Source organism: Oncorhynchus mykiss, chromosome 19 (genome assembly GCF_057628025.1).
Source record: "Oncorhynchus mykiss isolate SJ-2025 chromosome 19, ASM5762802v1, whole genome shotgun sequence".
Lineage (NCBI taxonomy): Eukaryota > Metazoa > Chordata > Actinopteri > Salmoniformes > Salmonidae > Oncorhynchus > Oncorhynchus mykiss.
In genome coordinates, this window is record NC_143040.1 from 2,361,093 (window position 1) to 2,433,181 (window position 72,089).

The window sequence follows — 72,089 nt, forward strand, 5'->3', positions numbered from 1 at the left end:
TTTTAAGTTCCTCGGCATACACATCACAGACAAACTGAATTGGTCCACTCACACAGACAGCATTGTGAAGAAGGCGCAGCAGCGCCTCTTCAACCTCAGGAGGCTGAAGAAATTTGGCTTGTCACCAAAAGCACTCACAAACTTCTACAGATGCACAATCGAGAGCATCCTGTCGGGCTGTATCACCGCCTGGTACGGCAACTGCTCCGCCCTCAACCGTAAGGCTCTCCAGAGGGTAGTGAGGTCTGCACAACGCATCACCGGGGGCAAACTACCTGCCCTCCAGGACACCTACACCACCCGATGTCACAGGAAGGCCATAAAGATCATCAAGGACATCAACCACCCGATCCACTGCCTGTTCACCCCGCTATCATCCAGAAGGCGAGGTCAGTACAGGTGCATCAAAGCTGGGACCGAGAGACTGAAAAACAGCTTCTATCTCAAGGCCATCAGACTGTTAAACAGCCACCACTAACATTGAGTGGCTGCTGCCAACACACTGACACTGACTCAACTCCAGCCACTTTAATAATGGGAATTGATGGGAAATGATGTAAATATATCACTAGCCACTTTAAACAATGCTACCTTATATAATGTTACTTACCCTACATTATTCATCTCATATGCATACGTATATACTGTACTCTATATCATCGACTGTATTCTTATGTAATACATGTATCACTAGCCACTTTAACTATGCCACTTTGTTTACATACTCATCTCATATGTATATACTGTACTCGATACCATCTACTGTATCTTGCCTATGCTGCTCTGTACCATCACTCATTCATATATCCTTATGTACATATTCTTTATCCCCTTACACTGTGTACAAGACAGTAGTTTGGAATTGTTAGTTATTACTTGTTATTACTGCATTGTCGGAACCAGAAGCACAAGCATTTCGCTACACTCGCATTAACATCTGCTAACCATGTGTATGTGACAAATAAAATTTGATTTGATTTGATTTCGTTGGATCCCCTGATTCCATAACAACAGCCCATTTTGGGGGGGACATCAATTAGAAAATAATAATTTGATATTGATATAGACATGCCTGCATTGGGTCTTTAAAGCTAGAATCCTTAGTTGCTACATCCATTTTTGGACTTATGAATTAATGATATACTGTATACTGTGACGACCCTCCCACTCTGTCTGCCGTATTCTCTCTTTGTTCTCTTTTCCTTATTAGGATGCCGGTGGGCGGAGTTTGGAGGGTCATCAGCTACATGGGAAACACCTGGGTCCAGTGTCTCCAAGGACAAATACACCACTTCCCCATTCTTGGAGGAGACTCTCTCCATGCAGACACCTTTTGGATTTTGTTGTGTATCTTGGTGGTTTTTGGTTGTTTGCTTTGGCACCTTTCAACACCCTGCATTATCACATTCATGCAAAACACTGACTTACATGACTGATTACACACACCATTGTATATTGTACTTAGTATACTTTATTTAATAAATATATGCTTTGTTACTCCTTATCTCCACGTTGTCTCCCTTTTGTTATGAGCTTTGAGCCGGTTCGTGACAATACTGATCCATTCTTGAAGAATAGAACTTATAAATGCCTCATGAGTTCAGTTCAACTGTCGTACTGCATCAGAACCCAAAATATAAGCTTGTTTTACCCCAATGTTTGTAAACAATCACCGTAGCCTTAAAATATGGTTAAAACTGTAATTTAATGTTGATATCATGTCTGGTCAGTCCTTGCATCCATAGCTTCGTCTATGAATCCGTCGATATCGCCCTTCCGCATCTGCGGTTGAAGATGGCAGAGCTTCAACGGTGTTTGTCAGACCACGAGACATCCCGAAAATCGTTTTTCTCACAAAATCTTATGTAGCGTCTGAACGGTTTGTCCTAAAAACTATTATGACCATATTATATTGTATTTATAATAACAATAACATATAACATGTATTTTCGATAGGCAATGAGTTGAAAAACTACAAACCTCAGATTTCCAACTACCTGGTTGGATTTTTCTCAGGTTTTCGCCTGCCATATGAGTTCTGTTATACTCACAGACATCATTCAACCAGTTTTAGAAACTTCAGAGTGTTTTCTATCCAAATCTACTAATGATATGCATATATTAGCTTCTGGGCCTGAGTAGCAGGATGTTTACTCTGGGCACGCTTTTCATCCAAACATGCTGCTCCCTATCCCAAACAGGTTTTAAACCTAACCTTAACCACACTGCTAACCTTGTGCCTAACCATTACCTCAGATTAAGGATAATTAACGTGGCAGGTTAGGATGACTAATGTGGCAGGTTAGGATAATTAATGTGGTAGGTTAGGATAATTAACGTGGTAGGTTAGGATAATTAACGTGGCAGGTTAGGATAATTAACGTGGTAGGAGAGCAAAATGTTTCAACAACGAGAGTTTCTATTGGACAAATTCAGGTAGTTCCCTCTCCTTATCATTTAGCGCAGGGATGGAGAACATTGATAAGGTGGGGGCCACAAAAAAATGTCAGTCATCATGAGTGGCCTCAGTGGGTGGATGTGGGTCTGCATACCCACATCCATACACCCCCATGGGTCAGGAGAAAAACATTTTCAGTTTTACAGATAATTCTACTCATGTTGCCATGGGGACATGTTGCCATAGAGTGGAGGTAAATGTTAACAGTTTTTAATATGATAACTGATGATCAATGGGACCCACCGCGGTTGGTAATTCAACCATGCTTACCACAAGTTTAGCCGCTAGACTAATTTACCAATCTAAAAAACATGTTGCTAACATGGGCTAATAGACTGACTGCTGATGCTCAACCACATTTACTAACTGCACTATGTGTTTTCTATTATTCTAACGGTCAACAGGATGTTGAGATCCAGACTGAGTTCCAAAACAATGTTTTTATTATTATTGGTTGCGGGCCGCCAGTTGCACATCCCTGGTTTAGTGAAGAGACTCATGTTCTGCTTGAGTTCACTTGAGGTGCGATCAGTTTATCTCGCCCGGCGCACCGGGGTTTACATTCTGAGAAAAGTTGTGGTGATGATTCAACCCGTGGTTCAAAACGCGCATAGATGAGCCGGTGACGTTATATCGAGCGCATCTGCAGTTCGCCAAACGGACCACTGCCTTCCTCATCTGTCACCAGAAAGCTTTAAAGTTGACATGTGATTTAGCCCTACATTTAAATAGTTCCTACGCACATTGTTGAACGTCACATTTACTTGACGAGGCAGACTATTTTACTTATTGACAGCTATACATAATATACATAATTCCGATGTCTTCTTTCGGGAAGTGAAAGTGAGCCAGTTTCCTCAGATAATAATCACCTTAATGTGCTGTCAATCACCGATAACAATAATACCATACCTCATAGCCCTGTAGCCTTTCTCACATCACATTGGATCTTATTGATTAGGCTAATCACTATGAATCAATACCAACGTAAATAAGCCTAAAATAATCATTCTTGAACGTTTAAATCAATATTGTATTAACTTGGCGGATGTCCTAAACCCTAAATCATCTCTCTCTTTATGATGAACTAACTTCTCAAAAATACTTTTCTACATTACATTGTAAAAGAAAGCTACAAACCTCTGAAACATGTTTCTTCGACAATAACGTCCGTTACTTCCTCTACTTCCTTATACAAATATTTCTTGTTTCAACTAGTAATAAGTCGTTCGATAACGACAGGTTGTTTTTGAACGGATCTTTTTGGTGAACGTCGGTAACCGAATTGCATCGGTGAAAGAGCCGTTCATTTCGCTCCCTGGTTTACATAGAGCTACGAGCTGCTTTTTGAGCTCAAAACAACGATTACCTGCTGATAAATTACACAATAATTCTCTGAAGAGGGTGAATCCTTACTGCTGAAACAATAAATAGTGGGCCAGCGCGTCAATCTTGTGAAGGCTTTGTAGTGCGTAAAAAACAAACAGTTGATTTAATCATTTAAATATTAGTTATCGAAAAAAAGAAACACGCCCACTTAATTCTTTGGCCAAAACTTTTGTATTTTCCTGATGTTATGAATTTTAGTGACGTTGCCAGTTCTTGTTCCTGAATGTGTTTCGTTATTTGGTCCTCAAAACTTGAACTCGAGATTTACCATTTGGAGATTGCAGCGTTTCCCGGAACCATATGATTGGTCGGGTAAGCTAATGCGTCATCACACTCCCTCATCTGATTGGTCGGGTAGGCGGACCTTCTGACTTTGTGGATGTGGTAACTAGTGAGCAAAGCAGATAACCACCTTTCTGAGTTTATCAACTTAATGTCGCATTCAAAACCACAGGGATCTCGGTAAAAAACTAAATCTGACTGGAAAAATCGATTTGAACCGTCCTCTTTCTCGAGAGCTGACATCGTATTTTTCAGAGCTCCGAGTTGTTCCCAGTTGTTGTGATCGCGGCAAAAACGTTTCACATAAGCCCTTCATTTAGTTTCAATACCCATTGCCGCACGTCACTTTTACTTGCCCGAATTGACGAGAATTACTTTTATTTTTCAAAGAAACTAGTTTACGTGATACACGTCTTCCTCCGGGAAGTGAAAGAGCGCAAAGATAATAATCACGATCATGTGCAGTCAATCGCCCACACCCTACCGACCTCACAGCCCTGTAGACTATAATATAACATTGATTCATATTGACTAGGCTGATCAATATGAATCAGCATCAATGTAAGGAAGCCTAAAATAATTATTATTGAAAGTTGAAATCAGTATTGTAATAATTTAACAATTCTGCGGATGTCTTACCCCTCTGTGCGATGCCCTAACTTCTCCGAACCACTATTCTCCATAAAATTGTAAAAGAACGGTACAGTACAAACCTTAGAAACATTTTTCCTCTAACGATATTGTCCATTTCTTCCTTCACTTCCTTATAAATGTACTTCCTATTTCAACACAGTGGGCTGGTTCAACATGTATACGTTTATATGATATATTCACATTTATGTCATGTAACGTTTTCATACACTTAATGCCAGTATTCAGACCATGAATTCATATTCTATCTGGTACACGTGCATTTTGTATTTTTTTATATTAGGATTTGATTGAGTGATGTTTTGCAGTGCTACCAGCAGAGGGCAGTGTGACAACAACCAGGTTCGGCAGAAGGACGCAAGACGGTCATATCTGTGTTGTTATGGTAACATGATAGGATGGGTAACCAATGATAGACAATGATTCTGCAAACCCCCCCAAAATATTGATTATAATGTATAGCATATGAAGTTAAAAAAAATACAATTTATAATGTGAAGTTACATTGAACTAATCACACTAATCAAAGACACATTCACACACAGAGACCAACACACATTCAGAGATAGACATGCACAGACAAATACATTCCATTACTTTTCCTGTCATTTATTGAAAATGTATTTGACAGAGATACTTCACATCAGTCATCATTTCTGTAAATGTGACAGATTTAGCCAGCTAGCTAGTTTAACTCTAGTTCCTGGGCAGGTAGATCAACGTAGGTCGAACAGTATATGTCCTTCAGACACTCTCAAGTCATTGGTAAAGGAGTGACAGGTCACACAGCTCCTTATATGTCCTTCAGACACTCTCAAGTCATTGGTAAAGAAGTGACAGGTCACACAGCTCCTTATATGTCCTTCAGACACTCTCAAGTCATTGGTAAAGGGGTGACAGGGCACACAGCTCCTTATATGTCCTTCAGACACTCTCAAGTCATTGGTAAAGGAGTGACAGGTCACACAGCTCCTTATATGTCCTTCAGACACTCTCAAGTCATTGGTAAAGAAGTGACAGGTCACACAGCTCCTTATATGTCCTTCAGACACTCTCAAGTCATTGGTAAAGGAGTGACAGGTCACACAGCTCCTTATATGTCCTTCAATGGTCAATGTGTTCCAGACATGAGGCTCTCACTGAGAAAACTGCTGATAGACTGAGATGGTTGTGTTGATATTCAGTCTCTCTCATGAACCTCTAACAGGCCAACACTGTACAATATATTCATAAAATACATTTGTGGTTTTAAGTTGAATGCCAAATTCTCAGAGCCAGTTTCCCAGACACATTCACAGTGAGTATGCAAATACAGTAAGTACATTCCAATAACATCACAATACACGTTTACAATCCATATATAACACATGTTTACAATCTCCTCCAATAGGGTGTCATTTCAGATGGTAATCCTAGACTCCCCTCATCTCCTCCAATAGGGTGTCATTTCAGATGGTAATCCTAGACTCCTCTCATCTCCTCCAATAGGGTGTCATTTCAGATGGTAATCCTCCACTCCCCTCATCTCCTCCAATAGGGTGTTATTTCAGTTGGTAGTCTGTTTTCTTATACTCATACTAACCACACTATCTGTACTATTTGTGTGTTTGAGCATATAGTACACTTATTGGTCATAGTATGATATAGTTTAGTATGCCAAAAGGTCCCGGATGTCGTACATATTCGCCAAAATATGAAGTTTACACGCAGAGGACACTAATTCCTTACTTTTGGGCCCATAATGCAATTCTTCATGAAACGGGCGGGGCTTCACATCGTTTTCAGATTTGAAGAAATTAGTGGAAAATATGTTGCTGAAGTCCAACGACAGCGGATACAAATTAATTGCTTTAACTAATTATGACAAATGTTAAGAACATTTTGAGCAATGTAAGAAAGTAATTACCTTTCAAATAAGTTACCTTACACGTAATGTTGGCTGATAATTTGCTAGCTACGCTGTCCTTACGAACCACACATCATATCAATACAGCTGTATGTACCGGTATGTTAGCTACCTACCTAACGCTACAGTAGTTGGCTACTTATACATCAAACGTGCCAGTATATTAACTACAGGCTAACTAACTACTCAACGTTTATTGACTTGATTATTCCCGTCATTCTTAGTTTAGCTAAATGGTATAGTCGTTGTGCTTTCGTAAATTCTCTCTGTCTCTACTCCGATTTCAGAGCATCTCGCCTGAGAGACCAGAGCGCAGAATAATGAATTTACGAGGCGCTCAACACCCGTTGAATATGACCAGTGTCAGTAAACATCGGGGGGAAAACACGTAATTAAATTGTTTCCAGCAGCACCAGAAAGCTCAAATCAACCCTACTCTGTCTGAGCGTCCAGCACTCCAGATTTAATTTAATAACACACCCAAAGTCTAACAATGTCTAACTAGTAATTTGTTACGCTAACTAGCTAGCAAGAGGTTGCATAGCAACAGCATCAACTTCCGGTAGAGAAGGCAACGAGCTGGTCGGTTACAGTATACTAAAATTAACTAATAGTATGTAGTATATAAATCATTAAGTATGTAGTATACAGTATACTAAAATGAACTAATAGTATGTAGTGTATAATCATTAAGTATGTAGTATACAGTATACTAAAATGAACTAATAGTATGTAGTATATCCTCATTAAGTATGTAGTATACAGTATACTAAAATGAACTAATAGTATGTAGTATATACTCATTAAGTATGTAATATACAGTGTTAGTATGGGTATTCAAACACAGCTCTAAACTCCTCTAACCCCTCATCTTGGCACACAAGACTGTCACCTCTAAACCAGAGACAATCACAGAAACTCTGACTGTTGTCTATGTTCACACCCTCAAATAGCACCCTCCTCCTTATATAATGTACTGCTTCGCCCTATTCCCTATGGAGTGCACTAATATGACCAGGGCCCATAGGGCTCTCTATGGGGAATAGGATGCCATTTGGGACAGCTTTGGCTGATCAGTAAAGGTCGAGGGTCATGCTCAGGGGGTTGCCATGGAGATAGAGGAATATGTAAAATTAAAACGGGACGGCCAAACCTACTCCTGGAGAGATACTACTGGCCGTGCAGGCTTTTACTCCGACCCTGCTCTAACACACCTGATTCTACTAATCAGTCTAATCAGAACCGTGACTGGCAGAATGAGGTGTGTTAGAGCAGGGCTGAAGCAAAAGCCTGCAGACCCAGTAGCTCTCTGGGAGGAGGGTTGATATCACCAAGACCACTTTGGGTTCATACGGCATCAACTAGCTTTCTGATTGGTTTACCGGCCATCAACTAGCTTTCTGATTGGTTACCTCACATATAAAGCTAATTTAATGCCATAAGCAGATTTCCGTTGTGTGTAGTTGTGATTTCAACTGTAATCTCAGTCCATGATTGGATCTTGGTCACCCCTTTTATATTCTTTGTCTGGTATTTTTTAACAGGTGTGTTATGATCCTAGCAGATGTGTATGTATAACAGGTGTGTATGTAACAGGTGTGTATGACTGATCACGGAACAGGTGTGTATGTGACAGGTGTGTATGAATGATCATGTAACAGGTGTGTATGCAACAGGTATCTTTGTAACAGGTGCGTGCGTATGCAACAGGTGCGTATGCAACAGGTGCGTATGTAACAGGTGTGTATGAATGATCACATAACAGGTGTATATGTAACAGGTGTGTATGTGACAGGTGTGTATGAATGATGTAACAGGTGTGTATGTAACAGGTATCTTTGTAACAGGTGTGTATGTAACAGGTATCTTTGTAACAGGTGTATATGTAACAGGTGTGTATGTAACAGGTGTGTATGTAACAGGTGTGTGTACAGTAAACTACCCAGAAACAGAATACTTTCTCTTTATCATGTTAAAACTCAAACAAGAGCACTATGGAACCATGTTAGGAACCAAAAACTATATTTAATTGGTCTAGGATCAGGATCAACACTGTTACTACCCATTCTACCATTAGGCTGGTACCCCACCTTTGTTACTATCCATTCTACCATTAGGTTGGTACCCCAACACTGTTACTATCCATTCTACCATTAGGTTGGTACCCCAACACTGTTACTATCCATTCTACCATTAGGTTGGTACCCCAACACTGTTACTATCCATTCTACCATTAGGTTGGTACCCCAACACTGTTACTATCCATTCTACCATTAGGTTGGTACCCCAACACTGTTACTATCCATTCTACCATTAGGTTGGTACCCCAACACTGTTACTATCCATTCTACCATTAGGTTGGTACCCCAACACTGTTACTATCCATTCTACCATTATGTTGGTACCCCAACACTGTTGATCTGAAGCTGTGAACAAAGACAGGGGTCAATCTCCCGAAGAAGGTTGATCATCCTGGAACACGACTCATTTCCTTTTCTCAACACCATGTCGATGATGTCACGTGCCTTCTCTGCCCTCTCAGCTATCACCTTCACTGACTCCATTTCCTCCTGGTTGATGACTGTGTGTTGCAGGAGTCTGTCCAGCAGACCATCCAGGACAGGTCCTGATACTCGTTTCACAAACTCTGTCCGTACAGAACGCAGCTGCTGCTCTGCAGAACCAGTCAGACTACTCTCAGCCGGACCTCCTGCCCCCAACACAGCACCTGAGAGAGTCAGGTTACAAAATAATTACATTTGTACATTTACATTTCAGTCATTTAGAAGCAGACTCCTAAAATAACAAGTCTTGAGAAAACATAATATTTTACAATAATGACCTGAACATATCACATATTCACATTTAGGTACGGTTTCACAGACATAGAAAAACAGACTGGGGCATTCAGAACCAGGCTAATCTACATCAACTCCTGGAGGAGATGTCATTGGGGCATTCAGAACCAGGCTAATCTACATCAAGTCCTGGAGGAGATGCCATTGGGGCATTCAGAACCAGGCTAATCTACATCAAGTCCTGGAGGAGATGTCATTGTTCTTGAAGACAGTATTTTATAATCAGGACTAGTCCAGGTCCTACAGTAAACCATGTTGACTGACCCTCAAGTCATTGGTTTGTATCTCTCATGTTTACTTACTAGTTGAATGGGTTTCAGTGATGAATTCATCTGAAAGAAACAAAAATATGTTTTATCACTCTAAATAGCATCTGTCAGAAAAAGTTATAATTGACATATTCTCCTACATTTTTGTAGAGTTTCTTTCCATACTATACTCTCATCATCACAGATTAACTCCATCTCAATCCCTGTAATTTCCATATCCACCTTGAAAAAGCTTGGTGTGGTGACTCTATGTATGAGATGAATCCTCTGGGGGGAGGAAGGGGGAGAGAGAGTGAGGGAGGGGGAGAGAGAGCAAGAGAGAGAGAGAGGTTAAACAAAAACATGGTTAAACATTAATTAAAAACACAACTCTAAATCTTCCGCCACAGTAACTAAATATAACAGCCTCTGAATAACCCACATACTCAAACAGATCAATGTTAACCATTTTGTAACAGGCAAACTCAACCCTCAATCTGGCTGTCAACATCCCCTCCAGCATTCCCACCACGTCCACAGACCCCTGTCCCCGAATACTGTTCTTTCATGTCTATCAAATTGATAATTTAGCTGCCCCCTGACACAAAGTTAAGTAAGAGAACTATACCCCTTCTACTAAACCTGTACTTTACGCCCATCCCCCCACCCCAAACTAGGCGCGAACCAGGGACGCTCTGCACACGTCAACAGTCACCCTCGAAGCATCGTTACCCATCGCTCCACAAAAGCCGTGGCCCTTGCAGAGCAAGGGGAACCACTACTTCAAGGTCTCAGAGCAAGTGACGTCACCGATTGAAATGCTATTAGCGCGCACCACTGCTAACTAGCTACCCATTTCACACCAGTTACACTCACCTCCCTTTTGACCTCCTCCTTTTTCGCAGCAACCAGTGATCCGGGTCACGGCACCAATGTAACAGTTTAACTTTAGACAATATATCAGTCCTGAAATTGGGCATCCCTGCCTGATGCCCCTTTGGATGGGGATGGGGCAGCTCAACCCACCCTCCCCATACACGAGGCCCCAGCAGACAGTAAACTCATCCAAGACAAAAAAAACATCCCCAAACCCAAAGGCTTTCATTGTTTTAAACATGGTGGTCCACACGGTCAAAAGCCTTCTCCTGATCCAAAGGAAGTAAACCCACATTCACATCAGACAGTTTACAAATGTCTAAAACATCTCTTATCAGAAACAAGTTCTCAACGATAGAGCGGTCAGGTCCACAGTACGACTGGTCCTTGTGGACCAACAGCCCCAGATATTCTTTCAACCTGTTTGAGAGACACTTAGATATTTTATATTCTGCACACAGCAATGCAACAAGTCGGCAGTTTTTTTAAAGGGCCAAATCCCCCTTTTTGCAACTATGAAAGCACAACACGTTGACAGGATACAGGAAGAGAATACTCACGACAAGATTCACACACCACTTCATAAAAATCCCCCCCAATAGACAGCTGGGGTAGCACCCCAGTGCTTATAGAACTCAGATGGTAAAACATTGATGCCAGGGGCTCCGGGGTCCATCTGAGTGAGCAACTTCAATTCAATAGATTTTATGTCCTGTTCAAGGGCCCTGATAGTCTCTTTAACTTAAATACTAGACAGAGCAGCATACTGTTGACAAGACACACGTATTTGGGCCTTCCCAACCACCCACCATTGTCTCAAGGATTCAAAATTCAAATTAATAACCCTCAATTTTTCCCAAAACACCAAAAACTTTCCCCAAAACATTGCGTCATGTAACATCTTCATGTTAAAATACCAATAAGGTGATGACCTTCATGGACATGACAAGTGAATATTAACAGTAACAATATGGTGATCAGAAAAACCCTCAGGAGTAATGTCACCTACTACAACCCTACTGCTACTACTACAGTAGTGATCAGATACATACAACCTGTTTAACCCTGCTGCACCAACACCACCTTCATTAAATACTACAGTAGAGCTCAGACACATACAACCTGTCTAACCTTGCTGCACCGACACCACCTTCATTAACTACTACAGTAGAGCTCAGATACATACAACCTGTCTAACCTTGCTGCACCGACACCACCTTCATTAACTACTACAGTAGAGCTCAGATACATACAACCTGTCTAACCTTGCTGCACCGACACCACCTTCATTCATTTTTAACCATGTGTACTGACTAACTTTTGCATTCTTTACACTCCACACATCAGAAAGCTCAAACTCAGTTAGTAGACCAGACAGACAAGAAGCCACGCTGTCTTAAGGTTTCCATTACTTGATCAAATACAGCAATAGGCTCTGTACCCTCATCAGGAGCAGAAACATTACAAAAAAAACATTGACCACTAAAACCTAACCCTTGACAATCTCTAGATACCAGTCACCCTTAAGCCTGAGGAAAACAAAATTGCCGTCCCAGCACTGAAAGTAGTACTATGACTGAGTATATCAAATCAAATGTATTTATAAAGCCCTTCGTACATCAGCTGGTATCCCAAAGCGCTGAACAGAAACACAGCCTAAAACCCCAAACAGCAGAACATGTGTAAAAGCTGCCCCTCCCACCATATTCCCCAGTCAACATCATTAGCATCATCATGTATGTCACGGTCGTCCTCCTCTTCATCTGAAGAGGAGAGGCGAGATGGATCGGAGGACCAAAATGCGGCGTGGTATGTGTTCATCATTAATTTTAATACAGAAAACGCTGAACACTGAAACCCTATACAAAAAACAATAAGCGAAAGAACTGTGAAGCTAAATGCAAACTGCGCTGAAACAAGCAATCAACATAGACAATCAGCCAACAAACAAACAGTGCAACCCAGGCTACCTAAGTATGATTCTCAATCAGAGACAACTAATGACACCTGCCTCTGATTGAGAACCATACTAGGCCGAAATCCCCAAATCATAGAAAATCAAACAAAGACTGCCCACCCAACTCACGCCCTGACCATACTAAATAAATACAAAACAAAGGAAATAAAGGTCAGAACGTGACATGTATCTCCTGTTGAAAAAGTCTGGTCCAGAAACCCATTTACCTAGATTGTCCATTGACTCATCACCAGCTGCTATCATATCAGAAATGTCCATATCCTTCTCCTGGTCCTCCTCAACTGAGGCCCCAGACACGTGACTCCCCTCTGCCACATCCCTCTCAACACTCCCCACTTGTACCGGGCATCTCCCCCACTGCCATCCCCATCTCCAGTGACATCCCCATGTGGGTTGTCATCACAACCAAAACCAGGACAATTCAACAAGAAATACAATATATCTAATTCTACCACTGAAAAAAAACAAAATCAGCGGCAAAAAGGAAAACCACCCAGAAAAGTGAACAAGAAAGAAACCACAGGCGATCTAACTCCAGACAACACTCACACTCGCTCATACAATACCCAGCATGCACCAAACACTGCCAGCATGAACAGAGAGAGAGAGAGAGATATGTGACTTTTGACTTAAATGTCAGATTCATGTTCTTAGTCTACTAAAACTGTACCGGTGGAGTGATGGAGGTAGAACAGGGAATGTTCAGTCTGAAGTAACTATTCAGTTTGAAGGACCGCTCTGGTCTTGTGATGGGAATCCTTTTAGACCCTTGAAACTTGGATTCCTGTTGTTCCACAGCCTGTGAAACGAGGCACGGAATACACAGCCAGTCAATGTATAGTCTGATTCAAACATGATTCAGAAAACTAGCAACACACTTATCTTCATGTAACAAGTGTCAACATAACTAACATAACGAACCAGTGGTGGAGTTTAAGGTCATCTCTATAATAATGAAACCTCACCTGTATCTGACCGGGGTCACTGGGGAACAGGTATAGGCGTTGAATTAGTTTTTCCTTTATCACTGTCAGATAGAGCATCAGCTCACAGTGGACATCTATGTTCCAAGACAGTAATCTCAGTATAACAGAGATAGCTGAGAACTTGGGATGGAGAATCTTAGCATGGAATCTGGTAACCTCATGCACTTCCTCTAAAGACACTCCATGTTCCTCTACATGAAGAATCTTCATCTCATTCCTCAGGGAAGGGTTGGTCCCTGAACAACACAATACAAAGGAGACAGAAAGACAAATATTGTATTATTCATCCAACTAAAACACAAAGAATATGCAGTACCAGATCACAGTAAACACAAACTCCCAGAATAGTTCATTCATTCAGGAAGTGAAACTCAGTTCAGAAAGAATACTATTTCTATATGGTTTTACCTAAACAGACACAGTGTGGCAGATGAACTTCCTCCAGTTCACCTAACTCCATAGTGATGTCCAGCAATGGACCACCTTGTGTGTACTGCATGTCTTTCAGAAGTTGACTGTAGGGTTCCCAGTTCCTGAAGTGATACTTCAGAATGACATCTCTCTCACACAGCCAGCGGAGCCCAGACACTGTGCACTCATAACTCCCTTTGGGTGTCCTGTGCCTTATGGCAACAACAAGATATGGTAGAGAGGGTCAATGGTCAAATGGAGAGGTTGGATAAGAAGACTATTCCCAAAGGTAATGGGGAAATACACTAGCAAGTGGAATGAAATGTTAAAAGTAGTTATTTTACCTGAACATTATAACTCCCTGGACAGTGGAAGTCAAGGGTTCAATCTGAAGCCAGTGTGTGGATTCCTGAACAAGGACAAGCATGTCAGTAATACATATGGGGCCTGTTTCCTGGACACAGATCAATGGAAGTTTCAATAGAAAGATCTTTAAGGTCCAGGACTAGACTTAATCTGTGTCTGGGAAACTGGCCCATTAAACCAAAGTAACTCATCTAATATTTTTATTCAATGTTACATGGAATGCTGGTATCCCAAAGTCCTGAACAGAAACCCAGCCTAAAACCCCAAACAGCAAAAAATGTGTAAAAGCTTCCCTTTCCAACATATTCCCCAGTCAACCTCATTAGGCGCGGGGACGGCAGAGTAGCCTAGTGGTTAGAGCGTTGGACTAGTAACCGGAAGGTTGCAAGCTCAAATCCCCGAGCTGATTTATCAATTAAACTGTCTAAAGACAAAATATGACAACAGCTAAAATCCTGCATGCCTACAAGCAGAACACAGGACTGTTACTAAAGCAGAACACAGGATTGTCTATATCCCAGTATGAATGGTTGGTCAGTACACATCTGGCTTTGAGACTGTGCCTGACTCCTGCAGGTATGTAAAAGTAAGAATTGACATTATGACTTACCACAACATGGTCACAAGTCTTACAGCTCTGAGGAATCCCTGAAGTCAAAAGTAGTTGGTTAAAATTGACAATGTAATAATGAATTCATAATTATTAAATAGACTTGTAATAAAAATGAATATAACTAAAAACTAAGCAACAGTCTCAGAATGTACACTCATTAGCATACCATAATCTGACATTAGTGTTATATGAATTAATGTTTGTGGAAGCAGGAAACAACATCGTTCTGGTCTGTGTTTTGTAGATGTTGGGGTCTGATTTCTGCTAGATCCTAGGATGATCTCTTCACTCTCTAACAGAGTGTCAGCCAAGAAGTTTAGCATCGTGTTACAAAGCTCTTAGTTGTTGCGGAAATCGGCCCACAATACCGTTTACTTTGTGCATCTACGTCATATCGCTGACAATACCTTTAAGTTTGTTTTGACCAAATAGATCATGATTGTGTTCCTTGCCTGGGAATCAACTGTAATGATTGCTTTCATCGTATTTGGATTTTAAAACAATTAAATTAGTTTACTCACATTTCTCAGGTCCAGACTTGATACAACACTCTCCACCATGGTCTCTGGTGTTGGTAAAGCAGAAGGATAGACTGATTAAACTAAATACAACTTATAAAGGCTTTATATAGCATGTGGCTATCTGCAAAATCACCTGATGTTTTGGAATCAAAACATTACTGCACGTAACGCGCCAATGTAAACTGAGATTTTTGGATATAAATATGCACATTATCGAACAAAACATACATGTATTGTGTAACATGATGTCCTATGAGTGTCATCTGATGAAGATCATCAAAGGTTAGTGATTCATTTTATCTATATTTCTGCTTTTTGTGACTCCTATCTTTGGCTGGGAAAATGGCTGCGTTTTTGTTTTTGTGATTTGGCTCTGACCTAACATATTTGAGACTGGGACAGAGGTTCACCTTCCAGCAGGACAATGACCCTAAGCTTACTGCTAAAGCAACACTCGAGTGGTTTAAGGGAAAACATTTAAATGTCTTGGAATGGTCTAGTCAAAGCCCAGACCTCAATCCAATTTAGAATCTGTGGTATGACTTAAAGATTACTGTACACCAGCAGGAACCCATCCAACTTGAAGGAGCTGGAGCAGTTTTGCCTTGAAGAATGGGCAAAAATCCCAGTGGCTAGATGTGCCAAGCTTATAGAGACATACCCCAAGAGACTTGCAGCTGTAATTGCTGCAAAAAAGTGGCTCTACAAAATATTGACTTTGGGGGGTGAATAGTCTCAAGCACAGTTTATTGTCTTATTTCTTGTTTGTTTCAAAATAAAAAATATTTTGCATCTTCAAAGTGATAGGCATGCTGTGTAAATCAAATTATACAACCACCCCCAAAATCTATTTTAATTCAAGGTTGTAAGGCAACAAAATAGGAAATGCCAAGGGGGATGAATACTTTTGCAAGGCACTGTACTTCTATGCTCGCTTCGAGTCAAATAACACTGAACCATGCATGAGCGCACCAGCTGTTCCAGAAGACTGATCATGCTCTCTGATGTAAGACCTTTAAAAGGTCAACATTCAGATGGATTACCAGTATGTGTACTACGAGCACATGCTTACCAACTGGAAAGTGTCTTAACTGACATTTTCAACCTCTCCCTGTCCGAGTCTGTAATACCAACATGTTTTAAGCAGACCACCATAGTTCTTGTGCCCACGAACACTAAGGTAACCTGCCAAAATGACTACCGACACGTAGCACTCAGGTCTGTAGCCATGACATGCTTTGAAAGACTGGTCATGGCTCACATCAACACCATTATCCCAGAAATCCTAGACCCCACTCCAATTTGCATACCGCCACAACAGATCATGCAATCTCTATTGCAATCCACACTGCCCTTTCCCACCTGGACAAAAGGAACTCACCATAGTGCCCTCAAAGCTAATCAATAAGCTAAGGTAAACACCTCCCTCTGCAACTGGATCCTGGACTTCCTGACGGGCCGCCCCCAGATGGTAAGGGTAGGTAACAATACTTCCGCCACGCTGATCCTCAATACAGGGGCCCCACAAGGGGTGCGTGCTCAGTCCCCTCCTGTACTCCCTGTTCACTCATGACTGCATAGCCAGGCATGACTCCAACACCATCATTAAGTTTACAAATGACACAACAGTGGTACTATTTGCACCCACCCCCCTTACACCGCTGCTACTCTCTGTCGTTATCATCTATGCATAGTCACTTTAATAACTCTACCTACATGTACATATTACCTCAACTACCCGGTTCCCCCACACATTGACTATTGGATGGAGGTCACTATTGTTATTTTACTGCTGATCTTTCATTACTTGTTCCTCTTATTTCTTATTCTTATCCATACGTTTTTTCCAACTGCATTGTTGGTTAAAGGGCTCGTAAGTAAGAATTTCGCTGTAAGGTTGTATTCAGCACATGTGAATAATGAAATTTTATTTGGAAATGAGTGAGTGAGACTGGCCTAACAGTGAGGATGTCCTATTTAATAGGTTCTGATGCCCTCTCGTGGTTAGAGTGAGACTGACATTACAGAGAGGAGAGCTAATCTAACTGTCTGAACATCCAACAGAACACATTAAAACACACCACTACTACGAATCTAACTGTCTGTAGGTCCAACAGAACACATTAAAACACACCACTACTACTAATCTAATTGTGGGAATGATTCCAGAGGAAAACAAATGATGAAACATTGCTATGACTCACCTCTGAATGTTTTGGTCATCTATCTGACACAGGGTCACTGAGGATGAGGAGGAGAAAACCCCAAACAGAAACCCAAATCCAGGATAGAGGGGTTCAGTGAATGTTGTCTGTCTTGTGTATAGGTGTTTCAGTGTACCAGAGGACACACTATAGATGGACAAAGTACCAGCTGGCCAGTCCAGATACACGCCAACTCTCATAGAATCAGGACGAGGGATGGATCTCCTACGGACTCCAGCTTGGAAAAAGTGATAATGACTGTCAGAGCAGACTAAACACCAGGACTCCTTATTGTGTCCAACGCTACTGTCATCTCCAGCTCCCTTCCTCATCATTCCTTTGTACACCACACCAAAGACAGTCATGCCATCATGCAGGTACCTATCCATCTCCACCTCCCAGTAATTACGAGATCCAGATAAGCCTTCTCTGCAGAGAACTTGGGGATGATAGTCAAATCTGTCTGGATGGTCTTCATAATGCTGCTTCTCTTCCACCAATGTCACCTTCCTGTTCCCCTCAGACAGTATCAGGTTTGGGTGTGCTGTATTTGGGTCCAGGGTGAGATGACAGGCATCTGTAGACAAAAGGAGAGTTTAATCAAACCACATCTTCATATAAAATGTTGTTTTGTAGGTACAGAACAAGTATTGATTAGTTACTATGCTACTATAGTTCTGAATATGCAGTTAATTAGGATTGAAGAGACTTACATTTCCTCAGCCCTGATTTCAGCCTGCACTCTCCACGATGATCCACACTGTAGGAGAAACAGGTTATTGACTGACAAAGACCTAATAAAGCAGTCAACATTTAAACCATATTGTTGTGTTCTGGTGCACTATCCCAGTTCATTACTATCCTACCTACTGCATACAGAACAGAGTGCATACAGAACAGAGTACAATTCATTACTAGAGACATACAGGTATTCTATCCTACCTACTACATACAGAACGGAGTACAATTCATTACTAGAGACATACAGGTATTCTATCCTACCTACTGCATACAGAACAGAGTACAATTCATTACTAGAGACATACAGGTATTCTATCCTACCTACTGCATACAGAACAGAGTACAATTCCAACAGGATATCAATCAGAGATGCAGAAGAAGAGTATTCATGTGGTGATGATGTATGCTGTGTTGGAGTGCTCAGCCTGCTGGGTAAACTTCCCCTTAATTCTACCATCATGTCCTCATGTTACTGACCCTACTACACTACATATGACACAACCGCTGCTCACATTATTGGGACCTTTTTTCTGACTTACTTCAGCTTCGTCAGTTTATATGTGGGATCCGCCAGAGCAGTTGAAAGCAGTCCCCCTGCAGAGTCTCCTGGGTGATTGTAGCTCAGGTCCAGCTCTTTCAGGTGGGAGAGGTTTGACCTCAGAGCTGAAGACAGAGCAGCACAGCCCTCCTCTGTGACCAGACAGCCAGACAGCCTACAGAGACACACAACAGCTGTCTAGGTTGATGTACTGGTGTCAATCATCTTATAGGACACCCATCCATTTGTCCATGACACAAACATTGTGATGAAACATTAGATGTTTTTGTTTTACTAAGCTCAGTACAGACCTGACTGAAACAGCTGTACTTACCGCAGTGTGTGTAGTTTACAGTCTGGATCCTCCAGTCCAGCAGACAGCAGTGTAACTCAGCTCAGTACAGACCTGACTGAAACAGCTGTACTTACCCCAGTGTGTGTAGTTTACAGTCTGGATCCTCCAGTCCAGCAGACAGCAGTGTAACTCCTGAGTCCTGCAGGTCATTGTCTCTCAGCTCCAGTTGTTTCAGTTGTGAGTTGGGTGAACTCAGGACTGAGGCCAGATCTGAACAGCAACCCTTTGTCAGACCACACTGACCTAGACTAGAGGGCAGAAGAGCACATGATTGACACATCTTTAAAACATCCACACAATAACTCATACTGAAGATATTTAACTCACACTAGTGTCTGTATGTTGCAGAGTGGACTGGTTAGTCCAACACAGAGCAGCTCCACTCCTCTGTCTCCCAGGTCATTGTAGCTGAGGTCCAGTTCTCTCAGGGGGGAGTTTGGTGTCTGCAGAGCTGAGGTCAGAGTCTCACAGGATTTATATGTGAGGTAACAGTCAGCCAGTCTGGAGAGAGGAGATATGTTGATTCACTGTTAAATATGCAAAGATTTAACAATAATGAGATGCATTAAGACAATAACAGAAGGACATGATTTACCAATGTTAAAAAAATACTTTTTACCCTTTTAATTATTTTATATATATTTAGTATACGTTTTTACAAGATGAGTGATGAGAAGAGAATCGTCCAGCTCATTGGGTCTCTCTCTACACCCCCTATATGCCATGTCATGAAATATGCAGACAGTATGTTTACATTGTAATACTTCTGACAGACAACTTCTATCTCCGCCCATAACTTTAGGAATTATAGCATTCCCAGAAAGCATGAATTATTGACTCATTGTTAGTTTTACACTTAAGACATGGCTCTGTCGTTGTGCTGTAGAATTTGTTAATTTTGTCTTGTGTAACAAATTCTATACATTACTTTATACTGGATTAACCATACATTTTTGCTGACTTTAATTTCATTAGTTATGTTCCAACATTCCCTCCATCTTGTGCCAATTTCAGTTATTTTTAAGTCTTGGTTCCAATAGTAAAACATTTTTTTTCTCTAAAAACACATACTAACTCACACAAGATATTTAACCTTAGTTTGATATATTTATCACGTTTGATGAATGTTTCAGCATATTTACCAAGATGTTAAAATAATGTTAAAAACCTAACACATACTAGCTACATACAAAATATATAAACACTATAAAAACAGTGGATACCGAAGATATTGAACTCACACTAGTGTCTGTATGTTGCAGAGTGGACTGGTTAGTCCAACACAGAGCAGCTCCACTCCTCTGTCTCCCAGGTCATTGTAGCTGAGGTCCAGTTCTCTCAGAGGGGAGTTTGGTGTCTGCAGAGCTGAGGCCAGAGTCTCACAGGATTCATATGTTAGTTCACAGTCAACCAGTCTGGAGAGAGGAGATATGTTGACACACTGTTAAATATGCAAAGATTTAAGAATAATGTTATTCATTAAGACAATAACAGGAGGAAATGATTAAACAATGTTAAAAACATACACATACTTACTATATACAAAATATATAAACACACAGTGGATACTGAAGATTACGGACATATTCAATCAATCCTTAACCCAGTCTGCTGTTCCCACATGCTTCAAGAGGGCCACCATTCTCCCTGTTCCCAAGAAAGCTAAGGTAACTGAGCTAAACGACTACCGCCCCGTAGCACTCACTTCCGTCATCATGAAGTGCTTTGAGAGACTAGTCAAGGACCATATCACCTCCACCCTTCCTGACACCGTTGACCCACTTCAATTTGCTTACCGCCCAAATAGGTCCACAGACGACGCAATCGCAACCACACTGCACACTGCCCTAACCCATCTGGACAAGAGGAATACCTATGTGAGAATGCTGTTCATCAACTACAGCTCAGCATTTAACACCATAGTACCCTCCAAACTCGTCACCAAGCTCGAGACCCTGGTTCTCGACCCCACCCTGTGCAACTGGGTACTGGACTTCCTGACGGGCCGATCCCAGGTGGTGAGGGTAGGCAACAACATCTCCCCAATAACCTCACACTCAACAAAACAAAGGAGATGATTGTGGACTTCAGGAAACAGCAGAGGCAGCACCCCCCTATCCACATCGATGGGACAGTATTGGAGAGGGTAGTAAGTTAAGTTCCTCTGCGTACACATCATGGACAAACTGAATTGGTCCACCCACACAGACAGCGTCGTGAAGAAGGCGTAGCAGCGCCTCTTCAACCTCAGGAGGCTGAAGAAATTTGGCTTGTCACCAAAAGCACTCACAAACTTCTACAGATGCACAATCGAGAGCATCCTGTCGGGCTGTATCACCGCCTGGTACGGCAACTGCTCCGCCCACAACCGTAAGGTTCTCCAGAGGGTAGTGAGGTCTGCACAACGCATCACCGGGGGCAAACTACCGGCCCTCCAGGACACCTACACAACCCGATGTCACAGGAAGGCCATTAAGATCATCAAGGACAACAACCACCCGAGCCACTGCCTGTTCACCCCGCTATCATCCAGAAGGCGAGGTCAGTACAGGTGCATCAAAGCAAGGACTGAGAGACTGAAAAACAGCTTCTATCTCAAGGCCATCAGACTGTTAAACAGCCACCACTAACATTGAGTGGCTGCTGCCAACACACTGACTCAACTCCAGCCACTTTAATAATGGGAATTGATGGAAATTGATGTAAAATATATCACTAGCCACTTTAAACAATGCTACTTAATATAATGCTTACATACCCTGCATTACTCATCTCATAAACTGTACTCGATACCATCTACTGCATCTTGCCTATGCCGTTCTGTACCATCACTCATTCATATATCTTTATGTACATATTCTTTATCCCTTTACACTTGTGTGTATAAGGTAGTAGTTTTGGAATTGTTAGGTTAGATTACTCATTGGTTATTACTGCATTGTCGGAACTAGAAGCACAAGCATTTCGCAACACTCGCATTAACATCTGCTAACCATGTGTTTGTGACAAATGCATTTGATTTGATTTGAGATATTGAACTCACACTAGTGTCTGTATGTTGCAGAGTGGACTGGTTAGTCCAACACAGAGCAGCTCCACTCCTCTGTCTCCCAGGTCATTGTTGCTGAGGTTCAGTTCTCTCAGGGGGGAGTTTGGTGTCTGCAGAGCTGAGGTCAGAGTCTCACAGGATTCATGTGTGATTTTACAGTCAACCAGTCTGGAGAGAGGAGATATGTCGATTAGAGGTCGGCCGATTAATTAAGTTTTCATAATCAGTAATCAGCAATTTTGGATGCCGATTATGGCTGATTAAATTGCAATCCATGAGGAGACTGCGTGGCAGGCTGACCACCTGTTACACAAGTGCAGCATCAAAAGGACCTTGTTGCTGCAAGGAGCCAAGGTAAGTTGCTAGCTAGCATTAACCTTACCTTATAAAAAACAATCTAACTACACATGGTTGATGATATTACTAGGTTAGGCGTTGCATATAATCAATGCGGTGCCTTATAATTTATCATCGAATCACAGCCTACTTCCCCAAACGGCTGATGATTTAACAAAAGCGCATTGCCGAAAAAAGCACAATTGTTGCACAAATGTACCATAAACATCAATGCCATTCTTAATCAATACACAGAAGTATATATATTTTTTAAACCTGCATATTTAGTTGAAAGAAATTCATGTTAGTGGGACATATTAACTAGGGAAATTGAGTCATTTCTCTTGCGTCAGGGTATATGCAGCAGTTTGGGCCGCCTAGCTCGTTGCGAACTGTGTGAAGACCATTTCTTCCTAACAAAGACCGGAATTAATTTGCCCAAGTTTTACATAATCATGACATAACATTGAAGGTTGAGCAAGGCAGCAGCAGGCTCGTAAACATTCATTCAAACAGCCCTTTACTCCGTTTCCCAGCATATTTAACTCACACTAGTGTCTGTATGTTGCAGAGTGGACTGGTTAGTCCGACACAGAGCAGCTCCACTCCTCTGTCTCCCAGGTCATTGTAGCTGAGGTCCAGTTCTCTCAGCGGGGAGTTTGGTGTCTGCAGAGCTGAGGCCAGAGTCTCACAGGATTTATATGTGAGTTTACAGCCATCCAATCTGGAGAGAGGAGATAATATGTTAGATATACAAATCCTTCATAATAATGATACTGTATACATCAACTCAATAACAGAACTTACAGTGCTCTCTTGCAAGTTTTCACTACGGGCAGCAACCTCTGATAACCTTTCTCTGATGTGTTGTATGTCTTCAGGTCAAACTCCTCCAGCACCTCCTCTGACATCAGTAACAGGTAGGCCAGGGCTGAACATTGGTCAGGTTTTAGTCTTGTTTCTGAAAGAGTTCCTGAATGCAGGGAGGTCTGCATGTCTTCAACAAGAGAGTTGGCACCAAGTTCATTCAGACAGTGGAACAAGTTGATGATCCTTTCTGGTGAGGATTCCTGGTTGATCTTGTCTGAAAGGTACCTGACTGTTCTCTCAACTGTTTCCTCATTGGTCTGTGTTGTACTTCCTGTCTGTGTCAGAAGGCCTCGTAACAGATTCTGATTGGACTCCAGTGAGAGACCCAGAAGGAAGCGGAGGAACAGGTCCAGGAGTCCATTCTCACTCTTCAAGGCCTGGTCCACTGCAGTCCTGTGTAAGTCAGACAACTGGAATGACTCTCTCTCTTCATCATCACTCGTGGGGGAGAAAACATTTTCCTTCTTGTCTAGACATGATTCTAAAGCATGCACTGCTGCTAGAAACTCCTGCATGCTCAGATGCACAAAGCTGTAGACCTTGTCTTGGTACAGCCCAGATTCTTCTTTAAAGATCTCTGTACACAATGCTGAGTACTCTGATGCCTCTGTGACATCAAGGCCACACTCTCTCAGGTCCTCCTCATAGAAGATCAGGTTGCCCTTCAGCAGCTGTTGGAAAGCCAGCTTGGCCAGTTTCAGGATCATCTCTTTGTCTGACTGAGACAGTTCCTTTGGGTTTGTCTCTGTGGCTTTGTTGTACTTCCTGTTCTTCACAATGATTTGGATGAGCATGAAGTGTAAGTACATCTGGGTCAGAGTTTTGGGGACTTCATCATTCTCTGCCTCTTTCAGTATCATCTCAAGGACAGTGGCTGATATCCAACAGAAGACTGGCATGTGGCACATGATGCGGAGGCTCCTTGATGTCTTCATGTGTTTGATGATTTCATTGGCCAGATTCTGATCTGGGATCTTCTTCCTGAAGTACTCCTCCTTCTGTGGATCATTGAACCCTCGTACCTCTGTCACCTGGTCAACACACTCAGGAGGGATCTGATTGGCTGCTGCAGGCCGTGTGGTTATCCAGAGGAGTGCAGAGGGAAGCAGATTCCCCTCGATGAGGTTTGTCAGCAGCACATCCACTGAGGTTGGCTTCGTGACATCACAGCACTTCTCAGTGTTTTTGAAGTCTAGAGAAAGTCGACACTCATCCAGACCATCAAAAATGAAAACAGTTTTGGTTTCACCATCTTCAATGCTGTCAATCTCTTTCAGCTCTGAGAAGTAGTGGGAAAGAAGTTGCATCAGACTGTATTGGTCCTTTTTCAGGTTCAGATCACGGAAAGGAAGAGGAAACATGAAATGAACGTCCTGATTTGCTTTTCCCTCTGCCCAGTCAAGGATGACCTTCTGCACAGAGACTGTTTTTCCAATGCCAGCGATTCCTTTGGTCAGCACAGTTCTGATTGGTTTGTCTTGTCCAGGTAAAGGCTTGAAGATGTCGTTGCATTTGATTTGTGTCTCTTGTGTGGTTTGTTTCTTGGATGCCATCTCTATCTGTCTAACCTCATGTTCATTATTGAGCCCTCCACTTCCACCCTCTGTGATGTAGAGGTCTGTGTAGATGTCCTTTAACAGACTTTGGTTTCCATGGTGTCCAATTCCTTCAGATATGTGTTGATACTTGTGTTTCAGTTTAGCCTTGATGTCTTGTTGGACTGTCAGCAGAGTTTGACCTGTAGGAAAACAATGAGAGTTGGGACTCATAAGTTAATGTGTGTGTTTTATAAGGGCCTTTGTACCGTTCTTTGTGATATTGTATGAAAAACAGTCTTACTTCTTCTGTCCAGAAGGTTGTGTGTGATCTTTAATGCATCCTCACTGTCCAAACTCTCCACTTCATTATTGTCATTTGGAAATGGTTCCTGGCTGAAAGCAGGTGGCTGATCACTCTTCATTGATACCAGGCTGGTTGTAGGTGACTCTGCTCTGGGCTTCTGGACACTGAACAAAACAGGGAGAGAGAACACCTCATCAATATCACATCAATACCTAATCTACTTCCTTTTAACAACTGTATAATGGAACTTCAAGAAGTTATGATGTTTCTTTTAAAGCTACAGTCTGCAATTGGTAAATCCATTTTTGGCCATTTAAATCAATGATATAGACCTCCATTTTATGTCATTTGTGAACACTTTTCTGTATATTTTACATGTAATCTCTTACCTCTTAGAACTGGTGTCTTGAGTCATTTTAGAGGCAGTGTTCTCCTCTCTCTCCCCAGGGAGACTCATTTTAGAGGCAGTGGTCCCCTCCTCTCTCTCCCCAGAGAGACTCATTTTAGAGGCAGTGGTCCCCTCCTCTCTCTCCCCAGAGAGACTCATTTTAGAGGCGGTGGTCCCCTCCTCTCTCCCCCCAGAGAGACTCATTTTAGAGGTGGTGGTCCCCTCCTCTCTCTCCCCAGAGAGACTCATTTTAGAGGCAGTGGTCCCCTCCTCTCTCCCCAGAGAGACTCATTTTAGAGGCAGTGGTCCCCTCCTCTCTCTCCCCAGAGAGACTGGTTTTAGATGTAAGTCACAGCTCACTCAGCTGCAATAAGAAATAGCAGAACAGTTAATATTTCTGAACATTGTTGAAGAACCATTAGCTTCTTATGGCTGAGATCCCGTTAACGGGATCGATATGACAATAGCCAGTGAAAGTGCAAGGCACCAAAAACAGAAATCTCATAATTCAAATTCCTCAGACATACAAGTATTTTACACCATGTTAAAGATCAACTTGTGAATCCCACCACGGTGTCCGATTTCAAAAAGGCTTTACGACGAAAGGTCTGCACCTAGTCACAGAAAAACACAGCCATTTCCTAACCAAGCAGAGGAGTCACAAAAAGCAGAAAGAGATCAAATTAATCACTAACCTTTGATGATCTTCATCAGATGACACTCATAGGACTTCATGTTATACAATGCATGTATGTTTTGTTCAACAAAGTTCATATTTATATCCAAAAATCTCAGTTTACATTGGCGCTATATGTTCAGTAATGAGCCACATCAATTTACAGAAATACTCATAATAAACATTGATAAAATATACAACTATTATACATGGAACTTTGGACAAACCTCTGCTTAATTTAACCGCGGTGTCAGATTTTTAAAAAATCTTTACGGAACAAGCACACCATGCAATAATCTGAGTACAGCGCTTAGAGACCAAAACAACCATACAGATATCCGCCATGTTGTGGAGTCAGCAGAAGTCAGAATAGTATTATAAATGTTCACTTACATTTGATGATCTTCATCAGAATGCACTCCCAGGAATCCCAGTTCTATAATAAATGTTTGATTTGTTAGCTAAAGTCCATTTATGTCCAAATACCTCCTTTTTTGCACGTTTAGTACACAATCCAAACTCACGATGCGCAGGCAAGTCCAGGCAAAAGTTCAGATGAGAAGTCATATTACAGTTTGTAGAAACATGTCAAACGAAGTATAGAATCCATGTTTAGGATGTTTTTATCATAAATCTTCAATAATGGTCCAACCGGAGAATTCCTTTGTCTGTAGAAATGCAATGGAACAGAGCTAACTCTCACGGGTGCACGCGAGACTGAGCTCGTGGCACTCTGCCAGACCCCTTACTCAATCAGCTCCCACCCCCCCCACCCCTTCACAGTAGAAGCATCAAACAAGGTTCTAAAGACTGTTGACATCTAGTGGAAGCCTTAGGAAATGCAATATGACCAAAATTCCACTAATATACATATATACATATATATACATATACATACACACACACACGATAGGCAAAGAGTTGAAAAACTACAAACCTCAGATTTCCCACTTCCTGGTTGGATTTTTTCTCTGGTTTTTGCCTGCCATATGAGTTCTGTTATACTCACAGACATGATTCAAACCGTTTTAGAAACTTCAGAGTGTTTTCTATCCAAATCTACAAATCATATGCATATATTACCAACTGGGCCTGAGTAGCGGGCAGTTTACTCTGGGCACCTTATTCATCCAAGCTACTCAAAACTGCTCCCAGCCATAAGAAATGTAACAACTCATTTACTGTCTGAGGTCAAAGAGTAAAATCACACTTTTTGTATTCAAACATACACAGTCCAATATGTTATTCATTTGATTTGACTTTGATCCCCATTAGCTGACTCCATAACAACAGCTAGTCTACCTGGTTGGATCCCCTGACTCCATAACAACAGCTAGTCCACCTGGTTGGATCCCCTGACTCCATAACAACAGCTAGTCCACCTGGTTGGAACCCCTGACTCCATAACAACAGCTAGTCCACCTGGTTGGATCCCCTGACTCCATAACAACAGCTAGTCCACCTGGTTGGATCCCCTGACTCCATAACAACAGCTAGTCTACCTGGTTGGATCCCCTGACTCCATAACAACAGCTAGTCTACCTGGTTGGATCCCCTGACTCCATAACAACAGCTAGTCTACCTGGTTGGATCCCCTGACTCCATAACAACAGCTAGTCTACCTGGTTGGATCCCCTGACTCCATAACAACAGCTAGTCTACCTGGTTGGATCCCCTGACTCCATAACAGCCCCGTTTTGGGGGGGAAATCCATTACAGCAAAGTACTTCATTAATTGTTAACCAGAAATTATTTGTTATTGATGCATTGGGTCTTTAAAGCTAGAATCCTTAGTTGCTGCATCCATTTTTGGACGTATAAATGAATGATAGATTCTTCAAGAATGAATCAGTATAACTTATACATTTCTCATGACCTCAGTTCCACTGTTGTCCTCCATCAGAACCCAAAATATAAGCTTGTTTAACTCCAATGCTAGTAAAAACACCATTTAATGTTGATATCATGTATGGTCAGTCCTAGCATCCTAGCTCCATCTATGAATTTAAAAACCCTTAGCCTACAATGGTCGCGCTCTCGCGGAAATCAAATTATCATAAAACAATCCCCATCGAAAAACGATTTTTTGCATGGGCTGCGTCTCAATCCACACCATCCGCCGATATCGCCCTTCAGCATCTGCGGTGGAAGGTGGCAGAGCTAGAGCAACAGCTAGTCTACCTGGTTGGATCCCCTGATTCCATAATAACAGCTAGTCTAGAGCGGTGTTTCTCAGACCATGAGACGTCCCAAAAATAGTTTCTCACACATAATGCTACGTAGCATCAGAACGGTTTGGCCTACAAACTAAACTCAGCAAAAAAAGAAATGTCCTCTCACTGTCAACTGCGTTTATTTTCAGCAAACTTAACATGTGTAAATATTTGTATGAACATGAGATTCAACAACTGAGACATAAACTGAACAAGTTCCACAGACATGTGACTAACAAAAATGGAATAATGTGTCCCTGAACAAAGGGGGGGGGGGGGGGGGTCAAAATCAAAAGTAACAGTCAGTATCTGGTGTGGTCACAAGCTGCATTAAGTACTGCAGTGCATCTCCTACTCATGGACTGCACCAGATTTGCCAGTTATTGCTGTGTGATGTTAACCCACTCTTCCACCAAGGCACCTGCAAGTTCCCGGACATTTCTGGGGGGGAATGGCCCTAGCCCTCACCCTCCGAACCAACAGGTCCCAGACGTGCTCAATGGGATTGAGATCCGGGCTCTTCTCTGGCCTTGGCAGAACACTGGCATTCCTGTCTTGCAGGAAATCACGCACAGAACGAGCAGTATGGCTGGTGGCATTGTCATGCTGGAGGATCTTGTCAGGATGAGCCTGCAGGAAGGGTATCACATGAGGGAGGAGGATGTCTTCCCTGTAAAGCACAGCGTTGAGATTGCCTGCAATGACAACAAGCTCAGTCCGATGATGCTGTGACACACTGCCCCAGACTATGACGGACCCTCCACCTCCAAATCGTTCCCGCTCCAGAGTACAGGCCTCGGTGTAACGCTCATTCCTTCAACGATAGACGCAAATCCGACCATCACCCCTGGTGAGACAAAACCACGACTCGTCAGTGAAGAGAACCTTTTTGCCAGTCCTGTCTCGTCCAGCGACGGTGGGTTTGTGCCCCTAGGCGACGTTGTTGCCAGTGATGTCTGATGAGAACCTGCCTTACAACAGGCCTGCAAGCCCTCAGTGCAGCCTCTCTCAGCCTATTTTGCGGACAATCTGAGCACTGCTGGAGGGATTGTGCGTTCCTGGTGTAACTCGGGCAGTTGTTGATGCCATCCTGTACCTTTCCCGCAGGTGATGTTTGAATGTACCGATCCTGTGCAGGTGTTGATATACGTGGACTGCCACACTCATGCCTCCTTTCAGCATGCCTAAGGCACGTTCACGCAGATGAGCAGGGACCCTGGGTATCTTTCTTTTGGAGTTTTTTCCAGGGTCAATAGAAAGGCCTCTTTAGTGTCCTAAGTTGTCATAACTGTGACCATAATTTCCTACCGTCTGTAAGCTGTTAGTGTCTTAACGACCGTTCCACAGGTGCATGTTCATTCATGGTTTATGGTTCATTGAACAAGCATGGGGGAACAGTGTTTAAACCCTTTACAATGAAGATCTGTGAAGTTATTTGGATTTTTATGAATTATCTTTGAAAGACAGGGTCCTGAAAAAGGGACGTTTCTTTTTTTTTGCCGAGTTTATTATGACCGCATTGAAAGATGAGTCTCTGGGAGAACATGATGGTGTTCTCTGTTTTCCTCTCGGACGCCCTCAAGCCTCAGAACCAGTTTTAAAATGAATGGAAGTATAAATGGAGATATTTTAGTGCCTAAACTAAGGCGATAAATACATTGTAAAAAGATACACGTTTCCTGATCGTTCTTATCTCTCTCAGATAGAGGACAGACACTCCAGAACGGACTTCCTTTAGATTTTTCCTTTTGACGTTGTGATACGAAACCAAAGTTTTACAAGGCAAAACATTTGCGGTGGTTCAAGGTAGATGATGGAAACTGGCCGCTTGAGTTATATTTCAGGAGTTAATTTCTCCTGTGTTTTCCATCTTACTGGCTTACTTTGTGTCCGGCAGAGATGTTTACATTAAGCAGAGAAGAAGAGATGAATCGACAGGGGTAATTTGGTAAAATCCCTTCCACCAATCAAGGATTTTTTGTATGGAGGTCAATGAAAGAGTGGTGAATTTGGTCGGAAAAAAATCCTATGGCTGATTTGCTGCATGTGGTTTATTTGATCAAATAGAAGTTTTGTAGTGATCCGGTTGTTACACGTGTACTGATATGAATTGGACACATGACAGCCCGGCAACTTCATATCGGAATATATCTTTTTTAAATAGGATTTTAAATCTAACCTTAACCAGTCTGCTAACCTTGTGCCTAAGCATGACCTTAAATTAAGACCAAAAAGATAAGTTGTTTTTATTCATTTTTATGATATAGCAAATTTAGACTTTGTGGCCTTGGTAACTAGCGGAAACCGGTATGCCTGTTTTTCACATGCGTGTATCTGCCCCGTTCATTGGCTAGAATGCTCCCACCTGATCTGCCCTCTCATTGGCTAGAAGGCTCACACCTGATCTGCCCTCTCATTGGCTAGAAGGCTCACACCTGATCTGCCCTCTCATTGGCTAGAAGGCTCACACCTGATCTGCCCTCTCATTGGCTAGAATGCTCACACCTGATCTGCCCTCTCATTGGCTAGAAGGCTCACACCTGATCTGCCCTCTCATTGGCTAGAAGGCTCACACCTGATCTGCCCTCTCATTGGCTAGAAGGCTCACACCTGATCTGCCCTCACATTGGCTAGAATGCTCCCACCTGATCTTGCCTCCTCTCAACTGCCTTCCATTTTTGAAGACATTTATTTTAATTGATATAGCAGCCACTATAGTACCTGGTCAATATAATGGATAATCTGATACAGCAGCCACTATAGTACCTGGTCAATATAATGGATAATCTGATACAGCAGCCACTATAGTACCTGGTCAATATAATGGATAATCTGATACAGCAGCCACTATAGTACCTGGTCAATATAATGGATAATCTGATAGAGCAGCCACTATAGTACCTGGTCAATATCATGGGTAATCTGATACAGCAGCCACTATAGTACCTGGTCAATATAATGGATAATCTGATACAGCAGCCACTATAGTACCTGGTCAATATAATGGATAATCTGATACAGCAGCCACTATAGTACCTGGTCAATATCATGGGTAATCTGATACAGCAGCCACTATAGTACCTGGTCAATATAATGGATAATCTGATAGAGCAGCCACTATAGTACCTGGTCAATATAATGGATAATCTGATATAGCAGCCACTATAGTACCTGGTCAATATCATGGATAATCTGATACAGCAGCCACTATAGTACCTGGTCAATATAATGGATAATCTGATATAGCAGCCACTATAGTACCTGGTCAATATAATGGATAATCTGATACAGCAGCCACTATAGTACCTGGTCAATATAATGGATAATCTGATACAGCAGCCACTATAGTACCTGATCAATATAATGGATAATCTGATACAGCAGCCACTATAGTACCTGATCAATATAATGGATAATCTGATACAGCAGCCACTATAGTACCTGGTCAATATAATGGATAATCTGATACAGCAGCCACTATAGTACCTGATCAATTTAATGGATAATCTGATACAGCAGCCACTATAGTACCTGGTCAATATAATGGATAATCTGATACAGCAGCCACTATAGTACCTGGTCAATATAATGGATAATCTGATACAGCAGCCACTATAGTACCTGGTCAATATAATGGATAATCTGATACAGCAGCCACTATAGTACCTGGTCAATATAATGGGTAATCTGATACAGCAGCCACTATAGTACCTGGTCAATATAATGGATAATCTGATAGAGCAGCCACTATAGTACCTGGTCAATATAATGGGTAATCTGATACAGCAGCCACTATAGTACCTGGTCAATATAATGGGTAATCTGATACAGCAGCCACTATAGTACCTGGTCAATATAATGGGTAATCTGATACAGCAGCCACTATAGTACCTGGTCAATATAATGGGTAATCTGATACAGCAGCCACTATAGTACCTGGTCAATATAATGGGTAATCTGATACAGCAGCCACTATAGTACCTGGTCAATATAATGGGTAATCTGATATAGCAGCCACTATAGTACCTGGTCAATATAATGGGTAATCTGATACAGCAGCCACTATAGTACCTGGTCAATATAATGGATAATCTGATACAGCAGCCACTATAGTACCTGGTCAATATAATGGATAATCTGATACAGCAGCCACTATAGTACCTGGTCAATATAATGGATAATCTGATACAGCAGCCACTATAGTACCTGGTCAATATAATGGATAATCTGATACAGCAGCCACTATAGTACCTGGTCAATATAATGGGTAATCTGATACAGCAGCCACTATAGTACCTGGTCAATATAATGGATAATCTGATACAGCAGCCACTATAGTACCTGGTCAATATAATGGATAATCTGATACAGCAGCCACTATAGTACCTGGTCAATATAATGGATAATCTGATACAGCAGCCACTATAGTACCTGGTCAATATAATGGATAATCTGATACAGCAGCCACTATAGTACCTGGTCAATATAATGGGTAATCTGATACTGCAGCCACTATAGTACCTGGTCAATATAATGGGTAATCTGATACAGCAGCCACTATAGTACCTGGTCAATATAATGGGTAATCTGATAGAGCAGCCACTATAGTACCTGGTCAATATAATGGGTAATCTGATACAGCAGCCACTATAGTACCTGGTCAATATAATGGATAATCTGATACAGCCTATACTATAGTACCTGGTCAATATAATGGATAATCTGATATAGCAGCCACTATAGTACCTGGTCAATATAATGGATAATCTGATACAGCAGCCACTATAGTACCTGGTCTATATAATGGATAATCTGATACAGCAGCCACTATAGTACCTGGTCAATATAATGGGTAATCTGATACAGCAGCCACTATAGTACCTGGTCAATATAATGGGTAATCTGATAGAGCAGCCACTATAGTACCTGGTCAATATAATGGGTAATCTGATACAGCAGCCACTATAGTACCTGGTCAATATAATGGATAATCTGATACAGCCTATACTATAGTACCTGGTCAATATAATGGATAATCTGATATAGCAGCCACTATAGTACCTGGTCAATATAATGGATAATCTGATACAGCAGCCACTATAGTACCTGGTCAATATAATGGATAATCTGATACAGCAGCCACTATAGTACCTGGTCAATATAATGGATAATCTGATACAGCAGCCACTATAGTACCTGGTCAATATAATGGATAATCTGATACAGCAGCCACTATAGTACCTGGTCAATATAATGGATAATCTGATATAGCAGCCACTATAGTACCTGGTCTATATAATGGATAATCTGATACAGCAGCCACTATAGTACCTGGTCAATATAATGGATAATCTGATAGAGCAGCCACTATAGTACCTGGTCAATATAATGGGTAATCTGATACAGCAGCCACTATAGTACCTGGTCAATATAATGGGTAATCTGATACAGCAGCCACTATAGTACCTGGTCAATATAATGGATAATCTGATACAGCAGCCACTATAGTACCTGGTCAATATAATGGGTAATCTGATACAGCCGATACTATAGTACCTGGTCAATATAATGGATAATCTGATAGAGCAGCCACTATAGTACCTGGTCAATATAATGGATAATCTGATAGAGCAGCCACTATAGTACCTGGTCAATATAATGGATAATCTGATACAGCAGCCACTATAGTACCTGGTCAATATAATGGATAATCTGATACAGCAGCCACTATAGTACCTGGTCAATATAATGGGTAATCTGATACAGCAGCCACTATAGTACCTGGTCAATATAATGGGTAATCTGATACAGCAGCCACTATAGTACCTGGTCAATATAATGGATAATCTGATATAGCAGCCACTATAGTACCTGGTCAATATAATGGATAATCTGATATAGCAGCCACTATAGTACCTGATCAATATAATGGATAATCTGATACAGCAGCCACTATAGTACCTGGTCAATATAATGGATAATCTGATATAGCAGCCACTATAGTACCTGGTCAATATAATGGATAATCTGATACAGCAGCCACTATAGTACCTGGTCAATATAATGGGTAATCTTATACAGCAGCCACTATAGTACCTGGTCAATATAATGGATAATCTGATACAGCAGCCACTATAGTACCTGGTCAATATAATGGATAATCTGATACAGCAGCCACTATAGTACCTGGTCAATATAATGGATAATCTGATACAGCAGCCACTATAGTACCTGGTCAATATAATGGATAATCTGATACAGCAGCCACTATAGTACCTGGTCAATATAATGGGTAATCTGATACAGCAGCCACTATAGTACCTGGTCAATATAATGGGTAATCTGATACAGCAGCCACTATAGTACCTGGTCAATATAATGGGTAATCTGATACAGCAGCCACTATAGTACCTGGTCAATATAATGGATAATCTGATACAGCCTATACTATAGTACCTGGTCAATATAATGGATAATCTGATATAGCAGCCACTATAGTACCTGGTCAATATAATGGATAATCTGATACAGCAGCCACTATAGTACCTGGTCTATATAATGGATAATCTGATACAGCAGCCACTATAGTACCTGGTCAATATAATGGGTAATCTGATACAGCAGCCACTATAGTACCTGGTCAATATAATGGGTAATCTGATACAGCAGCCACTATAGTACCTGGTCAATATAATGGGTAATCTGATAGAGCAGCCACTATAGTACCTGGTCAATATAATGGGTAATCTGATACAGCAGCCACTATAGTACCTGGTCAATATAATGGATAATCTGATACAGCCTATACTATAGTACCTGGTCAATCAATATAATGGATAATCTGATATAGCAGCCACTATAGTACCTGGTCAATATAATGGATAATCTGATACAGCAGCCACTATAGTACCTGGTCAATATAATGGATAATCTGATACAGCAGCCACTATAGTACCTGGTCAATATAATGGATAATCTGATACAGCAGCCACTATAGTACCTGGTCAATATAATGGATAATCTGATACAGCAGCCACTATAGTACCTGGTCAATATAATGGATAATCTGATATAGCAGCCACTATAGTACCTGGTCTATATAATGGATAATCTGATACAGCAGCCACTATAGTACCTGGTCAATATAATGGATAATCTGATAGAGCAGCCACTATAGTACCTGGTCAATATAATGGGTAATCTGATACAGCAGCCACTATAGTACCTGGTCAATATAATGGGTAATCTGATACAGCAGCCACTATAGTACCTGGTCAATATAATGGATAATCTGATACAGCAGCCACTATAGTACCTGGTCAATATAATGGGTAATCTGATACAGCAGCCACTATAGTACCTGGTCAATATAATGGATAATCTGATACAGCCTATACTATAGTACCTGGTCAATATAATGGATAATCTGATATAGCAGCCACTATAGTACCTGGTCAATATAATGGATAATCTGATACAGCAGCCACTATAGTACCTGGTCTATATAATGGATAATCTGATACAGCAGCCACTATAGTACCTGGTCAATATAATGGGTAATCTGATACAGCAGCCACTATAGTACCTGGTCAATATAATGGGTAATCTGATACAGCAGCCACTATAGTACCTGGTCAATATAATGGGTAATCTGATAGAGCAGCCACTATAGTACCTGGTCAATATAATGGGTAATCTGATACAGCAGCCACTATAGTACCTGGTCAATATAATGGATAATCTGATACAGCCTATACTATAGTACCTGGTCAATATAATGGATAATCTGATATAGCAGCCACTATAGTACCTGGTCAATATAATGGATAATCTGATACAGCAGCCACTATAGTACCTGGTCAATATAATGGATAATCTGATACAGCAGCCACTATAGTACCTGGTCAATATAATGGATAATCTGATACAGCAGCCACTATAGTACCTGGTCAATATAATGGATAATCTGATACAGCAGCCACTATAGTACCTGGTCAATATAATGAATAATCTGATATATCAGCCACTATAGTACCTGGTCTATATAATGGATAATCTGATACAGCAGCCACTATAGTACCTGGTCAATATAATGGATAATCTGATAGAGCAGCCACTATAGTACCTGGTCAATATAATGGGTAATCTGATACAGCAGCCACTATAGTACCTGGTCAATATAATGGGTAATCTGATACAGCAGCCACTATAGTACCTGGTCAATATAATGGATAATCTGATACAGCAGCCACTATAGTACCTGGTCAATATAATGGGTAATCTGATACAGCCGATACTATAGTACCTGGTCAATATAATGGATAATCTGATACAGCAGCCACTATAGTACCTGGTCAATATAATGGATAATCTGATAGAGCAGCCACTATAGTACCTGGTCAATATAATGGAAAATCTGATACAGCAGCCACTATAGTACCTGGTCAATATAATGGATAATCTGATACAGCAGCCACTATAGTACCTGGTCAATATAATGGGTAATCTGATACAGCAGTCACTATAGTACCTGGTCAATATAATGGGTAATCTGATACAGCAGCCACTATAGTACCTGGTCAATATAATGGATAATCTGATATAGCAGCCACTATAGTACCTGGTCAATATAATGGATAATCTGATATAGCAGCCACTATAGTACCTGATCAATATAATGGATAATCTGATACAGCAGCCACTATAGTACCTGGTCAATATAATGGATAATCTGATATAGCAGCCACTATAGTACCTGGTCAATATAATGGATAATCTGATACAGCAGCCACTATAGTACCAGGTCAATATAATGGATAATCTGATAGAGCCTATACTATAGTACCTGGTCAATATAATGGGTAATCTGATATAGCAGCCACTATAGTACCTGGTCAATATAATGGATAATCTGATATAGCAGCCACTATAGTACCTGGTCAATATAATGGATAATCTGATACAGCCTATACTATAGTACCTGGTCAATATAATGGGTAATCTGATACAGCAGCCACTATAGTACCTGGTCAATATAATGGGTAATCTGATACAGCAGCCACTATAGTACCTGGTCAATATAATGGATAATCTGATACAGCAGCCACTATAGTACCTGGTCAATATAATGGATAATCTGATACAGCAGCCACTATAGTACCTGGTCAATATAATGGATAATCTGATATAGCAGCCACTATAGTACCTGGTCAATATAATGGATAATCTGATATAGCAGCCACTATAGTACCTGGTCAATATAATGGGTAATCTGATACAGCAGCCACTAAAGTACCTGGTCAATATAATGGATAATCTGATATAGCAGCCACTATAGTACCTGGTCAATGTAATGGATAATCTGATAGAGCCTATACTATAGTACCTGGTCAATATAATGGATAATCTGATATAGCAGCCACTATAGTACCTGGTCAATATAATGGATAATCTGATATAGCAGCCACTATAGTACCTGGTCAATATAATGGATAATCTGATATAGCAGCCACTATAGTACCTGGTCAATATAATGGGTAATCTGATACAGCAGCCACTATAGTACCTGGTCAATATAATGGATAATCTGATATAGCAGCCACTATAGTACCTGGTCAATATAATGGATAATCTGATAGAGCCTATACTATAGTACCTGGTCAATATAATGGATAATCTGATACAGCAGCCACTATAGTACCTGGTCAATATAATGGGTAATCTGATACAGCCGATACTATAGTACCTGGTCAATATAATGGATAATCTGATACAGCAGCCACTATAGTACCTGGTCAATATAATGGATAATCTGATAGAGCAGCCACTATAGTACCTGGTCAATATAATGGATAATCTGATACAGCAGCCACTATAGTACCTGGTCAATATAATGGATAATCTGATACAGCAGCCACTATAGTACCTGGTCAATATAATGGGTAATCTGATACAGCAGCCACTATAGTACCTGGTCAATATAATGGGTAATCTGATACAGCAGCCACTATAGTACCTGGTCAATATAATGGATAATCTGATATAGCAGCCACTATAGTACCTGGTCAATATAATGGATAATCTGATATAGCAGCCACTATAGTACCTGATCAATATAATGGATAATCTGATACAGCAGCCACTATAGTACCTGATCAATATAATGGATAATCTGATACAGCAGCCACTATAGTACCTGGTCAATATAATGGATAATCTGATATAGCAGCCACTATAGTACCTGGTCAATATAATGGATAATCTGATACAGCAGCCACTATAGTACCAGGTCAATATAATGGATAATCTGATAGAGCCTATACTATAGTACCTGGTCAATATAATGGGTAATCTGATATAGCAGCCACTATAGTACCTGGTCAATATAATGGGTAATCTGATACAGCAGCCACTATAGTACCTGGTCAATATAATGGATAATCTGATACAGCAGCCACTATAGTACCTGGTCAATATAATGGATAATCTGATACAGCAGCCACTATAGTACCTGGTCAATATAATGGATAATCTGATACAGCAGCCACTATAGTACCTGGTCAATATAATGGATAATCTGATATAGCAGCCACTATAGTACCTGGTCAATATAATGGATAATCTGATACAGCAGCCACTATAGTACCTGGTCAATATAATGGATAATCTGATACAGCAGCCACTATAGTACCTGGTCAATATAATGGATAATCTGATATAGCAGCCACTATAGTACCTGGTCAATATAATGGATAATCTGATATAGCAGCCACTATAGTACCTGGTCAATATAATGGGTAATCTGATAGAGCAGCCACTATAGTACCTGGTCAATATAATGGATAATCTGATAGAGCAGCCACTATAGTACCTGGTCAATATAATGGATAATCTGATATAACCTATCTATAGTACCTGGTCAATATAATGGATAATCTGATATAGCAGCCACTATAGTACCTGGTCAATATAATGGGTAATCTGATACAGCAGCCACTATAGTACCTGGTCAATATAATGGATAATCTGATACAGCAGCCACTATAGTACCTGGTCAATATAATGGGTAATCTGATACAGCAGCCACTATAGTACCTGATCAATATAATGGGTAATCTGATATAGCAGCCACTATAGTACCTGGTCAATATAATGGGTAATCTGATACAGCAGCCACTAAAGTACCTGGTCAATATAATGGATAATCTGATACAGCAGCCACTATAGTACCTGGTCAATATAATGGATAATCTGATATAGCAGCCACTATAGTACCTGGTCAATATAATGGATAATCTGATAGAGCCTATACTATAGTACCTGGTCAATATAATGGATAATCTGATACAGCAGCCACTATAGTACCTGGTCAATATAATGGATAATCTGATACAGCCTATACTATAGTACCTGGTCAATATAATGGACAATCTGATAGAGCAGCCACTATAGTACCTGGTCAATATAATGGATAATCTGATAGAGCAGCCACTATAGTACCTGGTCAATATAATGGACAATCTGATAGAGCAGCCACTATAGTACCTGGTCAATATAATGGATAATCTGATACAGCAGCCACTATAGTACCTGGTCAATATAATGGATAATCTGATACAGCAGCCACTATAGTACCTGGTCAATATAATGGATAATCTGATATAGCAGCCACTATAGTACCTGATCAATATAATGGATAATCTGATACAGCAGCCACTATAGTACCTGGTCAATATAATGGATAATCTGATATAGCAGCCACTATAGTACCTGGTCAATATAATGGATAATCTGATACAGCAGCCACTATAGTACCTGGTCAATATAATGGATAATCTGATAGAGCCTATACTATAGTACCTGGTCAATATAATGGGTAATCTGATATAGCAGCCACTATAGTACCTGGTCAATATAATGGATAATCTGATATAGCAGCCACTATAGTACCTGGTCAATATAATGGGTAATCTGATACAGCAGCCACTATAGTACCTGGTCAATATAATGGATAATCTGATATAGCAGCCACTATAGTACCTGGTCAATATAATGGATAATCTGATACAGCAGCCACTATAGTACCTGGTCAATATAATGGATAATCTGATACAGCAGCCACTATAGTACCTGGTCAATATAATGGATAATCTGATACAGCAGCCACTATAGTACCTGGTCAATATAATGGATAATCTGATACAGCAGCCACTATAGTACCTGGTCAATATAATGGATAATCTGATACAGCAGCCACTATAGTACCTGATCAATATAATGGATAATCTGATATAGCAGCCACTATAGTACCTGGTCAATATAATGGGTAATCTGATACAGCAGCCACTATAGTACCTGGTCAATATAATGGATAATCTGATAGTGGAGCCACTATAGTACCTGGTCAATATAATATAATATAGGAGGAGAACTAACGCGGCAGGTTAGGAGGAGAACTAACACGGCAGGTTAGGAGGAGAACTAACACGGCAGGATAGGAGGAGAACTAACACGGCAGGATAGGAGGAGAACTAACACGGCAGGATAGGAGGAGAACTAACACGGCAGGATAGGAGGAGAACTAACACGGCAGGATAGGAGGAGAACTAACACGGCAGGATAGGAGGAGAACTAACACGGCAGGATAGGAGGAGAACTAAGGGAGCAGGTTAAGAGGAGAACTAACACGGCAGGATAGGAGGAGAACTAACACGGCAGGATAGGAGGAGAACTAACACGGCAGGTTAAGAGGAGAACTAACACTAACACAGGAGACTGAGGTTAAATTTAGGAAAGGGTTAGGCTTAGCTAAAGTGCTCAATTTGTTAACATATGTTGTCCCCAACTCAACCACTAGATGGAACTGTAGGCCTACAGCTCTACTCCATCAAGCCACAACCGTAGGAACATAAACAAACCATCTATGGAGACAAATCATCAGTATCACAACACCGGAATGCAACATCCATCCACTTTATATCAGTACATCTGTAACAGCCTAAACATTACAAACCTTCTATTAGATCTAATAAGCCTCACGGAACTCCACACTCTCATAGAACTTGTTCTCACCTGGCCTACCTGGTTAAATAAAGGTGTTCTCACCTGGCCTACCTGGTTAAATAAAGGTGTTCTCACCTGGCCTACCTGGTTAAATAAAGGTGTTCTCACCTGGCCTACCTGGTTAAATAAAGGTGTTCTCACCTGGCCTACCTGGTTAAATAAAGGTGTTCTCACCTGGCCTACCTGGTTAAATAAAGGTGTTCTCACCTGGCCTACCTGGTTAAATAAAGGTGTTCTCACCTGGCCTACCTGGTTAAATAAAGGTGTTCTCACCTGGCCTACCTGGTTAAATAAAGGTGTTCTCACCTGGCCTACCTGGTTAAATAAAGGTGTTCTCACCTGGCCTACCTGGTTAAATAAAGGTGTTCTCACCTGGCCTACCTGGTTAAATAAAGGTGTTCTCACCTGGCCTACCTGGTTAAATAAAGGTGTTCTCACCTGGCCTACCTGGTTAAATAAAGGTGTTCTCACCTGGCCTACCTGGTTAAATAAAGGTGTTCTCACCTGGCCTACCTGGTTAAATAAAGGTGTTCTCACCTGGCCTACCTGGTTAAATAAAGGTGTTCTCAACTGGCCTACCTGGTTAAATAAAGGTGTTCTCACCTGGCCTACCTGGTTAAATAAAGGTGTTCTCAACTAGCCTACATGGTTAAATAAAGGTGTTCTCACCTGGCCTACCTGGTTAAATAAAGGTGTTCTCACCTGGCCTACCTGGTTAAATAAAGGTGTTCTCACCTGGCCTACCTGGTTAAATAAAGGTGTTCTCACCTGGCCTACCTGGTTAAATAAAGGTGTTCTCACCTGGCCTACCTGGTTAAATAAAGGTGTTCTCACCTGGCCTACCTGGTTAAATAAAGGTGTTCTCACCTGGCCTACCTGGTTAAATAAAGGTGTTCTCACCTGGCCTACCTGGTTAAATAAAGGTGTTCTCACCTGGCCTACCTGGTTAAATAAAGGTGTTCTCACCTGGCCTACCTGGTTAAATAAAGGTGTTCTCACCTGGCCTACCTGGTTAAATAAAGGTGTTCTCACCTGGCCTACCTGGTTAAATAAAGGTGTTCTCACCTGGCCTACCTGGTTAAATAAAGGTGTTCTCACCTGGCCTACCTGGTTAAATAAAGGTGTTCTCACCTGGCCTACCTGGTTAAATAAAGGTGTTCTCACCTGGCCTACCTGGTTAAATAAAGGTGTTCTCACCTGGCCTACCTGGTTAAATAAAGGTGTTCTCACCTGGCCTACCTGGTTAAATAAAGGTGTTCTCACCTGGCCTACCTGGTTAAATAAAGGTGTTCTCACCTGGCCTACCTGGTTAAATAAAGGTGTTCTCACCTGGCCTACCTGGTTAAATAAAGGTGTTCTCACCTGGCCTACCTGGTTAAATAAAGGTGTTCTCACCTGGCCTACCTGGTTAAATAAAGGTGTTCTCACCTGGCCTACCTGGTTAAATAAAGGTGTTCTCACCTGGCCTACCTGGTTAAATAAAGGTGTTCTCACCTGGCCTACCTGGTTAAATAAAGGTGTTCTCACCTGGCCTACCTGGTTAAATAAAGGTGTTCTCACCTGGCCTACCTGGTTAAATAAAGGTGTTCTCACCTGGCCTACCTGGTTAAATAAAGGTGTTCTCACCTGGCCTACCTGGTTAAATAAAGGTGTTCTCACCTGGCCTACCTGGTTAAATAAAGGTGTTCTCACCTGGCCTACCTGGTTAAATAAAGGTGTTCTCACCTGGCCTACCTGGTTAAATAAAAGGGGAAATTTATACAAAGAAAAGACCTCCATACAAAAAAAAGGGCTTATCTCACAAGGACAGATTTAGGGCGGAGTAGATCCTCTCACTTCGCCTGTTCCTCTCTGTCTCTTTCCCAACTGACTTCTCCAGACATGTATCAGAGAAGAAGATGCGATGCGAGAGATGTTACTCAGCGCAAACTCTGTCCACGAAAATAATAATAAAAAAAAAAGGGCTCATCACACAAGGACAGATTTAGGGCGGAGTAGATCCTCTCACTTCGCCTGTTCCTCTCTGTCTCTTTCCCAACTGACTTCTCCAGACATGTATCAGAGAAGAAGATGCGATGCGAGAGATGTTACTCAGCGCAAACTCTGTCCACGAAAATAATTTTTAAAAAAAAAGGGCTCATCACACAAGGACAGATTTAGGGCGGAGTAGATCCTCTCACTTCGCCTGTTCCTCTCTGTCTCTTTCCCAACTGACTTCTCCAGACATGTATCAGAGAAGAAGATGCGATGCGAGAGATGTTACTCAGCGCAAACTCTGTCCACGAAAATAATTTTTTTTAAAAAAGGGCTCATCACACAAGGACAGATTTAGGGCGGAGTAGATCCTCTCACTTCGCCTGTTCCTCTCTGTCTCTTTCCCAACTGACCGCAGAAACTTCTCCAGACATGTATCAGAGAAGAAGATGCGATGCGAGAGATGTTACTCAGCGCAAACTCTGTCCACGAAAATAATTTTAAAAAAAAAAGGGCTTATCTCACAAGGACAGATTTAGGGCGGAGTAGATCCTCTATCCTGTTGTCATAGAGATGGAGGACTCATGGATATAATCTGTTTCAGCATGGACATTGCTCTTGAGGCCTCCCACCATTTTAAAGTAGTCAACTGGGTAGGGATTCCTATGAGTTGGGAGCGATCAGCCAATGAAGAAGAAAATGTACTTCTTTAAAAATGGAGATATCCTCAATGGCACTGCCCATGCTGTCACAGAGGCTATAATGGCTAGATGGTCTCACCGGATCTCATCTCCTCCCGCCTGCCTTCCATCTTTGAGGCCATGCATTTCCATTGTTGGAGTGGTCACTTGAGTATCTTCTCAATATAATAGACAATCTTTGCTTGCATGCAGGAACATTATGGGAGGGAACCTGTCTGTCTAGGGAGACTAGTGATGAACAAGTTGGGCCTATTTGAAACGTCACCAACTCCTGGCAACATTTACCAGACAATATATAGAAGGAAAAACTAACTGAACATAATTTATGATGGTTTATATTTTATTTTTGTTTTGGAATCAATGATTATAGTTTGAATTTTTCAAATTAGTTTCTTAATTATTTTAGTTTCAGATTTGGTAACATAATTACGACTTTTAATCATTTAATAATGAATAAATACAAATGTATATCAGTAACCCACAACCACACCCCTTTCTCCTGCACATGTTGCCATAGGGCAACATGAAAATGAAATAGCAATTTTCTAACTCTAACTTCCTGCAATTCAAAGAAAACATTTTCAGTTTTACAGATAATTCTATTCGTGTTGCCATGGGGACATGTTGCCATGGGGTGGAGGCAAATTTGACCAGCTTTTAATATGTTAACTGATGATCAACGGGCCCCATCCCGGTTGGTAATTCAACCACGCTTACTACAAGTTTAGCCGCTAGACTAATTTACCAATCTAAAAAACATGTAGCTAACATGGGCTAATAGACTGACTGCTGATGCTCAACCACATTTACACACTGTTTTCTATTATTATACCGGTCAACAGGAAAACAATGTTTTTTATTATTGGTACCGGGCCGCCAGCTGCCCATCCCTGGTTGAGTGAATAGACCCATGCACTGATTGAGTTCATTTGAGTTGCGATCCGTTTATCTCGTCCGGCGCACCGGGGTTTTCATTCTGAGAAAAGGCGTGCTGATGATTCAACCCGTGGTTCACAACGCGCATAGATGAGCCGGTGACGTTATATCGAGCGCATCTGCAGTTCGCCAAACGGACCACCGCCTTCCTGATCTGTCGTCAGAAAGCTTTAAACTTAATATTTGATTTAGCCTCACATTTAAATAGTTTATATGCACATTGTTGAACTTCACATTTACTTGACGAGACAGACTATTTTATTTAATGACAGCTTTACATAATTCCGATGCACGTCTTCTTTCAGGAAGTGAAAGTAAGCCAGTTTCCAGTTCTTTTGTGCGTATAATAATCACCTTAATAATGTGCTGTCAATCGCCGATAACAATAATACCATACCTCATAGCCCTGTAGCCTATATCACATCACATCGGATCTTATTGAATAAGCTTATCACTATTAATCAACACCAATGCAAATAAGACTAAAATAATCATTCTTGAAAGTTTAAATCAATATCGTAATAACATGGCGGATGTCTTACCCCCTAAATCATCACTCTCTCGAGTTCTACATAAAATTGTAAAAGAACGCTACAAACCTTTTAAACATTCCTCTTGGTCGACAACGTTCTTCCTCCTCTTCTTCTTCTGTGGGGTTTATGGAGGACTGCGCCCCAAAAGGTGTATTGCCGCCACCAACTGGACGGTTTGAAACAAAAATAAAAAATAAAATCAATGCGTAACAGTGAAACTAACTTCATCCACCCTAATAAAAAACAGTATATTGCCAAAACAAACACAACTCCCACTTCATTCTTGTAGTTCTCCATATAACCCTTCTCAGGCTCTAGGATCTGAGAGGGTGGTACGGCTCTAGGACCTGAGAGGGTGGTACGGTTCTAGGATCTGAGAGGGTGGTACGGCTCGAGGGTGGTACGGCTCTAGGACCTGAGAGGGTGGTACGGCTCTAGGACCTGAGAGGGTGGTGCGGCTCTAGGATCTGAGAGGGTGGTACGGCTCGAGGGTGGTACGGCTCTAGGACCTGAGAGGGTGGTGCGGCTCTAGGATCTGAGAGGGTGGTACGGCTCTAGGATCTGAGAGGGTGGTACGGCTCGAGGGTGGTACCTGAGAGGGTGGTGCGGCTCGAGGACCTGAGAAGGTGGTACGGCTCTAGGACCTGAGAGGGTGGTACGGTTCTAGAACCTGAGAGGGTGGTACGGCTCTAGGACCTGAGAGGGTGGTACGGTTCTAGGACCTGAGAGGGTGGTACGGCTTGTGCCAATATTCCATGTAACTCTTATGCTGTGAAATCTTATTGCCCACAATCACTATAATTTCTATCTATCTGGACATTCTCTCCACCTTGGCAGTGCCATTAATTACCACAGCTATAAAGGCCACAAAGTCCACCTTCTCTCCACCTTGGCAGTACCTTTAATTACCACAGCTATAAAGGCCACAAAGTCGTGCCATTAATTACCACAGCTATAAAGGCCGCAAAGTCGTGCCATTAATTACCACAGCTATAAAGGCCACAAAGTCGTGCCATTAATTACCACAGCTACAAAGGCCACAAAGTCGTGCAATTAATTACCACAGCTATAAAGGCCACAAAGTCCACCTTCTCTCCACCTTGGCAGTGCATTAATTACCACAGCTATTGGACATTTCCATCTGACCTAATTAAAGCGTCCCTGAGCAAGTGGCCATGAATTAAAGGACAATTCCACCAACTCCTTGGGCCTTTTCTATCATTTTTATTTTCCATAATGACAGAAGCAAAAATCAGGTTTTTAGACATTTTAACATATTATGTTAACTACCCGAAAATATTCCATTTACATAAGTATTCAGACTTTGTTGAAGCACCTTTGGCAGCGATTACAGCCTTGGGTGTGATGCTACAAGCTTGGCACACCTGTATTTGGGGAGTTTCCTCCATTCTTCTCTGCAGATCCTCTCAAGGTCTCTCCCTTACCACCTGTTTCCTCCCGCTCTCACACTCCACCTCTCCCCACCTCTCCGTCTCCTCCCCCTCTCTCCTCCCTCCACCTCTCCCTCTCCCTCCGTCTCCTCCCTTCCCACTCTCCACCTCTCACCATCTCTCCACCTCCATCCTCCCCCCACCTCTCCCTCTCTCCACCTCCATCCTCCCTACACCTCATGTCCCAACACAGGTAGTCCATGTTTAAGGACCTAGAGGAAGACATGGACCTTATGGGTAGAAGACAAAAACATCTGAGGTTTGTTACGTTCTTTTATAATTTAATGTAGAAAAGTGTTGTGGAGAAGCTAAGCTTTCATTTTTAGACAGATGATTTAAGGGAAAGACGTCTGAAGAATTGTAAAGTTAATACAATACATAGATTTCAGCTTTCAAGAATGGCGAGTTTAGTCTTATTTACATTGGTGTTGATTCCTGTTAATTAGCCTAATCAATATGATCCAATGTGATGTGATGTTATAGCCTACAGGGCTATGAGGTAGGGTATTATTGGTAAAGGCGACGGACAGCGCATTATCGTGATTATTATCCGCATGATGAAACTACGTTAGAAGACGTGCATCGGAATTATGTGAAGCTGTCACTAAATAAAACACTCTCTTTCGTCAAGTCAGTCAAGAGAAAGTGACGAGCAACAATGGGCATAGAAACTATTTGAATGTAGGGCTAAATCAAAGTTGAAAATGCTTTCTGGCGACACCGATCAGGAAAGTGGTTGTCCGTTTTGCGCACTGCTGTGCGCTCGATAAATTGGCCGGTGCACCGTTGCGTAATGTTACCCACTGGTTCAATCGTTGTCGGCACACCTTTCTTCTTCTGAATACAAGACCCAGTACAACGGGCGAGATAAACTGATCGCACCTCATGTGAACTCAAGCAGTGCATGTGTGTATTCACTAAGGGCACTATTCCAATTGTATGAAATGACGCCCTGATTATTCACGCCTTTCCTACGCACTTGTCATCAGTTTATACAGTTTACCTTATTAAGTTTTATAACGGGCTTTGCAGGCGTGGTTACCTTGCGTGCGCTAAATACATGTAAATGAATCACTGAAAACACCCACTTGCAGTTATCATTCAACAGCATTTTCACACAAATATATTGATAAATAATAAATACAGCGGTTTGATTCATCCTGAAAGTTGTCATATTCAAGTTGAATACATGAAACATTGGAAGGTGTGCAATAGAGGTTGAATAGGGAGGGGTCCTGGACATCTACCCCTAATTCTCACTAATAAAGGAACCGTATGACAACGGTCCAGTCGTCGCGAACCGAGCACCAGGCGACAGGTTTAACCCGCTCCGTGGGGTCTGAGTTCCAAAATGACTCAAAACAGGCGATATGTTCCACATTGTTGCACAACTTTAGCCTGATGCTAACGACCCTCAGGAACAACTTACACTGACGTGACAGAGGACAGAAAGGTGAACAGAATGGAATGATGCAACAATGGAAGATACAATTAGAAGGAAACGAACACTCAAGTGACAGTTATAAATGTACGTGGGTATTACTGACCCTGGTTCTCGATAGTGGCTGATAATGAATGACATGATACAAATTAAAAAATATAAAAACGGAGAACGCCCGGACATAGCCTATAATTAAAACATTCCGTAGCTCTTACATCACCTTGGCCGGTTCAGTCCTACAGAAGCCTAAAGCGGGGGTGTCCACATTACATCCACGCCAATTATGAGGTCACACCAGTATCGGTGCGTGGGTAAAATCACTGTTATTAATATATAATTACTATGTCCCGGGACAATAAGAATTCAACCACACCTTTGTTTTATCACAGAACCAGAGCGCAACATCTGTCCGGTTAAGTCCACAAAGCATATTGTATTTAAAAGACAGTTACATGACCTACAGCAGGGTCAAGCAAGTTCATGTTTCTGACATTTTTGGACCACTAAACTATTAATTTAGTTACTGCACGTTGAAAAGAACAGTTCATGGTACTAATGTCTGTGTGCACGTTCATACAAGTAGAAAAAAAACATGTTGACTCACCCTAATCGTAGAGAAACACCAATGACATCCTCCTCTCTGTCATGTTGACTCACCCTAATCGTAGAGAAACACCAATGACATCCTCCTCTCTGTCATGTTGACAAAACGGTCTATCACTCTGTCATACAGTACACGCTTTTCTTGTTTGTTGTCCAAGGCTACATGGCTAAAATGCTTGCTCGCAGGTCTAACTTCCATTCATGGGTAACTTTAGCTAGTTAACATGAGCCTTCTACATCTAGCTTCATATTTAACGTCTATCCTCTCAGGCCAGAACACTGTATGAATAAATGGTTGGATCGGAATCACCATTATAATCATTGGCCAGTATGAAGAATTAAGTTAAACCACAAGTTAGAATCCCTCTCTCCATCCATGGCTAATTTAGGAAAGGGACAATTTTAACTAGCCCCCCCCCCCCTCTTGGTCGGGGTCCCAGGCCCGGTCTTAAGGCCCATAACCTTCCCAGTCCACTAGGTAGTGGATGAGACCTCTCAGGCGTTTGGAATCAAGGATGGCCTGTATGGCGTAACGGTGGTGGGCACTGGGGGTTGAGACTGGAGGATGGAGGCCTGTAGGTGACCGGTTTAACAGAGACACATGGGGGCGCACTGCGGGTTGAGACTGGAGGATGGAGGACTGTAGGTGACCGGTTTTAACAGAGACACATGGGGGCGCACTGCGGTTTGAGACTGGAGGATGGAGGACTGTAGGTGACCAGTTTAACAGAGACACATGGGGGCGCACTGCGGATTGAGACTGGAGGATGGAGGACTGTAGGTGACCGGTTTAACAGAGACACATGGGGGCGCACTGCGGGTTGAGACTGGAGGATGGAGGACTGTAGGTGACCGGTTTTAACAGAGACACATGGGGGCGCACTGCGGTTTGAGACTGGAGGATGGAGGACTGTAGGTGACCAGTTTAACAGAGACACATGGGGGCGCACTGCGGGTTGAGACTGGAGGATGGAGGACTGTAGGTGACCGGTTTTAACAGAGACACATGGGGGCACACTGCGGGTTGAGACTGGAGGATGGAGGACTGTGGGTGACCGGTTTTAACAGACATGGAAGGATGAGGAGATTTTATACTGACAGGGTAGACTGGAGGATGAAGAGGACTGTAGGTGACCAGTTTTAACAGACATGGAAGGACGAGGAGATTTTATACTGACAGGGTAACTGGAGGATGTACGTGACAGGGTTGATGCGATGGGTTATCTTGAAGGGACCAATGAAGCGAGGACAGAACTTTTTGCAGGGGAGGCGGAGCCGGATGTCTCTGGTAGAAAGCCACACACGCTGTCCGGGGTGAAAGAGCGGCGTCTGTCAGCAAAGCGTTTTTGGGTATTAGAGGCATGAGTGCATGAGTGAGTTCTGAGCGTATTCAACCCAGGACATATACAGACTCCAGTTGTGTGGAGAGGCAGAAGATTGTTGGCGGAGGTACTTCCCTATTTCTTGGTTCAGACGTTCGTCTGCCCGTTGGTCTGGGGGTGTTACCCGGAGGAGAGACTGAGGGCGACCCCCAATCAGTCACAGAAGGCTCGCCACACCCGGGAGACAAACTGGGGCCTGTGGTCAGAGACGATGTCCTCTGGAATCCCATACACCCTTAACACCTGCTGGAACATGCACTCCGCCAATTCCATGGCATTAGGTAGATGAGGAAGAGGACCTAGACGACACATTTTTGAAAAACGGTCTACTATGACAAGGATTGTGGTATTGCCAGACGATTCAGGAAGGTCTGTGATGAAGTCAACAGATTTGTGGGACCAACGTCTGTGAGGGATTGGCAAAGGTTGAAGCTTCCCAGAAGGAAGATGAGGGGGGCGTTTGGTTTGGGCACAGACTGGACAGGTGAGTAAGAAATCCCTTACGTCGGATGCCAGTGTGGACCACCAGAATTTCCGGGCTAGAAGTTCGGTGGTTCGTGTAATGTCTGGATGTCCTGACCCCAAGGACGTGTGACAACATTGCACCAGCTGGTGTCTCAGGAGGAGCCTGGTCTAAGGTTTGGGTCTCTTGTATCGGCAGAGTGAACCTCCCACTGTACTGGTCCCATAATGCAAGAAGGAAGAATGGGTGTAGGGTCTTAGTTACTGATCGGAAGGTCAAACTGGCGAGAGAGAGCATCAGCTTGTACGTTTTTCTTTCCAGGGATGTAAGTAACATGAAAATGGAAGCGTGTGAAGAACCCAGCAGGCTTGTCTGGAGTTTAACCTCTTGGCCCCTCTGATATATTCCATATTACAATGATCTGTTAGGACAAGAAAGGGAATGTTGTGCGCCCTCCAACCAGTGGCGCCACTCCTCGAGAGCCAGCTTGATGGAGAGGAGTTCTCTGTTCCCCACATCGTATTCCTCTCAGCGGGGGATAACTTCCTGAAGAAGGCCCAGAGTTGTGATTTGGAATGTGTTCCCATCCGCTGAGAGAGTATTTGCTCCTACTTTGGAGGCATTCATCTCCAGGGTGAAAGGAAGGGTCGGATCAGGTTGGAGAAGGACAGGAGCTGAGATGAAGAGGCGTTTCAGGCTGAACGCAGTCAGGGCTGTATCAGTCCATTGAAGGGTCCGGGTCTTTTGGCTGGTAAGGGCAGTGAGGGGAGCGGTTTGGGCCCGTTGCTGACGGCGATGACTTTGTTCTCATCCATGCTGACCCGTCCAGGTGTCAGCACGAAGCCGAGGAAGCTCACATGGAAGGCGCTCTTGTCAGTCTTCACATAAAAGGTTATGGTCAAGGAGCCGTTGAAGAACCTTTTTCACATGCTTTATGTGTTCCTTCAGGGAGTAGGAGTATATCAGGAGGTCATCAATGTAGATGATGAGAAAGCGATTGATCATTTCCTGGCAAACCTCGTTCACAAAGGATTGGAAGATGGCGGGGGCGTTCGTAAGGCCGTAGGGCATGACCAGGTATTCATAGTGTCCTCGTGTGGTGATAAAGGCCGTCTTCCATTCGTCACCTTCACGTATACGGACAAGGTTATATGCACTTCGCAGGTCGAGTTTAGTATAGATGTCGGCACGGCCCACTTGTTCAAGGGTCGCTGGGTACAAAGGAAGAGTTCTTGACCGTGACATCATTCAGGGAACGATAATCAATACATGGACGGAGACCACCGTTCTTTTTTTCCAACGAAGAGGAAGCTGGACGCAGTCCGGGAAGAAGGACGAATGAAACCTTTTGAGTTATTCATCAATGTAGTTCTCCATTGCCTCATTTTCTGGGATAGGCAGGGGTTAAACATGGCCATTCTGTGGGGACACTCCAGGGAGTAATTTCAATAGCACAGTCTCCTGGACAATGTGGTGGCAGAGTGGAGGCCTTGACTTTGCTGAAGACGTTGCTGTACTGGGCGTATGCAGATGGTATGGTGGGTGGCACTGCCGAGGCAGGGTCCTCTATGGTGGTGGCTCTGCAGGGTAGGCTGAGACAACTGGAGAAGCAAGTAGAAGACCAGGATAGTAGTTCACCGTATTGCCACGAGATGGCAGGGTCATGATGACAAAGCCAGGGGTGTCCGAGGATGAGTGGCTATATGGGGAATGAGAGTTCCATGAGTTGAATGGTTTCGGTGTGGAAGACTCTAATCTGGAGGGTGACGCTCTGTGGTCAGGTGCATGATGAACCCCGTGCCCAATGGCTGCCAGTCCAGGGTGTTAATCCTTAAGGGAGGGGTGACGCTCTGTGGTCAGGTGCGTGATGAACCCCGTGCCCAATGGCTACCAGTCCAGGGTGTTAATCCTTAAGGGAGGGGTGACGCTCTGTGGTCAGGTGCGTGATGAAGCCCGTGCCTAATGGCTGCCCATCCAGGGTGTTAATCCGTAAGGGAGGGTGACAGGTGTTAGATCAATGTCAAGCTCTTGCACTCGCTGTTGATCGATGAATTTACCTGCTGCTCCTGAATCTATCGAGCCTTCTACGGACTTGGTAAGCCCCTTCACTGTCATCAATACTGGGACGGAGAATTGGTCCTAGGAGATATTTAGAAAAAAGGACACGCCTACCTGCATGGCAGTGGAGGGACCCTTCTCATCTCTCTGTGGAGGGACAGAGCAATGCCTTAGTAAATGATCTTTCCCTCCACAGTATAGGCAGAGCCCTTCTTGGATTCGCTTTTGACGTTCAATACACGGGAGAGGAGCACGGCCCAACTGCATGGGCTCTGGAAGACTGACAGGATGCATGGGCTCTGGAAAACTGACAGGATGACGGAATCATGGAATGAGAAGGTTTCGTGTTCCTGTTCTCCGGAGGTCGGCGATGAGAAGATGTGCCGCAGTAGCACCGCTGAATCCATTCCGTTTTTAGGTGAGCGGTAATGAATATTCAGGGAGAAGATTCACACGCAGAGCACAGCAGATGTTTATTAAGCATTCACAGAAGGCAGGAATCATGGTCACAAGCAGTAAATGGTAAAACACAGGTAGAAAGTCAAAAAAATCAAACACTACCTCACAAACATACAAACAGAAAAGAACTGAACTAAATAGGGAGCTGATGAGACCAGATGAGAAACGAACAGAGGTGAAATCAATGAACATAAATGAAAGACAAAGCTACTTTCCAGAACACAAAGAAACAGGGCTACGTTCCAGAACACAAAGAAACAGGGCTACGTTCCAGAACACAAAGAAACAGGGCTACGTTCCAGAACACAAAGAAACAGGGCTACGTTCCAGACCACAAAGAAACAGGGCTACGTTCCAGAACACAAAGAAACAGGGCTACGTTCCAGAACACAAAGAAACAGGGCTACGTTCCAGAACACAAAGAAACAGGGCTTACGTTCCAGAACACAAAGAAACAGGGCTACGTTCCAGACCACAAAGAAACAGGGCTACGTTCCAGAACACAACGAAACAGGGCTACGTTCCAGACCACAAAGAAACAGGGCTACGTTCCAGAACACAAAGAAACAGGGCTACGTTCCAGAACACAAAGAAACAGGGCTACGTTCCAGACCACAAAGAAACAGGGCTACGTTCCAGAACACAAAGAAACAGGGCTACGTTCCAGAACACAAAGAAACAAGGCTGCGTTCCAGAACACAAAGAAACAGGGCTACGTTCCAGAACACAAAGAAACAGGGCTACGTTCCAGAACACAAAGAAACAGGGATACGTTCCAGAACACAAAGAAAAAGCAGAACCTTACACTTGGTATAGAACAAATACCTGCCAGCTATTTTAACTGTTTGTAATGTATCCTTGGTAAATGTTCTTAATGTCTACTACCGTCTTTCAGTCTAAACTGTAATGTTCTTTTAGTTGTGTTTACCCCGGGTAGACTAGCTGCTGTTATGGAGTCAGGGGATCCAACCAGGTAGACTAGCTGCTGTTATGGAGTCAGGGGATCCAACCAGGTAGACTAGCTGCTGTTATGGAGTCAGGGGATCCAACCAGGTAGACTAGCTGCTGTTATGGAGTCAGGGGATCCAACCAGGTAGACTAGCTGCTGTTATGGAGTCAGGGGATCCAACCAGGTAGACTAGCTGTTGTTATGGAGTCAGGGGATCCAACCAGGTAGACTAGCTGCTGTTATGGAGTCAGGGGATCCAACCAGGTAGACTAGCTGTTGTTATGGAGTCAGGGGATCCAACCAGGTAGACTAGCTGCTGTTATGGAGTCAGGGGATCCAACCAGGTAGACTAGCTGTTGTTATGGAGTCAGGGGATCCAACCAGGTAGACTAGCTGTTGTTATGGAGTCAGGGGATCCAACCAGGTAGACTAGCTGCTGTTATGGAGTCAGGGGATCCAACCAGGTAGACTAGCTGCTGTTATGGAGTCAGGGGATCCAACCAGGTAGACTAGCTGTTGTTATGGAGTCAGGGGATCCAACCAGGTAGACTAGCTGCTGTTATGGAGTCAGGGGATCCAACCAGGTAGACTAGCTGTTGTTATGGAGTCAGGGGATCCAACCAGGTAGACTAGCTGTTGTTATGGAGTCAGGGGATCCAACCAGGTAGACTAGCTGTTGTTATTGAGTCAGGGGATCCAACCAGGTAGACTAGCTGTTGTTATGGAGTCAGGGGATCCAACCAGGTAGACTAGCTGTTGTTATGGAGTCAGGGGATCCAACCAGGTAGACTAGCTGTTGTTATGGAGTCAGGGGATCCAACCAGGTATACTAGCTGCTGTTATGGAGTCAGGGGATCCAACCAGGTAGACTAGCTGCTGTTATGGAGTCAGGGGATCCAACCAGGTAGACTAGCTGCTGTTATGGAGTCAGGGGATCCAACCAGGTAGACTAGCTGTTGTTATGGAGTCAGGGGATCCAACCAGGTAGACTAGCTGCTGTTATGGAGTCAGGGGATCCAACCAGGTAGACTAGCTGTTGTTATGGAGTCAGGGGATCCAACCAGGTAGACTAGCTGCTGTTATGGAGTCAGGGGATCCAACCAGGTAGACTAGCTGTTGTTATGGAGTCAGGGGATCCAACCAGGTAGACTAGCTGCTGTTATGGAGTCAGGGGATCCAACCAGGTAGACTAGCTGCTGTTATGGAGTCAGGGGATCCAACCAGGTAGACTAGCTGCTGTTATGGAGTCAGGGGATCCAACCAGGTAGACTAGCTGTTGTTATGGAGTCAGGGGATCCAACCAGGTAGACTAGCTGCTGTTATGGAGTCAGGGGATCCAACCAGGTAGACTAGCTGTTGTTGTGGAGTCAGGGGATCCAACCAGGTAGACTAGCTGTTGTTGTGGAGTCAGGGGATCCAACCAGGTAGACTAGCTGCTGTTGTGGAGTCAGAGGATCCAACCAGGTAGACTAGCTGTTGTTGTGGAGTCAGGGGATCCAACCAGGTAGACTAGCTGTTGTTGTGGAGTCAGGGGATCCAACCAGGTAGACTAGCTGCTGTTATGGAGTCAGGGGATCCAACCAGGTAGACTAGCTGCTGTTATGGAGTCAGGGGATCCAACCAGGTAGACTAGCTGTTGTTATGGAGTCAGGGGATCCAACCAGGTAGACTAGCTGTTGTTGTGGAGTCAGGGGATCCAACCAGGTAGACTAGCTGTTGTTGTGGAGTCAGGGGATCCAACCAGGTAGACTAGCTGTTGTTATGGAGTCAGGGGATCCAACCAGGTAGACTAGCTGTTGTTATGGACTCAGCTTATCGGGATCCAAGTCAAATCAAATTAATAACATATTGGACTGAGTATGTTTAAATGCAACATGAATTCTCTGATTTAACTCTTTGACCACAGACAGTAAATGTGTTGTCATTGTTAATGGTTCTTCAATGTTCAGAAATATTGACTGTTCTGTTATCTCTTATTGTAGCTGAGTGAGCTGTGACTTACACCTAAAATGAGTCTCTCTGGGGAGAGAGAGGAGGAGACCACTGCCTCTAAAATGAGTCTCTCTGGGGAAAGAGAGGAGGGCAACACTGCTTCTAAAATGAGTCTAATTGGGGAGAGAGAGGAGGGGAACACTGCCTCCAGAATTACCCAAGACACCAGTTCGAAGAGGTAAGGGATTAAATGTAAAATATACAGTTCTCTTAAAGATATGTGTTGTTGAAAGGAAGTAGATGAGGTATTGATTTGATTTTGATGAGGTGATCTGTCTCCCTGTTTTGTTCAGTGTCCAGAAGCCCAGACCAGAGTCACCTACAACCAGCCTGCTATCAATGAGGAGTGATCAGCCACCTGCTTTCAGCCAGGAACCATTACCAGATGACAATAAGGAAGTGGAGAGTTTGGACAGTGAGGATGTATTAAAGATCACACACAACCTTCTGGACAGAAGAAGTAAGACTGTGTTTCATACAATATTACAAAGAATGGTACAAAGGCCCTTATAAAACACACACACAAACTTATGAGTCCCAACTCTCATTGTTTTCATACAGGTCAAACTCTGCTGACAGTCCAACAAGAGATTAAGGCTAAACTGAAACACAAGTATCAACACATATCTGAAGGAATTGGACACCATGGAAACCAATGTCTGTTCAAAGACATCTACACAGAGCTCTACATCACAGGGAGTGGAAGTGGAGGGCTCAATAATGAACATGAGGTTAGACAGATAGAGATGGCATCCAAGAAACAAACCACACAAGAGACACCAATCAAATGCAACGACATCTTCAAGCCCTTACCTGGACAAGACAAACCAATCAGAACTGTGCTGACAAAAGGAATCGCTGGTGTTGGAAAAACAGTCTCTGTGCAGAAGGTCATCCTTGACTGGGCAGAAGGAAAAGCAAATCAAGACATTCATTTCATGTTTCCTCTTCCTTTCCGTGATCTGAACCTGAAAAAGGACCAATACAGTCTGATGCAACATATTTCCCACTACTTGTCAGAGCTGAAAGAGATTGACAGCATTGAAGATGGTGAAACCAAAACTGTTTTCATTTTTGATGGTCTGGATGAGTGTCGACTTCCTCTAGACTTCAAAAACAATGAGAAATGCTGTGATGTCACGAAGCCAACCTCAGTGGATGTGCTGCTGACAAATCTTATCAAGGGGAATCTGCTTCCCTCTGCTCTCCTCTGGATAACCTCACGGCCTGCAGCTGCCAATCAGATCCCTCCTGAGTGTGTTGACCAAGTGACAGAGGTACGAGGGTTCAATGATCCACAGAAGGAGGAATACTTAAGGAAGAAAATCAAAGATCCGAATCTGGCCAGTGAAATCATCAAACACATGAAGACGTCAAGGAGCCTCCACATCATGTGCCACATACCAGTCTTCTGTTGGATATCAGCCACTGTCCTTGAGATGATGCTGAAAGAGGCAGAGAAGGATGAAGTCCCCAAAACTCTGACCCAGATGTACTCACATTTCATTCTCATCCAAATCCTTGCGAAGAACAAGAAGTACAACAAAGCCACAGAGACAAACCCCAAGGAACTGTCTCAGTCAGACAAAGAGATGATCCTGAAACTGGCCAAGCTGGCTTTCCAACAGCTGCAGAAGGGCAACCTGATCTTCTATGAGGAGGACCTGAGAGAGTGTGGCCTTGATGTCAGAGAGGTGTCAGAGTACTCAGCATTGTGTACAGAGATCTTTAAAGAAGAATCTGGGCTGTACCAAGACAAGGTCTACAGCTTTTTGCATCTGAGCATTCAGGAGTTTCTAGCAGCAGTGCATGCTTTAGAATCTTGTTTGGACAAGAAGGAAAATGTTTTCTCCCCAACTAGTGATGATGAAGAGAAGGAGTCAATCCAGTTGTCTGACTTACACAGGAGAGCAGTGGACCAGGCCTTGAAGAGTGAGAATGGACACCTGGACCTGTTCCTCCGCTTCCTTCTGGGTCTCTCACTGGAGTCCAATCAGAATCTGTTACGAGGCCTTCTGACACAGACAGGAAGTACAACACAGACCAATGAGGAAACAGTTGAGAGAACAGTCAGGTACCTTTCAGACAAGATCAACCAGGAATCCTCACCAGAAAGGATCATCAACTTGTTCCACTGTCTGAATGAACTTGGTGCCAACTCTTTTGTTGAAGACATGCAGACCTCCCTGCATTCAGGAACTCTTTCAGAAACAAGACTAAAACCTCATCAATGTTCAGCCCTGGCCTACCTGTTACTGATGTCAGAGGAGGTGCTGGAGGAGTTTGACATGAAGACATACAACACATCAGAGGAAGGTTATCAGAGGTTGCTGCCGGTAGTGAAAACCTGCAAGAGAGCACTGTAAGTTATGTTATTGAGTTGATGTATACAGTATCATTATAATGAAGGCTGTGTGTATCTAACAGATTGTCTCCTCTCTCCAGACTGGATGGCTGTAAACTCACATATAAATCCTGTGAGACTCTGGCCTCAGCTCTGCAGACACCAAACTCCCCCCTGAGAGAACTGGACCTCAGCTACAATGACCTGGGAGACAGAGGAGTGGAGCTGCTCTGTGTTGGACTAACCAGTCCACTCTGCAACATACAGACACTAGTGTGAGTTAACTGTCTTCAGTATGAGTTATTATGTGGATGTTTTAAACATGTGTTAATCCTGTGCTCTTCTGCCCTCTAGTCTAGGTCAGTGTGGTCTGACAAAGGGTTGCTGTTCAGATCTGGCCTCAGTCCTGAGTTCACCCAACTCACAACTGAAACAACTGGAGCTGAGAGACAATGACCTTCAGGACTCAGGACTTACACTGCTGTCTGCTGGACTGGAGGACCCAGACTGTAAACTACACACACTGGGGTAAGTACAGCAGTTTCAGTCAGGTCGGTACTGAGCTGAGTTACACTGCTGTCTGCTGGACTGGAGGATCCAGACTGTAAACTACACACACTGGGGTAAGTACAGCAGTTTCAGTCAGGTCGGTACTGAGCTGAGTTACACTGCTGTCTGCTGGACTGGAGGATCCAGACTGTAAACTACACACACTGGGGTAAGTACAGCTGTTTCAGTCAAGTCGGTCCTGAGCTTAGTAAAACAAATACTCTGAAACTCTGATGTTTCATCACAAGGTTTGTGTCATGGACAAATGGATGGGTGTCCTACAATATGATTGACACCAGTACATCAACCTAGACAGCTGTTGTGTGTCTCTCTGTAGGCTGTCTGGCTGTCTGGTCACAGAGGCGGGCTGTGCTGCTCTGTCTTCAGCTCTGAGGTCAAACCCCTCCCACCTGAAAGAGCTGGACCTGAGCTACAATCACCCAGGAGACTCTGCAGGGGGACTGCTTTCAGCTGCTCTGGTGGATCCCACATATAAACTGATGAAGCTGAAGTAAGTCAGAATAGATGTCCTAATAGTGTGAGCAGCGGTTGTGTCATATGTAGTGTAGTAGGGTCAGTAACATGAGGACATGATGGTAGAATTAAGGGGAAGTTTACCCAGCAGGCTGAACACTCCAACACAGCATACATCATCACCACATGAATACTTTTCTTCTGCATCTCTGATATCCTGTTGGAATTGTACTCCGTTCTGTATGCAGTAGGTAGGATTGAATACCTGTATGTCTCTAGTAATGAATTGTACTCCGTTCTGTATGCAGTAGGTAGGATAGAATACCTGTATGTCTCTAGTAATGAATTGTACTCTGTTCTGTACAGAAAGTATTCACCTCCTTGGCATTTTTCCTATTTTGTTGCCTTACAACCTGGAATTAAAATGGATAATTTGATTTACACAACATGCCTACCACTTTGAAGATGCAACATTTTTTTTCTTATTGGGAAACAAACAAGAAATAAGACAAAAAACAGAAATTTAGCGTGCATAACTATTAACCCTCACAAAGTCAATACTTTGTAGAGCCACCTTCTGCAGCAATCACAACTGCAAGTCTCTTGGGATATGTCTCTATAAGCTTGGCACATCTAGCCACTGGGATTTTCGCCATTCTTCATGGCAAAACTGCTCCAGCTCCTTCAAGTTGGATTGGTTCCACTGGTGTACAGCAATCTTTAAGTCATACCAGAGATTCTCAATATGATTGAGGTGTTGGGCTTTGACTAGGCAGTTCCAAGACATGTAAATGTTTCCCCTTAAACCACCTGAGTGTTGCTTTAGTAGTATGCTTACGGTCACTGTCCTGCTGGAAGGTGAACCTCCGTCCCAGTCTCAAATCTCTGGAAGACTGAAACAGGTTTCCGTCAAGAATTTCCTTGGATTTAGCGCCATCCATCATTCATTCAATTCTGACCAGTTTCCCTGCAGATGAAAAACATCCCCACAGCATGATGCTGCTGCCACCACCATGCATCACTGTGGGGATGGTGTTCTCGGGGTGATGAGAGGTGTTGGGTTTGCACCAGACATCGCGTTTTCCTTGATGGCTAAAAAGCTACATTTTAGTCTCATCTGACCAGAGTACATTCTTCCATATGTTTGGCGAGTCTCCCACAAGCTTTTTGGCGAACACCAAACGTGTTTGCTTATTTTCTTCTTTAAGCAATGGCTTTTTTTCTGACCACTCTCCCATAATGCTCTGTGGAGTATATGGGTTAAAGTGGTCCTATGGACAGATACTCCAATCTTTGCAGCTCCTTCAGGGTTATCTTTGGTCTCTTCGTTGCCTCTTGATTAATGCCCTCCTTGCCTGGTCTGTGAGTTTTGGTGGGCGGCCCTCTCTTGGCAGGTTTGTTGGGTTGTCATATTCTTTCCATTTGTTAATAACGGATTTAATGGTGCTCCGTGGGATGTTCAAAGTTTGATATTTTTTTATAACCCAACCCTGATCTGTACTTCTCCACAACTTTGTCCCTGACCTGTTTGGAGAGCTCCCTGGTCTTCATGGTGCCCCTTGCTTAGTGGTGTTGCAGACTCTGGGGCCTTTCAGAACAGGTTATATATACTGAGATCATGTGACACTTCGATTGCACACAGGTGGACTTTATGTAACTAATTATGTGACTTCTGAAGGTAATTGTTGCACCAGATCTTATTGAGGGGTTTCATAGCAAAGGGACACAACACTTTTCCGTATTGAATATTTTCAAAGAAGTTCACTTTTAAATTCCACTTAACCAATTTAAACTGTTTTGTCCATTACATGAAATCCAAATAAAAATCTATTAAAAATACAGGTTGTAATGCAACAAAATAGGAAAAACACCAAGGGGATGAATACCTTTGCAAGGCACTGTATGCAGATCGGATAGAATACCTAGTTTACTCAGCAGGCTGAGCACTCCAACACAGCATACATCATCACCACATGAATACTCTTCTTCTGCATCTCTGATATCCTGTTGGAACTGTACTCTGTTCTGTATGCAGTAGGTAGGATAGAATACCTGTATGTCTCTAGTAATGAATTGTACTCCGTTCTGTATGCAGTAGGTAGGATAGAATACCTGTATGTCTCTAGTAATGAACTGTACTCCGTTCTGTGTGCAGTAGGTAGGATAGCAATGAACTGGGATAGTGCACCAGAACACAACAATATGGTTTAAATGTTGACTGCTTTATTAGGTCTTTGTCAGTCAATAACCTGTTTCTCCTACAGTGTGGATCATGGTGGAGAGTGCTGGCTGAAATCAGGGCTGAGGAAATGTAAGTCTCTTCAATCCTAATTAACTGTATATTCAGAACTATAGTAACATAGTAACTAATCAATACTTGTTCTGTTCCTACAAAACAACATTTTATATGAAGATGTTGTTTGATTAAACTCTCCGTTTGTCTACAGATGCCTGTCATCTCACCCTGGACCCAAATACAGCAAACACACACCTGATACTGTCTGAGGGGAACTGTAAAATGACATGTGTGGTGGAGAAGCAGCATTATGAAGACCATCCAGACAGATTTGATTGTCGTCACCAAGTTCTCTGCAGAGAAGGCTTATCTGGATGTCGTTATTACTGGGAGGTGGAGAGGGATGGTGACTGGGATGGTGGCAAGGCTTACATTGGTGTGGTGTACAAAAGAATAAAGAGGAAGGGAGAAGAGGATGACAGTTGGATTGGACACAATAAGGAGTCCTGGTGTTTAGTCTGCTCTGACAGTGATTATCACTTTGACCATGCTGGAGTCCATAGCAGATCCATCCCTGGTCCTGGTCCTAGCACAGTTGGTGTGTCTCTGGACTGGCCAGCTGGTACTTTGACCCTCTATAGTGTGTCCTCCTCTGGTACACTGACACACCTTTACACAGAACACACCACATTTACTGAACCCCTTTATCCTGGGTTTGGGTTTGAGGTTTCCTCCTCTGTGACCCTGTGTCAGATAGATGACCAACACATTCAGAGGTGAGTCATAGCAATGTTTCATCATTTGTTTCCTCTGGAATCATTCCTACAATTAGATTAGTAGTAGTGGTGTGTTTTAATGTGTTCTGTTGGACCTACAGACAGTTAGATTAGTAGTAGTGGTGTGTTTTAATGTGTTCTGTTGGACCTACAGACAGTTAGATTAGTAGTAGTGGTGTGTTTTAATGTGTTCTGTTGGACCTACAGACAGTTAGACTAGTAGTAGTAGTGGTGTGTTTTAATGTGTTAGGCGCACAATTGGTCCAGAATCGTCCTGGTTATGGGAGGGTTTGGCCGGCGTAGGCCGTCATTGTAAATAACAATTTGTTCTGAACTGACATGCCTAGTTAAATGTCACCATCATTATTGACTTTATGGAAGTTGACATAGTGGGTTATGTCACATTTAGGCAATGCACCCTACATAGGGAGCTAGTCTGTCAACCTTTAAACACCCTTTGTATTGCCTATGAAGACTGTATGTATGTTATATAAAGCCTTTATAAGTTGTATTTAGTTTAATCACAGTCTATCCTTCTGCTTTACCAACAGCAGAGACCATGGTGGAGAGAGTTGTATCAAGTCTGGACCTGAGGACACCAGAGACCATGGTGGAGAGAGTTGGATCAAGCCTGGACCTGAGGACACCAGAGACCGTGGTGGAGAGAGTTGTATCAAGCCTGGACCTGAGGACATCAGAGACCATGGTGGAGAGAGTTGGATCAAGCCTGGACCTGAGGACACCAGAGACCATGGTGGAGAGAGTTGTATCAAGCCTGGACCTGAGGACACCAGAGACCATGGTGGAGAGAGTTGTATCAAGCCTGGACCTGAGGACACCAGAGACCATGGTGGAGAGAGTTGTATCAAGCCTGGACCTGAGAACACCAGAGACCGTGGTGGAGAGAGTTGGATCAAGTCTGGACCTGAGGACACCAGAGACCATGGTGGAGAGTGCTGGATCAAGCCTGGACCTGAGGACACCAGAGACCATGGTGGAGAGTGTTGGATCAAGTTTGGACCTGAGAAATGTGAGTGTTAACTGATAATTGTTTATGAAAATATTTTTAAAGCGTTCATTATAGTTGATTCCCAGGCAAGGAACACAATCATGATCTATTTGGTCAAAAAAAAATTAAAGGTAGAGTCAGCAATATGACGTAGATGCACAAAGTAAATCGCATAGTGGGTAAATTTTCTACAACAACTACGAGCTTTGTAACACGATGCTAAACTTCTCTGCTGTTTTGGTCCCGTGGCTACCACACCGTAAGAGAGTGAAGAGAACCCACGCACATGGGTAGATACTGTGTGTGACTGTATGAGAGAGAAGTCAGGCATCTTGCTCATCACAATATCTGTGGTGCTGCTCATACATCATCATTTAGCTGACTCTACCTTTAAGCTCTCATCCTAGGATCTACCAGAAATCAGGCCCCCAACATCTACAAAACACGGACCAGAACGATGCTGTTTCCTGCTTCCACAAACATTAATTAATATAACACTTATGTCAGATTATGGTCTGCTAATGAGTGTACATTCTGAGACTGTTGCTTAGTTTTATTCATTTTATTACAAGTCTATTTAATAATTATTAATTCATTATTACATGAGATTGTCCGTTTTAAATAACTAATTTTTCCTTCAGGGATTCCTCAGAGCTGTAAGACTTGTGACCATGTTGAGGTAAGTAATAATGTCAATTCTTACTTTTACATACCTGCAGGAGTCAGGCACAGTCTCAAAGCCAGGTGTGTACTGACCAACCATTCATACTGGGATATAGACAGTCCTGTGTTCTGCTTTAGTAATATAAACACAGACTCTAAGCCAGGTGTGTACTGACCAACCATTCATACTGGGATATAGACAGTCCTGTGTTCTGCTTTAGTAATATTAACACAGTCTCAAAGCCAGGTGTGTACTGACCAACCATTCATACTTGGATATAGACAGTCCTGTGTTCTGCTTGGAGGCATGCAGGACTTTAGCTGTTGTCATATTTTGTCATTAGACATTTTAATTGATAAATCCCCAGCATTCCATGTAACATTGAATAAATATATTTGATGAGTTACTTTGGTAATGGGCCAGTTTCCCAGACACATTAAGTCTAGTCCTGGACCTTAAAGAACTTTCTATTGAAACTTCCATTGAGCATGCTTTTTAGTCCAGCACTAGACTCAATCTGTGTCCAGGAAACAGGCCCCATATGTATTACTGACATGCTTGTCCTTGTTCAGGACTCCACACACTGGCTTCAGATTGAACCCTTGACTTCCACTGTCCAGGGAGTGACGATGTTCAGGTAAAATAACTACTTGTAACATTTCATTCCACCTGCTAGTGTATTTCCCCATTACCTTTGGGAATAGTCTTCTAATCCAACCTCTCCATTTGATGATTGACCCTCTCTACCATATCTTGTTGTTGCTCTCAGACACAGGACACCCAAAGGGAGTTATGAGTGCACAGTGTCTGGGCTCCGCTGGCTGTGTGAGAGAGATGTCATTCTGAAGTATCACTTCAGGAACTGGGAACCCTACAGTCAACTTCTGAAAGACATGCAGTACACACAAGGTGGTCCATTGCTGGACATCACTATGGAGTTAGGTGAACTGGAGGAAGTTCATCTGCCACACTTTGTCTGTTTAGGTAAAACCATATAGAAATAGTATTCAGAAAGTCATTTCCATGTAACTGAGTTTCACTTCCTGAATGAATTAACTATTCTGGGAGTTTGAGTTTACTGTGATCTGGTACTGCATATTCTGTGTGTTTTAGTTGGATGAATAATACAATATTTGTCTTTCTGTCTTCTTTGTATTGTGTTGTTCAGGGACCAACCCTTCCCTGAGGAATGAGATGAAGATTCTTCATGTAGAGGAACATGGAGTGTCTTTAGAGGAAGTGCATGAGGTCACCAGATTCCATGTTAAGATTCTCCATCCCAAGTTCTCAGCTATCTCTGTTATATGGAAATCACTGTCTCGTAAGAAAGATGTCCACTGTGACGTGGTCCTCTACATGGCAGTAAAAAAGTCAACAGTCATTTCAAGGCTGTACCTGCTCCTCAGAAACTCCAGTCAGAAAGAGGTGAGGCACTATCACTGAAGTGACAACAGTATGTTGAAACTTACTGAAGGAAAGATGATAGTTTGTTGAAAATCTCTAGATTACAAAGACAACATGCAGCTCTGTGAGAAATATTTTTCTGTCTCATTCATTTGAAGAGCCAGTAGAAGGCCCTCTTCCCTCTGGTCGAGGGAGAAACCAATGCCCGGGGCAGTGAATGGGACATTGCCCTGAGTAGGGCGCTCTCTTTCAGATTGCATGTTAAACGGGTGGCCTCTCCATGGTCACTGAAGATCCCATGGCACTTATCGTAAGAGTGGGGATGTTAACCCCGGTGTCCTGACTCTCCATGGTCACTAAAGATCCCATGGCACTAATCGTAAGAGTGGCGATGTTAACCCCGGGGTCCTGACTCTCCATGGTCACTAAAGATCCCATGGCACTTATCGTAAGAGTAGGGATGTTAACCCCGGTGTCCTGACTCTCCATGGTCACTAAAGATCCCATGGCACTTATCGTAAGAGTAGGGATGTTAACCCCGGTGTCCTGACTCTCCATGGTCACTAAAGATCCCATGGCACTTATCGTAAGAGTAGGGATGTTAACCCCGGTGTCCTGACTCTCCATGGTCACTAAAGATCCCATGGCACTTATCGTAAGAGTGGGGATGTTAACCCCGGTGTCCTGACTCTCCATGGTCACTGAAGATCCCATGGCACTTATCGTAAGAGTGGGGATGTTAACCCCAGTGTCCTGACTCTCCATGGTCACTAAAGATCCCATGGCACTTATCGTAAGAGTGGGGATGTTAACCCCGGGGTCCTGACTCTCCATGGTCACTGAAGATCCCATGGCACTTATCGTAAGAGTAGGGATGTTAACCCCGGTGTCCTGGCTAAACTCTCAATCTGACCCTCATACCATCATGGCTACCTAATCATCCCCAGCTTCCAATTGGCTCATTTTCCCCCTCTCCTCTCCCCTGTAACTCTTCTCCAGGTCGTTGCTGTAAAAGAGAATCTCTTCTCAGTCAACTTACCTGGTACACCTTTAAAATAATATCCTGGTAAAATAGGGATCGTAAAAGCATACACATTTTTTGTTGTTGACAAAAATGGATTGCTCAGTGAGCTGCATGTTGTGTGAATTACGAGACTACATTGTTCTGACTGACTACTACATTGCTCATTTTGTAGGCTGTTCAGGAACGGGAGAAAAATCAGGTGTCCAAAGGATTTTCAGAATTCGTCCTGTCAAGTCCAAACGGGTCCTTAAAGCTAAACAGTTGGTTTGCGTTCAAGAATCCCCGCTCCACGTCCATCAATCCAGAGGTGTAGTTTTATCAGGCTGAGGGCATGAATCTGTCATATTGTATATGAATAACTGGAATGTCATTCTATTTCACTATTTCTTTCTCTCTCTGTCTGTTGTCTCAATCGTTGCACCATATGGCCTCCTACAGAAGATTCAGCTGTTACCTGCAGACACCACACCAAGCTGTTGCCAGATGATAATGGGAAACACAGGGGTGGACATTGAGATGGAGTTAATCGGGGATGATGAGAGGACAGTATGGAAATCAGTGTTATCAAAAGGTAAGAAATACTAGACATGAACAGTATGTCAATCATCAATGTCCTTTTCTAACAGATGCTATTAAAATGTTTTATGATATTTTCTATTGTTTGTTTTTCAGATGTGTACAGCAACGACCATCCACCATGTAGGTTTGTTTTTGTTGACGAGGTTTATAAAATGGCTTATAGAGCTAACATCTCTTCAAGTTGGGAAGAAGGACACTGATGAAGGTCTTCATGAGTCATGTTCAGTGGGGTGATGAAGGTCTTCATGAGTCATGTTCAGTGGGGTGATGAAGGTCTTCATGAGTCATGTTCAGTAGGGTGATGAAGGTCTTCATGAGTCGTGTTCAGTGAGGTGATGAAGGTCTTCATGAGTCGTGTTCAGTGGGGTGATGAAGGTCTTCATGAGTCATGTTCAGTGGGGTGATGAAGGTCTTCATGAGTCGTGTTCAGTGGGGTGATGAAGGTCTTCATGAGTCGTGTTCAGTGGGGTGATGAAGGTCTTCATGAGTCGTGTTCAGTGGGGTGATGAAGGTCTTCATGAGTCGTGTTCAGTGGGGTGATGAAGGTCTTCATGAGTCGTGTTCAGTGGGGTGATAAAGGTCTTCATGAGTCGTGTTCAGTGGGGTGATGAAGGTCTTCATGAGTCGTGTTCAGTGGGGTGATGAAGGTCTTCATGAGTCGTGTTCAGTGGGGTGATGAAGGTCTTCATGAGTCATGTTCAGTGGGGTGATGAAGGTCTTCATGAGTCATGTTCAGTGGTGTGATGAAGACCTTCATGAGTCGTGTTCAGTGGGGTGATGAAGGTCTTCATGAGTCATGTTCAGTGGGGTGATGAAGGTCTTCATGAGTCGTGTTCAGTGGGGTGATGAAGGTCTTCATGAGTCGTGTTCAGTCGGGTGATGAAGGTCTTCATGAATCATGTTCAATGGGGTGATGAGGGTCTTCATGAGTCGTGTTCAGTGGGGTGATGAAGGTCCTCATGAGTCGTGTTCAGTGGGGTGATGAAGGTCCTCATGAGTCGTGCTCAGTGGGGTGATGAAGGTCCTCATGAGTCGTGTTCAGTGGGGTGATGAAGGTCTTCATGAGTCGTGTTCAGTGGGGTGATGAAGGTCTTCATGAGTCGTGTTTAGTGGGGTGATGAAGGTCTTCATGAGTCGTGTTCAGTGGGGTGATGAAGGTCTTCATGAGTCGTGTTCAGTGGGGTGATGAAGGTCTTCATGAGTCGTGTTCAGTGGGGTGATGAAGGTCTTCATGAGTCGTGTTCAGTGGGGTGATGAAGGTCTTCATGAGTCGTGTTCAGTCGGGTGATGAAGGTCTTCATGAATCATGTTCAATGGGGTGATGAGGGTCTTCATGAGTCGTGTTCAGTGGGTTGATGAAAGTCTTCATGAGTCGTGTTCAGTGGGGTGATGAAGGTCTTCATGAGTCGTGTTCAGTGGGGTGATGAAGGTCTTCATGAGTCGTGTTCAGTGGGGTGATGAAGGTCTTCATGAGTCGTGTTCAGTGGGGTGATGAAGGTCTTCATGAGTCGTGTTCAGTGGGGTGATGAAGGTCTTCATGAGTCGTGTTCAGTGGGGTGATGAAGGTCTTCATGAGTCGTGTTCAGTGGGGTGATGAAAGTCTTCATGAGTCGTGTTCAGTGGGGTGATGAAGGTCTTCATGAGTCATGTTCAGTAGGGTGATGAAGGTCTTCCTTCATGAGTCGTGTTCAGTGGGGTGATGAAGGTGTAATGATATAAATACTTACAAAGGCACTGTATATGAGGCCTTGTCTTTGTAGAAAGTTGAATCTGTGCTTGAAATGCGATACTTGACTGAGGGACCTTCCAGATGTTGTATGTATGGGGGACAGGTCCAATTTGACATTACGGAGTATTTTCAGTAGACTGTTGACAAAACATTACAATTAAATCCATCTTAATCCCACTATGCAGCACAAAGAGAAATCCAAGGGGAATGAACACTTTTGCAAGGCTCTGTATGTTATATAGAATAGACAATCGTGTCAGCCAGGGTAGGCGTCAATTCCAAATAAATCAGTCAATTCAGGAAGTGAACTGAAATTCCAATTCAATAACTGGAAAAGGGCATCTACTTTTTACTGTCAGTGACTTCTCAATAAACCCAATAGGAATTTCATTTTTATTTTTTGACTGACTTCAATTGGAATTTCCTACAACCCTGGAGTCAGCTCTGTTCAAGAAATGACTATCAGAGGAATGGTAACCGGAGAGACTGCAAGATGTAGAAACAGCTGCTGTTAACCCTAAAACCATATTAATTTAATTGACCCCCCCCCTTCAGCATTAACACTCCTTGGGATTCCTGCAGAGGAGTTTCTTCAGAAACACAGGGCTGAACTCATTCAGGGAGTCAAAAACCCAAAGCCAATAGCAGATGTTCTGCGGTCAAAGAGCATGATTGGTGATGAAGAGTACTCCAGAATAACATCTGAAACAACTGAACAGGAGCGAATGAGAGAACTACTGAACGCAGTTCTCCCTAAAGGACCAGAAGTGATGGGAGCTTGTCTCAAAGCTCTCAGTGAACATGAACGCCATCTTGTTAAGTACTTGAGTGAATCTAGGTAAGACCGGTTTCTTTTTCTCCCTCCCTTGAATATGTGGAATGATTAAATATAGGTCAAATAACAACATAGCTACCCAGATCAAAGATAAAGTACTTTTCAGAATGGAAGCATGTTTTTGTGTTGCTGCCTGTAATAAATGTGTCTTATTATAGTTCTATCATAGGACCATCATCACATCATTATCTCAGGTGTATCATAGGACCATCATCAAATCATTATCTCAGGTGTATCATAGGACCATCATCACATCATTATCTCAGGTGTATCATAGGACCATCTCATCATTATCTCAGGTGTATCTCACTCCTCCTTCTTCTCCATACGTTTCTGATCTCCCTCTTCCCTTCTCCTCCATCCTCTGTCTTGTAGCACCTAATCTGAAGATGCTGAGGCCTGTCTCCTAGTCTGTGGACAAAGACACTTCTCCACCTAATCTGAAGATGCTGAGGCCTGTCTCCTAGTCTGTGGACAAAGACACTTCTCCACCTAATCTGAAGATACTGAGGCCTGTCTCCTAGTCTGTGGACAAAGACACTTCTCCACCTAATCTGAAGATACTGAGGCCTGTCTCCTAGTCTGTGGACAAAGACACTTAAATGATTTTAAGGGAAATGTTTGTTTGTGCTATTAATTTAACAAATGTCTGTGTTTTATTCATGTGCTGTTCTGTAAACTAATTTCTGTGTTCATGCAAGTGGCTGACTGTACAAATCCTCACTATCAGTCGCTGTAATTTGGCAGTAAGGCCAGACGTTGGTTTGAGAACGAGATATCTCAGTTTCAAGATCTCATCTTAGAGAGAAGAAGTCTCGTGAGGTGTTGGTCTGTCAAATGCTATGAACCAGTATTGGTCGGTCACATGAATGAAGCAAACAGTAATGATTCATTAATTATGCTAAATCATGCAAATGTAACTTGTCTGTGTATAGCTATATATAAGAAAACTGCTGGGGCTGCCCCAGGCATAGCCCCTGATTGACATGTGTACTATGGTGCATTGAGTTGGTTGGAACCTCTCCAGCTCACTGACAATAAATAATGATTCATTTAAGATTGACTTTGAGTGTCACTGTGTGAGGCTAGTCAAAGATACACACCACCACGTTGTCATCTTGACCTTCCTTAGATTCTTTATGGGATGAGGAAATGGACTCACTAAGGGGGATAGCTGAGAGGGCAGAGAAGGCACGTACGAAAGGTCCAACCACACAGCCTCCTGGACGTGTGGATCTTCTAGCAGGAGGGTCAGTTAGGTCCAACCACACAGCCTCTCTCCTTCTGCAGCCTCCTGGACGTGTGGATCTTCTAGCAGGAGGGTCAGTTAGGTCCAACCACACAGCCTCTCTCCTTCTGCAGCCTCCTGGACGTGTGGATCTTCTAACAGGAGGGTCAGTCAGTCCTCCACTAGGTACCTAGCTGGACCCCTATCTAGCAGGAGGGTCAGTTAGTCCTCCACTAGGTACCTAGCTGGACCCCTATCTAGCAGGAGGGTCAGTTAGTCCTCCACTAGGTACCTAGCTGGACCCGCTGTTAACCTGTCACTCCTTTACCAATGACTTGAGAGTGGCTGAAGGACATACAGTGCCTTGCGAAAGTATTCGGCCCCCTTGAACTTTGCGACCTTTTGCCACATTTCAGGCTTCAAACATAAATGTATAAAACTGGGACACAATCATGAAGTGGAACGACATTTATTGGATA

The 72,089-nt window shown here is 42.8% G+C and overlaps 3 protein-coding genes across 4 annotated transcripts; 2 read left to right on the forward strand and 1 right to left on the reverse strand.

Annotated features, from left to right (window-relative positions):
• Positions 1-8,691: 8,691 nt before the first annotated feature.
• On the reverse strand, positions 8,692-26,989 carry LOC110515420 (NACHT, LRR and PYD domains-containing protein 1 homolog). Its single transcript, XM_090209852.1, has 19 exons — positions 26,936-26,989; positions 25,868-26,230; positions 25,476-25,642; positions 23,574-25,374; positions 23,317-23,490; positions 20,623-20,796; positions 19,456-19,629; positions 19,028-19,201; positions 18,461-18,507; positions 17,748-18,324; positions 15,544-15,587; positions 15,020-15,057; positions 14,388-14,452; positions 14,041-14,255; positions 13,612-13,868; positions 13,317-13,445; positions 9,954-10,080; positions 9,847-9,876; positions 8,692-9,414 (listed from the first exon to the last, which is right to left on the reverse strand). The coding sequence occupies exons 2-19, from the start codon at positions 26,113-26,115 to the stop codon at positions 9,080-9,082; spliced, it is 4,776 nt and encodes a 1,591-aa protein (XP_090065978.1). The 5' UTR covers positions 26,116-26,230; positions 26,936-26,989; the 3' UTR covers positions 8,692-9,079.
• A 29,730-nt stretch (positions 26,990-56,719) lies between these two features.
• On the forward strand, positions 56,720-59,524 carry LOC149974652 (protein NLRC3-like). Of its 2 annotated transcripts, XM_090209812.1 has the most exons (3): positions 56,720-56,937; positions 57,053-57,219; positions 57,321-59,125. In XM_090209812.1, exons 1-3 carry the CDS (start codon positions 56,777-56,779, stop codon positions 59,123-59,125), a joined length of 2,133 nt encoding a protein of 710 aa, XP_090065938.1. In that variant the 5' UTR covers positions 56,720-56,776. The 2 variants fall into 2 exon arrangements, with proteins under 2 accessions (XP_090065938.1, XP_090065937.1); XM_090209811.1 differs by lacking the exons at positions 56,720-56,937; positions 57,053-57,219 and adding an exon at positions 59,205-59,524 and having other exon boundaries at positions 57,327-59,121.
• A 2,813-nt stretch (positions 59,525-62,337) lies between these two features.
• LOC118936812 (uncharacterized) lies at positions 62,338-68,130 on the forward strand. Its single transcript, XM_090209858.1, has 10 exons — positions 62,338-62,437; positions 62,574-63,138; positions 63,741-63,952; positions 64,789-64,826; positions 65,384-65,448; positions 65,581-65,795; positions 65,980-66,236; positions 67,412-67,546; positions 67,678-67,810; positions 67,912-68,130. The coding sequence occupies exons 1-10, from the start codon at positions 62,338-62,340 to the stop codon at positions 68,016-68,018; spliced, it is 1,827 nt and encodes a 608-aa protein (XP_090065984.1). The 3' UTR covers positions 68,019-68,130.
• The last annotated feature ends 3,959 nt before the right edge of the window (positions 68,131-72,089 follow it).

Coding starts and splice junctions, on each gene's coding strand:
- LOC149974652 (XM_090209812.1), top strand. CDS start 56,777: ATGAGTCTCTCTGGGGAGAGAGAGGAGGAGACCACTGCCTCTAAAATG. Junction 56,938..57,052: donor CAAGACACCAGTTCGAAGAG/GTAAGGGATTAA, acceptor TGTTTTGTTCAG/TGTCCAGAAGCCCAGACCAG. Junction 57,220..57,320: donor CAACCTTCTGGACAGAAGAA/GTAAGACTGTGT, acceptor GTTTTCATACAG/GTCAAACTCTGCTGACAGTC.
- LOC110515420 (XM_090209852.1), bottom strand. CDS start 26,115: ATGAGTCTCTCTGGGGAGAGAGAGGAGGGGACCACCACCTCTAAAATG. Junction 20,797..23,316: donor TGCAACATACAGACACTAGT/GTGAGTTAAATA, acceptor TCCTCTCTCCAG/ACTGGTTGACTGTGAACTAA. Junction 18,325..18,460: donor GAAATCAGGGCTGAGGAAAT/GTAAGTCTCTTC, acceptor TTTTGTCTACAG/ATGCCTGTCATCTCACCCTG.
- LOC118936812 (XM_090209858.1), top strand. CDS start 62,338: ATGTTGACTGCTTTATTAGGTCTTTGTCAGTCAATAACCTGTTTCTCC. Junction 62,438..62,573: donor GAAATCAGGGCTGAGGAAAT/GTAAGTCTCTTC, acceptor GTTTGTCTACAG/ATGCCTGTCATCTCACCCTG. Junction 67,811..67,911: donor GAAATCAGTGTTATCAAAAG/GTAAGAAATACT, acceptor TTTGTTTTTCAG/ATGTGTACAGCAACGACCAT.